This window comes from Oncorhynchus gorbuscha, linkage group LG13 (genome assembly GCF_021184085.1).
Source record: "Oncorhynchus gorbuscha isolate QuinsamMale2020 ecotype Even-year linkage group LG13, OgorEven_v1.0, whole genome shotgun sequence".
NCBI classification, from domain to species: domain Eukaryota; kingdom Metazoa; phylum Chordata; class Actinopteri; order Salmoniformes; family Salmonidae; genus Oncorhynchus; species Oncorhynchus gorbuscha.
In genome coordinates, this window is record NC_060185.1 from 37,256,716 (window position 1) to 37,328,804 (window position 72,089).

General features: G+C 44.8%; 1 protein-coding gene across 2 annotated transcripts; it reads left to right on the forward strand.

Moving 5' to 3' along the window:
- Positions 1-1,742: 1,742 nt before the first annotated feature.
- Positions 1,743-56,985, forward strand: LOC123992821 (periostin-like). 2 transcript variants are annotated; one of them, XM_046294363.1, is made up of 22 exons: positions 1,743-1,925; positions 3,089-3,187; positions 24,269-24,333; positions 24,784-24,941; positions 25,203-25,367; positions 25,668-25,814; positions 26,016-26,157; positions 32,328-32,540; positions 32,875-33,009; positions 37,432-37,580; positions 38,092-38,228; positions 38,906-39,036; positions 39,333-39,463; positions 43,339-43,441; positions 51,989-52,056; positions 52,484-52,529; positions 52,655-52,687; positions 54,913-54,968; positions 55,260-55,356; positions 55,689-55,751; positions 55,990-56,028; positions 56,206-56,985. In XM_046294363.1, the coding sequence occupies exons 1-22, from the start codon at positions 1,810-1,812 to the stop codon at positions 56,247-56,249; spliced, it is 2,337 nt and encodes a 778-aa protein (XP_046150319.1). In that variant the 5' UTR covers positions 1,743-1,809; the 3' UTR covers positions 56,250-56,985. The 2 variants fall into 2 exon arrangements, with proteins under 2 accessions (XP_046150319.1, XP_046150318.1); XM_046294362.1 differs by having other exon boundaries at positions 1,745-1,925; positions 54,913-55,124.
- The last annotated feature ends 15,104 nt before the right edge of the window (positions 56,986-72,089 follow it).

Sequence of the window (72,089 nt, forward strand, 5' to 3'; positions counted from 1 at the left end):
GCTCTCTTACACAAACACTGGTATGAGGGCTCTCTTACACAAACACTGGTTTGAGGGCTCTCTTACACAAACACTGGTATGAGGGCTCTCTTACACAAACACTGGTATGAGGGCTCTCTTACACAAACACTGGTATGAGGGCTCTCTTATACAAACACTGGTATGAGGGCTCTCTTACACAAACACTGGTATGAGGGCTCTCTTACACAAACACTGTTATGAGGGCTCTCTTACACAAACACTGGTATGAGGGCTCTCTTACACAAACACTGTTATGAGGGCTCTCTTACACAAACACTGGTATGAGGGCTCTCTTACACAAACACTGTTATGAGGGCTCTCTTACACAAACACTGGTTTTGGTATGAGGGCTCTCTTACACAAACACTGGTATGAGGGCTCTCTTACACAAAAACGTTTTTAGAAGGGTGTTATGTTTTCTGGATTTTTTTATGCCCATAATGCATCACTGGGAATTTCGCTAATTTCCTCCCACAACAATTGAGTTTGTTAAATTCTGAATTAAATTTTTTAAAGGCTCTTGGATGTATGAGACACTGGCTTGTGTTTGTGGCATTGTTTGTTCCTCTGACGTGTAGACAGACATGCTGAGCGAGGCCTCCCTCCCTAACATCTCTAGTGTATTAAAGAGTTCATATGGCTCTGGTATTTACAGCCACACTCTGAACCGCCTCTCCTCTACACACTCTTATCCTCTCCAATAGTCATAGGCTCCTCTATGTCACACTCCCCTGAGTCCCCTAGGTGGGGCTAAACACAAACTTACTTCTGACAGAATCCATTTTTCACTCCTACCTCAGTGTGAGTTTTGTTTGTGTGGTTTAATAATTAGGAGTTGATATACAGATCAGTGACTGGCACTGGAGGACTTAGCTCCTTTAAGTCCATCTGGAGTGTGTTTGTGGCTTTTTAAATCTGGAGGCCAGCTTTGTTCTGAATAAAATGACTTACAGCCTCCAGTGGTGCCTGCCTGTTCACAGAGGTGACTAATGCTGCAATATGAAACCATGTCTGTCTGGACCTTGTCTGACTAGAACAAGATAACTCTCTGTCTAGCTACTTGTTTTCAGACAGGAACGTTGGATCTATGTTCTGGCTTCTACATGCCAGTGTGGTTTCCACAGGCATGTGTTTTCCATAGCATAAGTGAATACCATATGTATGATCTTGTCTTGGTTTTTCCTTTCATTTTAAAATAATCTTAATTTAAACGTAATCTCAATTTAAAAGTAATCTCAATTTAAACGTAATCTCAATTTAAATGTAATCTTAATTTAAACGTAATCTCTATTTAAATGTAATCTCAATTTAAACGTAATCTCTATTTAAACGTAATCTCTATTTAAACGTAATCTCTATTTAAACGTAATCTTAATTTAAACGTAATCTCTATTTAAACGTAATCTCAATTTAAACGTAATCTCAATTTAAACGTAATCTCAACAGAGTCTGAAGTACAAAATCTGAAGTGAGAGCAAATTATCAGTATGAAAATGATTACTAAATAACAATCTCAAGGATGACAACACCTTCCGTTAATCCTACAACTATTTCCCTGTACAGTAGCATGTCCACCACACAGTATTAGTGTAGAGTGAGTAACATGGTTTTGGAGGGGGGCTGGGTGGTCCAGGCGTGGCTCTGACTTTGATGTGTTGCATTTCTCCCTCTTAGTTCCTCAACCAGCCAGCCTAGTGAGTCTCTCCTACTATATAAGTTACCTCTCCCCAGCCAGATCCCATTTCTCAGTGTTCCTGTGTACCTGGAGGAGCTTCCTGGGATATCATCATGAAGATCCTGTTTGCAGCTCTCCTTGCTGTGTTTGTCCTGTCTAACTTTGACATGGTGGACTCTTCTTATGATAAGATAGTCTACCACAGTAAAGTCAGAGCAAGGAAAGAGGGGTAAGTTTATTATTTTGGTTATTATTGTTATTAATATTGGTAATAGAAGTAGTTGAAGTAGCAGTATTGTTATTATTATTGCTATTATTATTTGTATTATTATTGTTGTTATTATTACTATTATTATCTGAAGGGCTTGCTCTGAAGTCACTGATTTATGCTGATCCATACACAGTCTCTACAAATGTGTCATGCAAAAGTCATTTTTAATGTAAACTTTTGCTGAGTTGAAACAATACTCTTTTTCTGCTTTTATAATAATTTACAAAGACTTTCATTCTGAATATTATTATTTCATAAATTATCAATTGATCACGCTTTAAAGTTCACTAAATGACATTTAAGAGCTAATGTCAAATCAAGTCAAACATTATTGGTCACATACACACGATTAGCAGATGTTAAGGCGAGTGTAACAAAATGATTGTGCTTCTAGTTCCGACAGTGCAGTAATATCTAACAAGTAACCTAACAAATTCACAACGACTACCTAACACACACAAATTTAAAAGGATGAATAAGAATATGTACATATAAATATATGGATGAGCGATGGCCGTGCGGCATAGGCAAGATGCAGTAGATGGTATAGAGTACAGTATATACATATGCGATGAGTAATGTAGGATATGTAGACATGATTGAAGTTGTGTTATTTAAAGTGACTAGTAATACATTTATTACATCCATTTATATATTTTTAAAGTGGCCAGAGATTTGAGTCTGTTGGCAGCAGTCACTCTATGTTAGTGATGGCTGTTTAACAGTCTGATGGCCTTGAGATAGAAGCTGTTTTTCACTCTCTCGGTCCCCGCTTTGATGCACCTGTACTGACCTCGCCTTCTGAATGGTGCGGATTAATGTAAAGAACTTGCTATGTCAGATAAATTTTTATGAAAGAAAATATTACCAAATTGACAAATTGACAAAAGTGAAATAACAAAAGTGAAATGTACTGTGAAAGTGAAATAACAAAAGTGAAATGTACTGTGAAAGTGAATTAACAAAAGTGAAATATACTGTGAAAGTGAAATAAGGATAAGAAATCGAACAGACATATACTGTAGTATTTACTACATGGTATGCTGCATGCGGAACACTTTAGCTATTCCAACTGTGTTCATTCAACATTCTGTCTCCTCCGTTTCCCTGGCGACCGTTAGACCCAACGTGTGCGCTCTGCAGCAGGTCATGGGGACCAAGAAGAAGTACTTCAGCACGTGTCGTAACTGGTATCAAGGGGCCATCTGTGGAAAGAAAGCGTAAGTGACTTTTAATTCTTTTTTAGGCTCCTCCTGGACACATTCTTTACTCTGGGTTCAAAGATGAATAATATGACACTGCTAGGTTTAGCTTCAGGGCTTTGATAGGGACCACTGTGTGGACCACAGAGGATGTGTTCCAAATGGCATCGTGTTACTTATATAGTGCACTACTTTTGACCAGAGTCCGTAGGCTTCTGGTCAAAATTAGTGCACTATACAAAGAATAGGGTGCCATTAGGGACAGACATGAACCCACGAATGATGTAGTCTCATGTACCACACAGAAATGTCCTCATGAACACTGGATGCTCCCTAGTGCCATGGAAACCACAGAACCTCAGAGCAGAGCTTAATAATAGCAATAATAATAATACTAATAACAATAATTATTAAGTGGGTGCTTATATTTGTCCTTTTTCACATATGTACAAGTAAGTGTGTATTAATACACGTGTGAATTGGATTTCATTTTGCATATCCCAACTCCCCCGTTGGTATACAGCCAGGGGTCACATTCCTTCACTTGGAAGTCAATGTAACAGATTTATGTGCCTTTCGTGAGGCTTTGAATCAGTTCCAGAGCCGAATATGGTACGGATTATACGGGTTATGTGTTATGGTACGGTTTATACGGGTTATGTGTTATGGTACGGATTATACGGGTTATGTGTTATGGTACGGGTTATACGGGGTATGTGTTATGGTACGGGTTATACGGGGTATGTGTTATGGTACGGGTTATGTGTTATGGTACAGATTATACGGGTTATGTGTTATGGTACAGATTATATGGGTTATGTGTTCTGGTACGGTTTATACGGGTTATGTGTTATGGTACGGATTATACGGGTTATGTGTTATGGTACAGATTATATGGGTTATGTGTTCTGGTACGGTTTATACGGGTTATGTGTTATGGTACGGATTATACGGGTTATGTGTTATGGTACGGTTTATACGGGTTATGTGTTATGGTACAGATTATACGGTTTATACGGGTTATGTGTTATGGTACGGGTTATACGGGGTATGTGTTATGGTACGGGTTATACGGGGTATGTGTTATGGTACGGGTTATGTGTTATGGTACAGATTATACGGGTTATGTGTTATGGTACAGATTATATGGGTTATGTGTTCTGGTACGGTTTATACGGGGTATGTGTTATGGTACGGATTATACGGGTTATGTGTTATGGTACGGGTTATACGGGGTATGTGTTATGGTACGGGTTATACGGGGTATGTGTTATGGTACGGGTTATGTGTTGTGGTACAGATTATATGGGTTATGTGTTATGGTACAGATTATATGGGTTATGTGTTCTGGTACGGTTTATACGGGTTATGTGTTATGGTACGGATTATACGGGTTATGTGTTATGGTACGGTTTATACGGGTTATGTGTTATGGTACAGATTATACGGTTTATACGGGTTATGTGTTATGGTACGGATTATACGGGGTATGTGTTATGGTACGGATTATACGGGGTATGTGTTATGGTACGGGTTATGTGTTATGGTACAGATTATACGCGTTATGTGTTATGGTACAGATTATATGGGTTATGTGTTCTGGTACGGTTTATACGGGGTATGTGTTATGGTACAGATTATACGGGTTATGTGTTATGGTACGGATTATACGGGGTATGTGTTATGGTACGGATTATACGGGGTATGTGTTATGGTACGGGTTATACGGGGTATGTGTTATGGTACGGTTTATACGGGGTATGTGTTATGGTACGGTTTATACGGGGTATGTGTTATGGTACGGGTTATACGGGGTATGTGTTATGGTACGGTTTATACGGGGTATGTGTTATGGTACGGTTTATACAGGGTATGTGTTATGGTACGGATTATACGGGGTATGTGTTATGGTACGGATTATACGGGGTATGTGTTATGGTACGGGTTATACGGGGTATGTGTTATGGTACGGTTTATACGGGGTATGTGTTATGGTACGGTTTATACGTGGTATGTGTTATGGTACGGGTTAAACGTGGCACAGTGGTATAAGGCACTGCATCTCAGTGCATGAGGTGTCACTATAGTCCCTGGTTCGAATCCAGGCTGTATCACATTCGGCTGTGATTGTTAGTCCCATAGGGCAGCGCACAATTGGCCCAGCGTTGTCCGGGTTTGGCCGGGGTAGGCCGTCATTGTCAATAAGAATTGACTTGCATAGTTAAAAATATATTTGTAAAAATAACTGGGTATGTGTTATGTCACGGGTTATACAGGGTATGTGATATGGTACGGGGTATGTGTTATGGTACAGGTTATACGGGGTACGTGTTAAACGGGTATGTGTGTAGATTTACGATCACCCTTTAAAACCAGTCAGGAATTTTGAGGGTATGTCCCAAATGGCACCCTATTCCCTATATAGTGCACTACATTTGACCAGAACCAAAAGTAGTACACAATATAGGGAATAGGGTGCCATTTGGAAAGAAGCAGGGAGTTTTAGGGAAGATAACAAAGGTCTGTGTTATCTTTGACTTATTTTGTCACCAACATCAGAGGATGTAGGAGGATGTTGAGAAACAAAGAGACCTTTAACGGAACTATGCCTGAATTTGAATTTGAGAGTGAGAGCAGTTAAGAAGGATAGGTTAAATTAACATAAAAATGAACAGCACTCAAGATTAATCTAGGAGGATGACGGACCATCAAATACCCTCTCTTCATCCAGTGTATGTTGGGAAACAAAGACTAGTCTGAAGCAGAGGAGTTCAGAGGATTTTTATGCCCAAGCAAGCCTTCAACTCTCAATGCACAACCACATGCATTATAAAGGTCCTAGTTACTATGGTTATGATGGTTATTATGGTATGGTGAGCGTGGACGCCGTAGGGGCGCCACTGTGGTTCACTGCTGGATCCTGGCTCTGATAGGGCAGTAATGTGTCAGCCATATTTACTGGTTGGAGGTTGAAACATTGGAAACTCTGTGAGTACAGACAGAGAGGACAGTGCCCACATAGTACAGAGAGGTTTCCCACATAGTGCTGCTCACATAGTGCTGCTGCTCACATAGTGCTGCTCACATAGCACTGCTGCTGCTCACATAGTGCTGCTCACATCGTGCTGCTGCTCACATAGTGCTGCTACTCACATAGTGCTGCTGCTCACGTAGTGCTGCTCACATAGTGCTGACCACATAGTGCTGCTGCTCACATAGTGCTGCTGCTGCTCACATAGTGCTGCTGCTGCTCACATAGTGCTGCTGTCCACATAGTGCTGCTGCCCACATAGTGCTGCTGCCCACATAGTGCTGCTCACATAGTGCTGCTCACATAGTGCTGCTAATCACATAGTGCTGCTGTCCACATAGTGCTGCTGCTCACATAGTGCTGCTGCTGCTCACATAGTGCTGCTGCTGCTCACATAGTGCTGCTGTCCACATAGTGCTGCTGCTCACATAGTGCTGCTGCCCACATAGTGCTGCTCACATAGTGCTGCTGCTCATATAGTGCTGCTACTCACATAGTGCTGCTGCTCACGTAGTGCTGCTCACATAGTGCTGCTACTCACATAGTCCTGCTGCTCACGTAGTGCTGCTCACATAGTGCTGCCCACATAGTGCTGCTGCTCACATAGTGCTGCTGCCCACATAGTGCTGCTGCCCACATAGTGCTACTCACATAGTGCTGCTGCTCACATAGTGCTGCTGCTGCTCACATAGTGCTGCTGCTCACATAGTGCTGCTCACATAGTGCTGCTGCTCACATAGTGCTGCTGCTCACATAGTGCTGCTCACATAGTGCTGCTGCTCACATAGTGCTGCTCACATAGTGCTGCTGCTTTAATAGTGCTGCTGCTCTAATAGTGCTGCTGCTAATCACATAGTGCTGCTGTCCACATAGTGCTGCTCACATAGTGCTGCTGCTGCTCACATAGTGCTGCTGCTTTAATAGTGCTGCTGCTCTAATAGTGCTGCTGCTAATCACATAGTGCTGCTGTCCACATAGTGCTGCTGCTCACATAGTGCTGCTGCCCACATAGTGCTGCTGCCCACATAGTGCTGCTCACGTAGTGCTGCTCACATAGTGCTGCCCACATAGTGCTGCTGCTCACATAGTGCTGCTGCCCACATAGTGCTGCTGCCCACATAGTGCTACTCACATAGTGCTGCTGCTCACATAGTGCTGCTGCTGCTCACATAGTGCTGCTGCTCACATAGTGCTGCTCACATAGTGCTGCTGCTCACATAGTGCTGCTGCTCACATAGTGCTGCTCACACAGTGCTGCTGCTCACATAGTGCTGCTCACATAGTGCTGCTGCTTTAATAGTGCTGCTGCTCTAATAGTGCTGCTGCTAATCACATAGTGCTGCTGTCCACATAGTGCTGCTGCTCACATAGTGCTGCTGCTGCTCACATAGTGCTGCTGCTTTAATAGTGCTGCTGCTCTAATAGTGCTGCTGCTAATCACATAGTGCTGCTGTCCACATAGTGCTGCTGCTCACATAGTGCTGCTGCCCACATAGTGCTGCTGCCCACATAGTGCTGCTGCTCACATAGTGCTGCTGCCCACATAGTGCTGCTGCCCACATAGTGCTGCTCACATAGTGCTGCTGCTCATATAGTGCTGCTGCTAATCACATAGTGCTGCTGTCCACATAGTGCTGCTGCTCACATAGTGCTGCTGCTGCTCACATAGTGCTGCTGCTGCTCACATAGTGCTGCTGTCCACATAGTGCTGCTGCTCACATAGTGCTGCTGCCCACATAGTGCTGCTCACATAGTGCTGCTGCTCATATAGTGCTGCTACTCACATAGTGCTGCTGCTCACGTAGTGCTGCTCACATAGTGCTGCTACTCACATAGTCCTGCTGCTCACGTAGTGCTGCTCACATAGTGCTGCCCACATAGTGCTGCTCACGTAGTGCTGCTGCTCACATAGTGCTGCTGCTCACATAGTGCTGCTGCCCACATAGTGCTGCTGCCCACATAGTGCTACTCACATAGTGCTGCTGCTCACATAGTGCTGCTGCTGCTCACATAGTGCTGCTGTCCACATAGTGCTGCTGCTCACATAGTGCTGCTGTCCACATAGTGCTGCTGCTCACATAGTGCTGCTGCTCACATAGTGCTGCTGCTCACATAGTGCTACTGCTCACATAGTGCTGCTGCTCACGTAGTGCTGCTGTCCACATAGTGCTGCTGCTCTCATAGTGCTGCTGTCCACATAGTGCTGCTGCTCACATAGTGCTGCTGCTGCTCTCATAGTGCTGCTGTCCACATAGTGCTGCTGTCCACATAGTGCTGCTGCTCACATAGTGCTGCTGCTGCTCACATAGTGCTGCTGCCCACATAGTGCTGCCCACATAGTGCTGCTCACGTAGTGCTGCTGCTCACGTAGTGCTGCTCACATAGTGCTGCCCATATAGTGCTGCTCATATAGTGCTGCTGCTCACATAGTGCTGCTGTTCTATGCTCCTGGATCCTGAGTAGTGTTCTATGCTCCTGGATCCTGAGTAGTGTTCTATGCTCCTGGATCCTGAGTTGTGTTCTATGCTCCTGGATCCTGAGTAGTGTTCTATGCTCCTGGATCCTGAGTTGTGTTCTATGCTCCTGGATCCTGAGTAGTGTTCTATGCTCCTGGATCCTGAGTAGTGTTCTATGCTCCTGGATCCTGAGTAGTGTTCTATGCTCCTGGATCCTGAGTAGTGTTCTATGCTCCTGGATCCTGAGTAGTGTTCTATGCTCCTGGATCCTGAGTAGTGTTCTATGCTCCTGGATCCTGAGTAGTGTTCTATGCTCCTGGATCCTGAGTAGTGTTCTATGCTCCTGGATCCTGAGTAGTGTTCTATGCTCCTGGATCCTGAGTAGTGTTCTATGCTCCTGGATCCTGAGTAGTGTTCTATGCTCCTGGATCCTGAGTAGTGTTCTATGCTCCTGGATCCTGAGTAGTGTTCTATGCTCCTGAATCCTGAGTAGTGTTCTATGCTCCTGGATCCTGAGTAGTGTTCTATGCTCATGGATCCTGAGTTGTGTTCTATGCTCCTGGATCCTGAGTAGTGTTCTGGATCCTGGACTTCCTGGATCCTGAGTAGTGTTCTATGCTCCTGGATCCTGAGTAGTGTTCTATGGACTTCCTGGATCCTGAGTAGTGTTCTATGCTCCTGGATCCTGAGTAGTGTTCTATGCTCCTGAATCCTGAGTAGTGTTCTATGCTCCTGGATCCTGAGTAGTGTTCTATGCTCATGGATCCTGAGTTGTGTTCTATGCTCCTGGATCCTGAGTAGTGTTCTATGGACTTCCTGGATCCTGAGTAGTGTTCTATGCTCCTGGATCCTGAGTAGTGTTCTATGGACTTCCTGGATCCTGAGTAGTGTTCTATGCTCCTGGATCCTGAGTAGTGTTCTATGCTCCTGGATCCTGAGTAGTGTTCTATGCTCATGGATCCTGAGTTGTGTTCTATGCTCCTGGATCCTGAGTAGTGTTCTATGGACTTCCTGGATCCTGAGTAGTGTTCTATGCTCCTGGATCCTGAGTAGTGTTCTATGGACTTCCTGGATCCTGAGTAGTGTTCTATGCTCCTGGATCCTGAGTTGTGTTCTATGCTCCTGGATCCTGAGTAGTGTTCTATGCTCTTGGATCATGAGTAGTGTTCTATGCTCCAGACTTCTGAGTCTGTTGGAGACAATCAGCTTGAGCTGGACCAGGGTTGTCCAACCCTGGTCCAGCGACTGTCAAGCCAACACCTTAAGTGTTACACTAACAGGTCCAAACATCGTGGTGGAATGGTTAATGTTTTTTGGATTCCATGGTTGGTTCCATTGACTGTCCCCTTAAACTGCTCCATAATTGACCCATTTTAAGCTGTAATTTCTGAGTCTGTTGGAGAGGATCAGCTCGAGCAAATTGAGGTGTTGAATCACTGATCTAAAAATAGTATTGCCTGTCAAATAACAGACTTTGTGCAATTAAGATTCGTAGAGCTACGCTTCCCTGGCTTAGGCGATCCCCCCACCAAACACTCACGCACAATCAGACATTTATTGAGTAATTGATTGATTGGAGACAGCTTGTTTCAATTAAATAACATGTCCTAACATTTTCTATCTGCAGCAAACCTAATGGATAATGCTGGATAGATAACACCCAGAAAAAAACTACCAAAACAACTGGCCCTGCTCATTAGTAATGATATGTGTTTTGGAAACAGAACAGTTTTCTCCTGTGACCACATGCCAGTACTACAGTAGTATTGGTTTGGCTGGCTGACATACAGAGATCTCCAGCATAAAGTAGAGCTGCTGACCAGACAGAGGGAAATTTCCAACCCCGAGGCCAGGCCAGAGGGAGTCTTGGTTCTCCTGTATGTGCGTGGGAGAGTGGAGATGGTTTTGCTGACTGTGCCTCATCAGGGCATGTGTGATCTCATGCCTGGCTCGTCTCCCCACTCCTCTTCTTCTCTGTGTTTCCAGGGGCTAAGTTCAAAAGAAGACAACTATGGCAGCCATGAGCCATGCTCTCTTCTCTCCCATCTGCATCCCTATTGGCACCTGAGTCCCTCAAACTCAACTCTGGGCCTCAAAGCCAGTTACTCTGCGTTTTTTCATAGTTGCCCTCTAATCAGGAAGTGATTTAGAGTTGGGACACCAGGTGGATGCAATTAATAATCAGGGTAAGAGTTGAATACCTCTGTTCTATATAGTGCAATACTTTTGACCAGAGCCCTATGGGCCCCTATGGGCCCTGGTCAAAATGGTGCATTATATAGAAAATAGGGTGCCATTTGGGATGTAGCCCTTCTCATTGTACAGCAGGCCTTGATCTGCTCTGTTTCTGTCAGCTCTGTGTGTGTGCGTTTGCATGCATGTGTATCTGAGGGATGAGCCGTGGATGACAGCCCTGAACACCCAACCACACTGTAGCCTCATCGTCTGTCTCTCTGAAGGAAACAAGCCACTGTAAACCTCACTCCATCCTGCCCTCGACCCCTCTCTCTCCAGTCAAACTCTGTTGATTTAGACAATACTGTCTTGTCCTAGTATGGACCCAGCTACCACTGGAACATGGAGAACATGTGGAAATGTTTTTCTGGTTTGCAGACGTCCCAGGGGGGACCACTGATGAAGAAGCACAGCTGGACTTAAGTTCCAAGCCACCACAGACTGAACAACCAGCAACCATTACTCATAAACCATTACTCTGAAGAAAAGAAACTAAATCCCCTTCCATCATCCAGACATGTGTTAGTGAGTTACCTAGGTTCAGCATCATGCAGGGTGAGCTCACTGGGCACAAAGGTCAATTCAACGTCAAATTTTGTTAAAATAACTTGATTCAATGTTGATTCAACCGGTGTGTGACCAGTGGAAGGGTTCAGAAAGCATAAAGCTTTCTTCAGAGAAGTGGGTTTCACCACGCTAGACATTTCAGTTTCACAACCACGTAAGGTCTGGTCCATATTGAACTGGACATGTGTCTCCTACTCTAGCCTACTTAATATATTCATCTATCGTTATTATTTGTATATTCAGCATTTGCTGATTTGTTGTCGTGGTTTGGAATTTCTACAGCCGAAAACAGTGGAATAGTTTGCTGTCCAGGAGTGTATTTGTACATCAAGCTGCCTCACGTTTGTCTCTAGCTCAGAAAAGGCTTACTTACATTTTACATTTTAGTCATTTCTTCTTATTAAACAGTAGAATACACCCTGGGGTATTTACTGGCATATCATAAAGCAAGGTCTGTGAGTTCCCCTCTCTCAACAGTAACTCTGGCTCTGCACAAATTGAAGCATCATTGTTCTGCTTTAACAAGTCATGTCATGGTTCATGAGGTGTGGGATTATGAAATTGTCTAGCTAGCCTGCGTCCCAAATAGCACCCTTTTGCCTTTATAGTGCACTACTTTGATCAATGCCCATAGGGTTCTGGTCATAAGTAGTGCAATATATAAAGAGTAGGGTGCAATTCAGGAGTCAGATAGTGTCATTCTATGGTTTTTGTCTATTAAACCCAACAGAGCTGGAAGGGCTCTGCTTATAATTAATTAATTAAACTCTGATGACAACTTTGTGCCCATGTGTTAGTGTTTACAGTTTAAATACCTATGTACCGCTAAAAACAGAGATGAAGAGTAGTGGCGCGGTTTCTCTGAGTGGATAAATCAGACTTTTACTGTACGCTCAAAAACGTGCACACACAGACTCTCACACACACACACACACACACACACACACACACACACACACACACACACACACACACACACACACACACACACACACACACACACACACACACACACACACACACACACACACACACACACACACACACACACACACACACACACACACACACACACACTCAGAGAAGTCCCTTTATAACAGCTGCAGGTTGGATTTCCCCGTCTTTATATCTTATAATTCTTTGTAGTAATTTATAGCTATGGTGTCCTGTCCTGTTCCCATTCAATTAGATTAAACAGGACTTCACGTCGCATGTTGATACAAGTCACAAAACATCTAACCTTGTCCCCAGGCTCAATTGTTAGAGAGACGGCTGGCTGGGTGGACGAGATATAGGGTGCCAAATGGGACACAACCCAAGTCTGAAAGCATCCGTCTTTGATACAGGGAGAGAAAAGGGTTTTGTAATGTTACACGTAATGTTGCCATAATGTTTGAGTGTCCAGTTTTCCATTAGTTAGGGGAACACTGGGGGCGGCAGGGTAACCTAGTGGTTAGTGTTGGACAAGTAACCGGAAGGTTGCAAGTTCAAACCCCCGAGCTGACAAGGTACAAATCTGTTGTTCTGCCCCTGAACAGGCAGTTAACCCACTGTTCCTAGGCTGTCATTGAAAATACGAATTTGTTCTTAACTGACTTGTCTAGTTAAATAAAGGTACAATTAAAAAAAATCTATGTTAGCAAAAACCTTCTGAGAACATGTTTTGGCATTAGTTAGGAGACAGAAAATGCCCATAACGTGGTTACCATGTTCTCAGAATGCACAATATTAATGTTCTAAACACGAGTCATTGGATGTGGCAAGAACATTCATGTGTCCAGTTTTTTTAGGGTTCGGAGAATGTTCCATCAACGTCCTACCAAACATACACAGAGCATGGTTGCCATGTGCTCAGAATATAGGATATTCATGTTCTAGACACGTTTTATGGGAACGTTGCAAGAACATTCACGTGTCTATATTTCTGTGATTTATGAAAATATTCCTTCAACGTCCCCCGAGACGTCCCCCCAAACATACCAAGTTCGGCATGTGGAATTCTAATCATCCTATTTAATCTGCACTCGAAGAAAAAATATGCTATCTAGAACCTAAAAGGGTTCTTTGACTGTTCCCATGGGAGAACCCTTTTGAAGAACACATTTTGGATCCATGTAGAACCCTTTCCACAGAGGGTTCTACGTGGAACCCAAAAGCGTTCTACCTGGAACCAAAAGGGTTTTCCTATGGGGACAGCCGAAGAACCCTTTTGGAACCATGCCCACAAGCCCCACAAGACTCATCTGAAGGTCCCCAGTACAAGTTTGAATGGATGGATGGAAGTACACTGAACAAAAATATAAACACAACATGTAAAGTGTTGGTTTCATGAAATGAAATAAAATATCCCAGAAATGTTCCAAATGCACAAAAAATGAATTTTTCTCAAATGTTGTGCCCAAATTTGTCTAGAGATCTGTTAATGAGAATTTCTCCTTTGCCAAGAAAATCCAATCACCTGACAGGTGTGGCATACAGTTGAAGTCGGAAGTTTACATACACTTTGGTAGGAGTCATTAAAACACGTTTTTCAACCACTCTACAAATGTCTTGTTAACAAACTATAGTTTTGGCAAGTTGGTTAGGACATCTACTTTGTGCATGACACAAGTTATTTTTCCAACAATTGTTTACAGACAGATTATTTCACTTACAATTCACTGTATCACAATTCCAATGGGTCAGAAGTTTACAAACACTAAATTGACTGTGCCTTTAAACAGCTTGGAACATTCCATAAAATTATGTCATGGCTTTAGAAGCTTCTGATAGGCTAATTTACATCATTTGAGTCAATTGGAGGTGTATCTGTGGATGTATTTCAAGGCCTACCTTCAAACTCAGTGCCTCTTTGCTTGACATCATGGGAAAATCAAAGGAAATCAACCAAGACCTCTAAAAAAATTGTAGACCTCCACAAGTCTGGTTCATCCTTGGGAGCAATTTCCAGACGCCTGAACGTACCACGTTCATCTGTACAAACAATAGTATGCAAGTATAAACACCATTGGACCACGCAGCCGTCATACCTCTCTCAGGAAGGAGACGCATTCTGTCTCCTAGAGATGAATGTACTTTGGTGAGAAAAATGCAAATCTATCCCAGAACAACATCAAAGGACCTTGTGAAGATTCTGGAGGAAACAGGTACAAAAGTATCTATATCCACAGTAAAACTAATCCTATAGACATAACCTGAAAGGCCGCTCAGCAAGGAAGAAGCCACTGATCAAAACCGCCATAAAAAAGCCCCACTACGGTTTGCAACTGCACATGGGGACAAAGATCATACTTTTTGGAGAAATGTTCTCTGGTCTGATGAAAAAAAAGAGAACTGCTTGGCCATAATGACCATTGTTATGTTTGGAGGAAAAAGGTGTAGGCTTGCAAGCCAAAGAACACCATCCCAACCGTGAAGCACGGGGGTGTCAGCATCATGTTGTGGGTTACTTTGCTGCATGAGGGACTGGGGCACTTCACAAAATAGATGGCATCATGAGGATGGTTGATTATTTGGATATATTGAAGCAACATCTCAAGACATCAGTCAGGAAGTTAAAGCTTGGTCACAAATGGATCTTCCCAATGGACAATGACCCCAAGCATACTTTCAAAGTGGCAAAAAGGACAACAAAGTCAAGGTATGTATGAGTGGCCATCACAAAGCCCTGACCTCAATCACATAGAACACTTGTGGGCAGAACTGAAAAAGCGTGCACAAACAAGGAGGCCTACAAACCTGACACAGTTACACCAGCTCACCCAACTTATTGTGGGAAGCTTGTGGAAGGCTATGCGAAATGTTTGACCCAAGTTAAACAATTTAAAGGCAATGCTACCAAATACTAATTGAGTGCATGTAAACTTCTGACCCACTGGGAATGTGATGAAAGAAATAAAAGCTTAAATAAATCATTCTCTCTACGATTATTCTGACATTTCACATTCTTAAAATAAAATGGCGATCCTAACTGACCTAAGACAGGGAATTTTTAAATGTCAGGAATTATGAAAAACTGAGTTTAAATGTACTTGGCTAAGGTGTATGTAAACTTCCGACTTCAACTGTATCAAGAAGCTGATCATTACACAGGTGCACCTTGTGCGGGGGACAATAAAAGGCCCCTCTAAAATCTGCAGATTTGTCACACAACATAATGCCACACATGTTTCAAGTTTTGATAGAGCGTGTAATTGGCATGCTGACTGCAGGAATGTCCACCATAGCTGTTGCTGTTAATGTTAATTTCTCTAACAAAAGCCACCTCCAACTTTGTTTTCAAGAATTTGGCAGTGCATTCAACCGGCCTCACATCTGCTGACCACGTGTGGTGTCGTGTGGGCTAGTGGTTTGCTGATGTCAATGTTGTGAACCGAGTGTCCAATTGTGGAGGTGGGATTATGGTATGGGCAGACATAAACTATGGAAAACGAATACAATTGCATTTTTTAAATTATTTTTTAAATTTGACCCCTTTTTCTCCCCAATTTCGTGGTATCCAATTGTTTAGTAGCTACTATCTTGTCACATCGCTACAACTCCCGTACGGGCTCGGGAGAGACGAAGGTTGAAAGTCATGCGTCCTCCGATACACAACCCAATCTGCTTGCTTGCTAATTCGGGCCTGCTAACTGCTAGCTTGTTTAGCCCCAGCCTACTAACTGTTAGCTTGTTAGCACAGGCCTGCTAACTGTCTGAATCGCCGCATCCCCAGCCAGCCCATCCACTCACTGGACCCATATTTACTTTCAATCTCTTTTAGATTTTTAATTCGATTATACCTTCCGGTAACCTGCCTCACCCAATGTGATACGGAATCGCTATAATTTTTTATTTTTAGAACACATTCAAGAACCTCAAGAAGCTAACCAGCTAACTAGCTACAAGCTATTTAGTCATTGTTAGCCACTGGTAGCGGCTTTTACCTTCAGCACAGCCAGCCAGTTTTTTTTAGCCTGGATAATACTCGCCAGTCTAGCTTTCCTGTCCCATCCACCGCTGCCCCCTAGATACTGTGATCACTTGGCTATATAGCTGATGCCTGCTGGACTGTCCATTAATCACGGTACTCCATTCTGTTTGTTTATGTTTTATCTGTCGGCCCCAGCCGCACTCAGGCTCTGTGTGTAGTTAATCAGACTCTCTCTGTCTAGTCAACACCATTTTACCTGCTGTTGTTGTGCTAGCTGATTAGCTGTTGTTGTCTCACCTACTGGTTTAGTTACCTCTCCCAATCAACACCTGTGATTACTGTATGCCTCGCTGTATGTCTCTCTCAAATGTCAATATGCCTTGTATACTGTTGTTCAGGTTAGTTATCATTGTTTTAGTTTACAATGGAGCCCCTAGTTCCACTCTTCATACCCCTGATACCTCCTTTGTCCCACCTCCCACACATGCGGTGACCTCACCCATTACAACCAGCATGTCCAGAGATACAACCTCTCTTATCATCACCCAGTGCCTGGGCTTACCTCCGCTGTACCCGCACCCCACCATACCCCTGTCTGCGCATTATGCCCTGAATATATTCTACCATGCCCAGAAATCTGCTCCTTTTATTCTTTGTCCCCAACGCTCTAGGCGACCAGTTTTGATAGCCTTTAGCCGCACCCTCATACTACTCCTCCTCTGTTCCGCGGGTGATGTGGAGGTAAACCCAGGCCCTGCATGTCCCCAGGCACCCTCATTTGTTGACTTCTGTGATCGAAAAAGCCTTGGTTTCATTCATGTCAACATCAGAAGCCTCCCTAAGTTTGTTTTACTCACTGCTTTAGCACACTCTGCTAACCCTGGTGTCCTTGCCATGTCTGAATCCTGGCTCAGGAAGGCCACCAAATTCTGAGATTTCCTTACCCAACTATAACATTTTCCGTCAAGATAGAACTACCAAAGGGGGAGGAGTTGCAGTCTACTGCAGAGATAGCCTGAAACGTAATGTCATACTTTCCAGGTCCATACCCAAACAGTTCGAACTACTAATAAAAAAAATTACTCTCTCCAGAAATAAGTCTCTCACTGTTGCCGCCTGCTACCGACCCCCCTCAGCTCCCAGCTGTGCCCTGGACACCATTTGTGAATTGATTGCCCCCATCTAGCTTCAGAGTTTGTTCTGTTAGGTGACCTTAACTGGGATATGCTTAACACCCCGGCAGTCCTACAATCTAAGCTAGATGCCCTCAATCTCACACAAATCATCAAGGAACTCACCAGGTACAACCCTAAATCTGTAAACAAGGGCACCCTCATAGACGTCATCCTGACCAACTGGCCCTCCAAATACACCTCCGCAGTCAAACGACCACCCCTCATCACTGTCAAATGCTCCCTAAAACACTTCTGTGAGCAGGCCTTTCTAATCGACCTGGCCCCGGTATCCTGGAAGGACATTGACCTCATCCCGTCAGTTGAGGATGCCTGGTCATTCTTTAAAAGTAACTTCCTCACCATTTTAGATAAGCATGCTCCGTTCATAAAAATGCAGAACTAAGAACAGATATAGCCCTTGGTTCCCTCCAGACCTGACTACCCTCGACCAGCACAAAAACATCCTGTGGCGGACTGCAATAGCATCGAATAGTCCCGCACGATATGCAACTGTTCAGGGAAGTCAGGAACCAATACACACAGTCAGCCAGGAAAGCAAAGGCAACTTGCCCAAGCCTCTCCAGGTTCTCCTTTACCCAAATCCAGATAGCTGATGTTCTGAAAGAGCTGCAAAACCTGGACCCATACAAATCAGCTGGTCTTGACCCTCTATGGACCCTCTATTTGTGAAACTATCCGCCGCCATTGTCGCAACCCCTATTACCAGCCTGTTCAACCTCTCTTTCATATCGTCTGAGATCCCCAAGGATTGGAAAGCTGCCGCAGTCATCCCCCTCTTCAAAGGGGGAGACACCCTGGACCCAAACTGTTACAGACCTATATCCATCCAGCCCTGCCTATCTAAGGTCTTCAAAAGCGAAGTCAACAAACAGGTCACTGACCATCTCGAATCCAACCGTACCTTCTCCGCTGTGCAATCTGGTTTCCGAGCCGGTCACGGGTGCACCTCAGCCATGCTCAAGGTACTAAACGATATCATAACCGCCATCGATAAAAGACAGTACTGTGCAGCCATCTTCATCGACCTTGCCAAGGCTTTCGACTCTGTCAATCACCATATTCTTATCGGCAGACTCAGTAGCCTCGGTTTTTCTGATGAACTCTGATAGAGTTCAGTGTGTCAAATCGGAGGGCATGCTGTCCGGTCCTCTGGCAGTCTCTATGGGGGTGCCACAGGGTTCAATTCTCGGGCCGACTCTTTTCTCTGTATATATCAATGATGTTGCTCTTGCTGCGGGCGATTCCCTGATCCACCTCTACGCAGACGACACCATTCTGTATACTTCCGGCCCGTCCTTGGACACTGTGCTATTTAACCTCCAAACGAGCTTCAATGCCATACAACACTCCTTCCGTGGCCTCCAACTGCTCTTAAACGCTAGTAAAACCAAATGCATGCTTTTTAACCGTTCGCTGCCTGCACCCGCACGCCTGACTAGCATCACCACCCTGGATGGTTCCGACCTACAATATGTGGACATCTATAAGTACCTAGGTGTCTGGCTAGACTGTAAACTCTCCTTCCAGACTCATATCAAACATCTCCAATCTAAAATCAAATCTAGAGTCGGCTTTCTATTCCGCAACAAAGCCTCCTTCACTCACGCCGCCAAACTTACCCCAGTAAAACTAAGTATCCTACCGATCCTCGACTTCGGCGATGTCATCTACAAAATGGCTTCCAATACTCTACTCAGCAAACTGGATGCAGTTTATCACAGTGCCATCCGTTTTGTTACTAAAGCACCTTATACCACCCACCACTGCGACCTGTATGCTCTAGTTGCCTGGCCCTCGCAACATATTCTCCGCCAGACCCACTGGTTCCAGGTCATCTACAAGTCCATGCTAGGTAAAGCTCCGCCTTATCTCAGTTCACTGGTCACAATGGCAACACCCACCCGTAGCACGCGCTCCAGCAGGTGTATCTCACTGATCATCCCTAAAGCCAACACCTCATTTGGCCGCCTTTCATTCCAGTTCTCTGCTGCCTGTGACTGGAACGAATTGCAAAAATCGCTGAAGTTGGAGACTTTTATCTCCCTCACCAACTTCAATCACCTGCTATCTGAGCAGCTAACCGATCGCTGCAGCTGTACATAGTCTATCGGTAAATAGCCCACCCAATTTTACCTACCTCATCCCCATACTGTTTGTATTTATTTACTTTTCTGCTCTTTTGCACACCAATATCTCTACCTGTACATGACCATCTGATAATTTATCACTCCAGTGTTAATCAGCAAAATTTTTATTTTTTTGTAATTGCCTTTTGCACACAATGTATATAGACTCTCTTTTCTTTTTGTTCTACTGTGTTATTGACTTGTTAATTGTTTACTCCATGTGTAACTCTGTGTGTTGTTCTCTGTTCACACTGCTATGCTTTATCTTGGCCAAGTCGCAGTTGCAAATGAGAACTTGTTCTCAACTAGCCTACCTTGTTAAATAAAGGTGAAAAAAATAAATAAAAATAAAACCAAGCCGCACTGCTTCTTAACACAGTACACATCCAACCCAGAAGCCAGCTGCACCAATGTGTCGGAGGAAACACCGTGCACCTGGCAACCTTGGTTAGTGCACACTGCGCCCGGCCCCCCACAGGAGTCGCTGGTGCGCGATGAGACAAGGATATCCCTACCGGCCAAACCCTCCCTAACCCGGACAACGCTAGGCCAATTGTACATCACACCACGGACATCCCTGTCGCAGCCGGTTACGACAGAGGCTGGGCACGAACCCAGAGTCTCTGGTGGCACAGCGCCCTTAACCACTGCGCCACCAGGGAGGCTACAATTGCATTTTATTGATGGAAATTTAAATGCACAGAGATACGGTGACCAGATCCTAAGGCCCTTTGTCGTGCCATCCATCACCTCATGTTTCAGCATGATAATGCACGGCCCCATGTCGCAAGGATTGGACGCAATTCCTGGAAGCCGAAAATGTCCCAGTTTTTCCATGGCCTGCATTCTCACCAGACATGTCACCCATTGAGCATGTTTGGGATGCTCTGATCCACGCCCATACTTTTTTTAAGGTATCTGTGACCAACAGATGCATATCTGCATTCCCATGTGAAATCCATAGATTGGGGCCTAATTTATTTCAGTTGACTGATTTCGTTATATGAACTGTAACTCAGTAAAGATTTTGAAATTGGTGCATGTTGCATTTATATTATTGTTCAATATATATATATGGAGATAGTTTAGTGCCTAAAATAAGGGGTTAAATACATGTTGATTTAAAAAAAATAGTTTCCTTATATCTCTCAGATATAAGATAGACACTTCAGAACAAATTTCATTTGATTTTTGGGGGGGCTATCTGTTGTTCCATGTAGTGAATCTGTTATTCAATGTGTTTCTTTTGGCTAATAGTAGTAATGCCAAATTCAATGTTTCATTAAATATATATATATTTAAATTATATACCTTAAGGAGTCTTAGACAGGGCTTAGACTCTAGAGCAGGGTTTCTCTTACCCAAGGGGTGCACATTTAGTTGTTTGCACTAGCACTACACAGCTGATTCAGCTGTGTAGTGTTAGGGTAAAAACAAAACGTGCACCCCTTGGGGTCCCGGGGAAATGCTGCTGTAAAGGGTTAATGGAATGGTCTTTTGGAAACACTATCTTGCATATCACAGGAAAATTCCTATGGAAATGTTAGTTAATGAGCCAATGAGATTCCCAAGGGAACGTTCTCTATAGTTGTGGGAATGCTTGTTGTTAGCTGGGTTGCAATGTCATGGGGTTTAATTAAAGAGGCCTGTTCTGTTTTTGTGTCCCTGTGATTACGACTGCTGTTCAAAGCTGTTTGATTTAGATTAAAGATTACAGTGCCATTTCCTCAAATCATTCCTCCCCCATTAGTCATTTCTAATGAGCTTGTCTGTTACAGTTTACACATAGCCCATTCAACAGTTTGTGGCATATGCAGGAGTTGAAAAGTTCCATTTCCTAACCAAGGTTGTCAACTGCTTACAGATTTGATTTCAAGACCCAAAACATAATGTCTTAGAGGTTAAATAAGGATAAATCATGGACTAGAGGGCTAGAATAATTGTTTGTTTGGCTTCAAAGGGGCAGGGTCCTTGGTAAATGACACCCTATTCCCTACAAAGTGCATTATATATGGACTAGGGTACCGTTCGGGAGGCAGTGTGTGTGAGTTTATGTATCTACAGTATACAATGTGGTAGCGTTACCCTGGAGTCGTGCTGGCCTGGGCCCTGGGACCACAAAGCCTTATGGTTAATAAAACAGATGATGAGGACCATGTGGAAACAACTGAACACACACACACACACACACACACACACACACACACACACACACACACACACACACACACACACACACACACACACACACACACACACACACACACACACACACACACACACACACACACACACACACACACACACACACACACACACACACACACACACACACACACACACACACACACACACAGGAGCATGAAACAGCCTTTCAGTACAGACATTAGTGATGATTCAGCTGAAATACAATAGGATGAACTCCAGGATAAATATACGATGTGCTCTGATGTTCTGAAATAAGTTATAGAACACTCTAATTACCTGGGATGTGGTGATCACTGTTTATGTACCCCGACTCTGAATATTTAAACAGAGGATAGGGTATGTCTCTTTCTCTAGCTCGTGATCTGTCCGTCTGTGTGTTGTCTCTGTCTCTAAAGCGTGATCTGTGCGGGATGTCTCCATCCCTCCCTCCTCTCTGTCTCCAAAATGTGACGTGTACATGTGTTGTCTCTAAACATGGTGTGTCTGTGTTTCTATGTCTGTAGGACGGTGCTGTAGGAGTGATCTGTCCCTAAACATGGTGTGTCTGTGTCTCTATGTCTGTAGGACGGTGCTGTATGAGTGATCTGTCCCTAAACATGGTGTGTCTTTGTCTCTATGTCTGTAGGACGGTCCTGTATGATTGATCTGTCCCTAAACATGGTGTGTCTGTGTCTCTATGTCTGTAGGACGGTGCTGTATGAGTGATCTGACCCTAAACATGGTGTGTCTGTATGTCTGTAGGACGGTGCTGTATGAGTGATCTGACCCTAAACATGGTGTGTCTCCGTCTCTATGTCTGTAGGACGGTGCTGTATGAATGATCTGTCCCTAAACATGGTGTGTCTGTGTCTCTATGTCTGTAGGACGGTGCTGTATGAGTGATCTGACCCTAAACATGGTGTGTCTGCGTCTCTATGTCTGTAGGACGGTGCTGTATGAGTGATCTGTCCCTAAACATGGTGTGTCTGTGTCTATATGTCTGTAGGACGGTGCTGTATGAGTGATCTGTCCCTAAACATGGTGTGTCTGTGTCTATATGTCTGTAGGACGGTGCTGTATGAGTGATCTGTCCCTAAACATGGTGTGTCTGTGTCTATATGTCTGTAGGACGGTGCTGTATGAGTGATCTGTCCCTAAACATGGTGTGTCTGTGTCTCTGTCTGTAGGACGGTGCTGTATGAGTGATCTGTCCCTAAACATGGTGTGTCTGTGTCTCTATGTCTGTAGGACGGTGCTGTATGAGTGATCTGTCCCTAAACATGGTGTGTCTGTGTCTCTGTCTGTAGGACGGTGCTGTATGAGTGATCTGACCCTAAACATGGTGTGTCTGTGTCTCTGTCTGTAGGACGGTGCTGTATGAGTGATCTGTCCCTAAACATGGTGTGTCTGTGTCTCTGTCTGTAGGACGGTGCTGTATGAGTGATCTGTCCCTAAACATGGTGTGTCTGTGTCTCTATGTCTGTAGGACGGTGCTGTAGGAGTGATCTGACCCTAAACATGGTGTGTCTCTATGTCTGTAGGATGGTGCTGTAGGAGTGATCTGTCCCTAAACATGGTGTGTCTGTGTCTCTATGTCTGTAGGACGGTGCTGTATGAGTGATCTGTCCCTAAACATGGTGTGTCTGTGTCTCTATGTCTGTAGGCCGGTGCTGTATGAGTGATCTGACCCTAAAAATGGTGTGTCTGTGTCTCTATGTCTGTAGGACGGTGCTGTAGGAGTGATCTGTCCCTAAACATGGTGTGTCTGTGTCTCTATGTCTGTAGGACGGTGCTGTATGAGTGATCTGTCCCTAAACATGGTGTGTCTGTGTCTCTATGTCTGTAGGACGGTGCTGTATGAGTGATCTGACCCTAAACATGGTGTGTCTGTGTCTCTATGTCTGTAGGACGGTGCTGTATGAGTGATCTGACCCTAAACATGGTGTGTCTGTGTCTCTATGTCTGTAGGACGGTGCTGTATGAGTGATCTGTCCCTAAACATGGTGTGTCTGTGTCTCTATGTCTGTAGGACGGTGCTGTATGAGTGATCTGTCCCTAAACATGGTGTGTCTGTGTCTCTATGTCTGTAGGACGGTGCTGTATGAGTGGTCTGACCCTAAACATGGTGTGTCTGTGTCTCTATGTCTGTAGGACGGTGCTGTATGAGTGATCTGTCCCTAAACATGGTGTGTCTGTGTCTCTATGTCTGTAGGACGGTGCTGTATGAGTGATCTGTCCCTAAACATGGTGTGTCTGTGTCTCTATGTCTGTAGGACGGTGCTGTAGGAGTGATCTGTCCCTAAACATGGTGTGTCTGTGTCTCTATGTCTGTAGGACGGTGCTGTATGAATGATCTGTCCCTAAACATGGTGTGTCTCTATGTCTGTAGGACGGTGCTGTATGAGTGCTGTCCAGGGTACATGAAGCTGGACGGAATGAAAGGATGCCCTGCAGGTATGTAGCTACGGTCGGTTACAGTGTATGTAATGTTATATGGTACAGGATACGCAGTGTACTCAAGTTTGTAGTGCACTTAATGTTATATTGTACTTCAAAGGTTCAACAAGAGGTTAAACTAAGACAAATCAATGGGTATTACATTTTCTCATAAAATGTACGAGTCACAACACCACACCAACATAAAGATTCAGCTGGCACATCATCCTACCCATACATGTTCCCTTTCAGCGTCATCCGGCTGTCTTTGGGGTTCTTTATAGTTGTTAGTTGTTTTAATGAGGCTTGTGTGTGTCCCAAATGGTACTCTATTCCATATGTACTGCAATATTTTAGGGCTCTAATAAAAAGTAGTACACTATATAGGGTATAGGATGCCATTTGGGATCACTCCTGGTATGTAGGGAGATGTAGTCATTATGGTACCTTCTCTTCCCTGTTCCACAGTGGCCCCTATAGACAATGTGTATGGTACCTTGGGCCTGGTCAAGGCCATCTCCACCCAGGAATACTCTCACATCTCCAAGCTAAGGGAGGAGATAGAGGGATCTGGGTCATACACCTTCTTCGCTCCCAGCAACGATGCTTGGGACTTGTTAGATGGGGTAAGTCAGGATAAGTGTCATCTCTTACAGCTGGACAATTCCAGGTAATTCAGATAAATTACCTGTAAAAATGAACCCACCAGCGATAGTAGTAACTATTCCAAAACCAAAACCATTCAGTGCTTGTAATGTGACCATTTAAAAGAGCTACAACATAAATCACCAGAATGGTTGATATACCTGAACCCTACAGCCAGTTGCTGTCATCACTTCGTGTTAAGTATATATGTTAAGCATTTTTATTCTGCATTTCTTCAACAGGAAGTGCGTAGTGCGTTGGTGAGCAACGTGAACATTGAGCTGTACAACGCCCTGCACTACCACATGGCTAACAAACGCCTACAGACCAAAGACCTGAAGAACGGCCTGGTGGTCGACTCCATGTACAACGACCTGGGACTCTACATCAACCACTACTCCAACGGGGTGAGCATCCCACTAAACCTACACAACATAATCTTCTGCATCCCAAATGGCACCCTACTCCACATGCAGTGCACTAATTTGACCAGCGTCCATGGAATGTATTGCCGACCCAATAGTTTCCATGCCATGAGATAGGAAAGTTAACATCATGGAGAGCTAAGGCTTTATTTGTGTGCAGGTAGTTGTTGAAGGGTGTGTTGTGTGAACATTGGAGAGTTACGGACGGTATGCTGTTGTGTGATGTGTGCAGATACTAACTGTGCGGTGCATGTCCTATGCGGTGTGTTATTATGTATGAAGATCGTGACGGTGAACTGTGCCAGGATTATCCATGGCAACCAGGTTGCCACCAACGGAGTGGTGCACGTCATTGACCGTGTCATCACTGGCGTGAGCAACACCATCCAGGATGTCATTGAGGTTGACGATGACCTCACCACTTTCAGTGTAAGTTTTATTTTCTTCTGTTCTCCTCTCCTCATCCCCCTTCATTTCAATTCCTTTCACTTCCTTTCCTACCTTTTTCTTCATTATGGTTCTCCTCTTGTCTCCTTTCCCCTTCTCGTCTTTTTGTTTTCATTCTATTCGATTTACACAGGGTGGCACACACAGTATTAACGGAGGATATGATGTGTTCTTTCACTACAGGATGTGGCCCTGGCCTCAGGCCTGCTGGACAAGCTGGGACAGCCCGGCCAGTACACCCTGTTTGCCCCCACCAACGATGCCTTCGCCAAGCTGGACTCGGATGTGCTGCAACGACTGATGGGTGACAAGGGTGTCCTCCAAGGTAAACCAATCCGCTGGGCCAGTCTTCAACGGTCTATCACCTCTCTGGAATGTCTTCTATGAATACAGAGAGCAGCTCCCAGGAGAGTACTGTAAAGCAGAGGGGAGACATTTAGACTTTATATAAACCTCCAAACGCAGGCCATATCTGTGTTTAATGAGATGAAAGTGCAGGAAAAGTAACTCAATGGTTCCCGCTCGCCATGTTTGCAGGGCTGAGTAACCGCAGACTTTTTACATGTAAGCGCCTTTTCCTACTCTAAACAGATGGAGCCGACTAGTTACAGTCTGAGCTGTGGATTTTGAATTCTCAGACAGTTGGCAAACTGAGTGTTCACCACAGTTGTGTGTGAGTAATGAAAAACAAAAGAGGTCTAGTTTCAGATGATGGGCTACAAAATAATGGCTATTCAGAAAAATAAACCTTCATATGGTGAAGCTTTTTGATAATTTGACACATTAAAGAACTAAACATTTACTGTCACTCTATAATTTATGTCTGGGTGGCACACAATAATAAAACACTCTCACTTGTTCCAAAACATTTCCAAAGAGGTATCGTTCATACGGTTCTAAACACCACAGGGCAGGAAGCAGGAAGCACTCCGCTCTGCCTGTGTCCCAAAGGCAGTGCACCTTATTCCCTACTTCGATCATACGGCTATGGTCAACAGTAGTGCACTATTAATAGGGTACCATTTTGGGACACACCCCAGTCAGAGGGTTGGGACTGGAAAGGTTCAGAAGGTTCAGAGCATTAGGAGGGTTGGCAGCGGTGTGATGATCCCTAATATTAGTCCTAGGACTTCCCTGAGCTATGAGATCACACAACTTCACACACAGTCGAACAGAGTCAAACAAGGCAGTAAAACAGTCAGGAATCTCCCTGCACTCAATAGTCTCCCGACACTAAAACCCATGAGATCTAAGGGATCTCCAGGTCTCCTGAATATCATAGGCTGAGTCCCAAATGGAACTTGATTCCCTACTTAGAGCACTTCTTTTGACCAGGGCCCATAGGGATCTGGTCAAAAGTTGAGCACTTGTAGTCCAAAAGTTTTTTTCCTGTGTTTTATATACACTCGGTGGCCAGTTTATTTGGTACACACATCTAGTACCAGGTTGGACCCCCTAGTGGTTAAGTGGTTAATTTAGAGCGTTAAGCGTTATTAAGAGCGTTGGGCCAGTAACCGAAAAGTTGCTTGTTCGAGTCCATGCGCCAACTAGGTGAAAAATCTGTTGATGTGCCCTTGAGTAAGGCACTTAACCCGAATTACTCCTGATAGTCGCTCTGGATAAGAGTGTCTGCTAAATGACTAAAATGTAAATATAGAACAGGCTGAATTCTTCAGGCGTAGAAAGGTCTCTTGATGCCAATTGAGCAACTTAACGTGTGCCAGGAAAACACTGCCTACGCCACTAGCCTGTATTGTTGACACCAGCCAGGATGGGGCCATGGGTCAAGCTGCTTACGCCAAATCCTCAATCAGAATAATGCAACAGGAACCGGGATTCGTAGGACCAGGTGATGTTTGCCACTCCTCAACTGTCCAGTGTTGGTGACCGGGTGCCCACTGGAGCTGCTTCTTCTTGTTTATAGCTTATAGGCCTGGAACCCAGTGTGGTCGTCTGCTGCAATAGCCTAACGGTGACAAGGACCGAAGGCGTGGTGATGACTCATTTTTCTATCTCAAGTCTTTATATCTTTTACCTCCAGCTAAGGTGTCTTGTGCATGAAGAATGATTTTTTTTGTTATGTTCAGTTTGATAATGTGCACCTGCTCATTAGTTAGCTAGCTAGCTAGCTTACTTTAACTTGCTAACTGAGCCATGCCGTCACACACACTTCATATGAAACAAATGGGGTGGTAAGTGCAGCACAATGTACACAACACTAAATGCTTTACCAAGCTAGCAAGATGATGAAGAAATATTTAAATTAATTCTCCATTATCCCATATTTCCAGTACCAGTTTGCTTCCTAGCTAACTTTAGCTAAACGGTTAGCATCGCAATTTAGCACAACATAGCCAAATCAAATCAAATCAAATGTATTTATATAGCCCTTCTTACATCATGCTGATATATCAAAGTGCTGTACAGAAACCCAGCCTAAAACCCCAAACAGCAAGCAATGCAGGTGTAGAAGCACGGTGGCTAGGAAAAACTCCAGAGAAAGGCCAAAACCTAGGAAGAAACCTAGATAGGAACCAGGCTATGAGGGGTGGCCAGTCCTCTTCTGGCTGTGCCTGGTGGAGATTATAACAGAACATGGCCAAGATGTTCAAATGTTCATAAATGACCAGCATGGTCAAATAATAATAATCACAGTAGTTGTCAAGGGTGCAGCAAGTCAGCACCTCAGGAGTAAATGTCAGTTGGCTTTTCATAGCCGATCATTAAGAGTATCTCTACCGCTCCTGCTGTCTCTAGAGAGTTGAAAACAGCAGGTCTGGGACAGGTAGCACGTCCAGTGAACAGGTCAGGTTTCCATAGCCACAGGCAGAACAGTTGAAACTGGAGCATCAGCACGGCCAGGTGGACTGAGGACAGCAAGGAGTCATCATGCCAGGTAGTCCTGAGGCATGGTCCTAGGGCTCAGGTCCTCCTCCGAGAGAAAGAAAGAACGAGAGAAAGAGAGAATTAGAGAGAGCATACTTAAATTCACACAGGACACCGGATAAGACAACAACATTAGCGCAGTTGTCATTATTGGCTATAGAGTAAAAATTTATGAAAACAAAAATGTGCTTTTTAGTCATAATTTGAGTTTAGGGTTAGGCATAAGGTTAGCAGTGTGGGTAACGTTAGGGTTAAGGTTAGGTTTAAAATAATATTTTAAGAAGATTTTTTGGGTAGAAATTAGGTAGGGTTTATGACTTTGTGGCTGTGATAACGAGTGATGACCCATGAGCACAGCTTGCTAGTTAGCTTACATTATCTACAGCAGGCATGAGACAAACAAGCTGCTGCCACATTGTGGCCTGGATTATTTAAACAAAACAAATCGGAGGTTTTGGCCTTAACACCATGCGGTAAATCAGTTAATGGACCAATAAGAAAGAGAGTTCCAAACCTCTCTGCCAATAACAGCACATTTTCAGTTTTTCCCTCCCCACTCAAACCACTCCCAGACAATCCTAGCAAAGTTCTTGCTTTAGAAATTGATGTTTGCTAATAAGCTATTTTTTTTCTACTTTTTGACCATTTTAATTGAAAATAATCACAGTAAGGTACTACATTTTTACCCAGAAATTATTATATTTTTAGATAAAAATGGCTACATTGGACCTCTAATGGATAATAGGGTGCCATTTGTCACGCAACCTGTGATTCATTCGCTATTCTGAAGCCATGCTGGAAATGACATAATCCGATGCAAGGCGCCTCTGTTTCTAGCAGCCAACTGGCCTCCTCTCATGTTCATGTTCAAATCTCAGTCAAATTCATCCAGACATGTAATACTAGGTAGCCATGGATTTGCTCCTACGATCCGATACGGTGCCAGAGCGTATGAAAGTATAAAAACCTATACCAATATCCAGTATCAGATGCTACAGACAGAAGTTGACAGATCAGCGCTATCAACTGCAGACAAGTCTAGTGGGAAGTTTTTGTGGGTAAATACAGTGCCTTGCGAAAGTATTCGGCCCCCTTGAACTTTGCGACCTTTTGTCACATTTCAGGCTTCAAACATAAAGATATAAAACTGTATTTTTTGTGAAGAATCAACAACAAGTGGGACACAATCATGAAGTGGAACGACATTTATTGGATATTTCAAACTTTTAACAAATCAAAAACTGAAAAATTGGGCATGCAAAATTATTCAGTCCCCTTAAGTTAATACTTTGTTGCGCCACCTTTTGCTGCGATTATAGCTGTAAGTAGCTTGGGTATGTCTCTATCAGTTTTGCACATCGAGAGACTGATTTTTTTCCCATTCCTCCTTGCAAAACAGCTCGAGCTCAGTGAGGTGGGATGGAGAGCATTTGTGAACAGCAGTTTTCAGTTCTTTCCACAGATTCTCGATTGGATTCAGGTCTGGACTTTGACTTGGCCATTCTAACACCTGGATATGTTTATTTTTGAACCATTCCATTGTAGATTTGGCTTTATGTTTTGGATCATTGTCTTGTTGGAAGACAAATCTCTGTCCCAGTCTCAGGTCTTTTGCAGACTCCATCAGGTTTTCTTCCAGAATGGTCCTGTATTTGGCTCCATCCATCTTCCCATCAATTTTAACCATCTTCCCTGTCCCTGCTGAAGAAAAGCAGGCCCAAACCATGATGCTGCCACCACCATGTTTGACAGTGGGGATGGTGTGTTCAGGGTGATGAGCTGTGTTGCTTTTACGCCAAACATAACGTTTTGCATTGTTGCCAAAAAGTTCAATTTTGGTTTCATCTGACCAGAGCACCTTCTTCCACATGTTTGGTGTGTCTCCCAGGTGGCTTGTGGCAAACTTTAAACAACACTTTTTATGGATATCTTTAAGAAATGGCTTTCTTCTTGCCACTCTTCCATAAAGGCCAGATTTGTGCAATATACGACTGATTGTTGTCCTATAGTTAGAGTCTCCCACCTCAACTGTAGATCTCTGCAGTTCATCCATAGTGATCATGGGCCTCTTGGCTGCATATCTGATCAGTCTTCTCCTTGTATGAGCTGAAAGTTTAGAGGGACGGCCAGGTCTTGGTAGATTTGCAGTGGTCTGATACTCCTTCCATTTCAATATTATCGCTTGCACAGTGCTCCTTGGGATGTTTAAAGCTTGGGAAATCTTTTTGTATCCAAATCCGGCTTTAAACTTCTTCACAACAGTATCTCGGACCTGCTTAGTGTGTTCCTTGTTCTTCATGATGCTCTCTGCGCTTTTAACGGACCTCTGAGACTATCACAGTGCAGGTGCATTTATACGAAGACTTGATTACACACAGGTGGATTGTATTTATCATCATTAGTCATTTAGGTCAACATTGGATCATTCAGAGATCCTCACTGAACTTCTGGAGAGAGGTTGCTGCACTGAAAGTAAAGGGGCTGAATAATTTTGTATGCCCAATTTTTCAGTTTTTGATTTGTTAAATTTTTTGAAATATCCAATAAATGTCGTTCCACTTCATGATTGTGTCCCATTTGTTGTTGATTCTTCACAAAAACATACAGTTTTATATCTTTATGTTTGAAGCCTGAAATGTGGCAAAAGGTCACAAAGTTCAAGGGGGCCGAATACTTTGGCAAGGCACTGTAAGTAGCCTTGCACAAGTGGACAGCTCATAGGGCAGGAGCCTATCTCCTGATTAGTAGTAGCCTATCTCCTGATTAGTAGTAGCCTATCTCCTGATTCTGTAGTGTGAGGCAGCTTGATGTACATCCCCAGGACAGGATGCTAGTCCATCACATGGCTTTACCCCCAATCTATCTCCTTAACACTGAGTGACAAGGGAAGATGCACTCAGGTCCCAGTTTTTCAGTCTTTGTTATGACCCTGCCAGGGATTGAACTCACAATTTTCCAATTTCAGGGCAGAGACTCTAACCACAAGGCCACTGAGTTGACATTTTTGTGAGAAGATACATTTTCATCATGTCTCATGGTCTGACAAACTGTAACTTGGCTAACTTCCATCGCAGATGTGGAATGCCGACATGTGGATGTGGTGGATTGACACGCAGTCCATGCAAAAAGTCACTAACTTAAACTGAGTGATTTTGGGGGATTATTTTATTATGTTACTAAGGATAAAAAGTATGCCTTGCTAGTACAGTATATGAATTCAAATTTTCTCAGGAAGCTGGGCCAGTCATGTATAATAAAAGAATGCTGTTAATCAATAACGGTATATATAGAAGTTTCTGAGTCTGTGGATCCGATTAACACTTTTATCCTCTCCTCTCCTCTCCTCTCCTCTCCTCTCCTCTCCTCTCCTCTCCTCTCCTCTCCTCTCCTCTCCTCTCCTCTCCTCTCCTCTCCTCTCCTCTCCTCTCCTCTCCTCTCCTCTCCTCCTCCTCTCCCCTCCCCTCCCTCCCCTCCCCTCCCCTCTCCTCTCCTCTCCTCTCCTCTCCTCTCCTCTCCTCTCCTCTCCCTCCTCTCCTCCCCTCCCCTCCCCTCCCCTCTCCTCTCCTCTCTCCTCTATCCTCTCTCCTCTCCTCTATCCTCTTCCTCCAGCCCTGCTGAACTTCCACATGCTGAACTCTGTCCAGTGTTCAGAGGGCATCATGTCCGGCCAGACCTTTGAGACCCTGGAGGGCCACAATATTGAGATTGGCTGTGATGGGGAAAGCCTGACGGTGAACGGCATCAAGATGGTGCTGAAGAAAGACATTGTCACCACCAACGGAGTCATCCACCTCATTGACGAGGTCCTCATGCCTGACTCAGGTTAGCTCTCAGCCCACCTAATAAAAATACATGTCATTTGTATAGTGCATTCATTACAGAGCTGTAACACACATCTCAGAATATGCATGTTTTTGCATTTGCATTTCTTTGTTGAAATGTAAATGGAATTAACTGTTTCACGAAATACACAACAACTTTATTTGGAGCTCTCTTTGATGTTACACTAGTATACAAGTCAACCATACACATAGGAAAATAGATGGAAACAATGACACAATGACTAAGATAAAATCTTAAAACTCTGAATAAGTGTAGAAGTGTTGATCTTTCAGTGGAAGAAAAGCTTTTAATGGTGTTGTCTGTGTCCTCTAAGCCAAGCAGGTGATGGAGCTGCTCACCCCTTCCCAGTCCACCTTCAGTGACATGGTGTCAGAGCTGGGTCTGTCTGCAGCCATGGAAGCCAAGGCAGAATATACACTACTGGCCCCGCTCAATTCTGTCTTCACTGGTGAGTAACACACCACTGGTCCCGCTCAATTCTGTCTTCACTGGTGAGTAACACACTACTGGCCCCGCTCAATTCTGTCTTCACTGGTGAGTAACACACTACTGGCCCCGCTCAATTCTGTCTTCACTGGTGAGTAACACACTACTGGTCCCGCTCAATTCTGTCTTCACTGGTGAGTAACACACTACTGGCCCCGCTCAATTCTGTCTTCACTGGTGAGTAACACACTACTGGCCCCGCTCAATTCTGTCTTCACTGGTGAGTAACACACTACTGGCCCCGCTCAATTCTGTCTTCACTGGTGAGTAACACACTACTGGCCCCGCTCAATTCTGTCTTCACTGGTGAGTAACACACTACTGGCCCCGCTCAATTCTGTCTTCACTGGTGAGTAACACACTACTGGCCCCGCTCAATTCTGTCTTCACTGGTGAGTAACACACTACTGGCCCCGCTCAATTCTGTCTTCACTGGTGAGTAACACACTACTGGCCCCGCTCAATTCTGTCTTCACTGGTGAGTAACACACTACTGGCCCCGCTCAATTCTGTCTTCACTGGTGAGTAACACACTACTGGCCCCGCTCAATTCTGTCTTCACTGGTGAGTAACACACCACTGGTCCCGCTCAATTCTGTCTTCACTGGTGAGTAACACACTACTGGCCCCGCTCAATTCTGTCTTCACTGGTGAGTAACACACTACTGGCCCCGCTCAATTCTGTCTTCACTGGTGAGTAACACACTACTGGCCCCGCTCAATTCTGTCTTCACTGGTGAGTAACACACTACTGGCCCCGCTCAATTCTGTCTTCACTGGTGAGTAACACACTACTGGCCCCGCTCAATTCTGTCTTCACTGGTGAGTAACACACCACTGGTCCCGCTCAATTCTGTCTTCACTGGTGAGTAACACACTACTGGCCACGCTCATTTCTGTCTTCACTGGTGAGTAACACACTACTGGCCCCGCTCAATTCTGTCTTCACTGGTGAGTAACACACTACTGGCCTCGCTCAATTCTGTCTTCACTGGTGAGTAACACACTACTGGCCCCGCTCAATTCTGTCTTCACTGGTGAGTAACACACTACTGGCCCCGCTCAATTCTGTCTTCACTGGTGAGTAACACACTACTGGCCCCGCTCAATTCTGTCTTCACTGGTGAGTAACACACTACTGGCCCCGCTCAATTCTGTCTTCACTGGTGAGTAACACACTACTGGCCTCGCTCAATTCTGTCTTCACTGGTGAGTAACACACTACTGGCCTCGCTCAATTCTGTCTTCACTGGTGAGTAACACACTACTGGCCCCGCTCAATTCTGTCTTCACTGGTGAGTAACACACTACTGGCCCCGCTCAATTCTGTCTTCACTGGTGAGTAACACACTACTGGCCCCGCTCAATTCTGTCTTCACTGGTGAGTAACACACTACTGGCCCCGCTCAATTCTGTCTTCACTGGTGAGTAACACACTACTGGCCCCGCTCAATTCTGTCTTCACTGGTGAGTAACACACTACTGGCCCCGCTCAATTCTGTCTTCACTGGTGAGTAACACACTACTGGCCCCAATTCTGTCTTCAATTCTGTCTTCACTGGTGAGTAACACACTACTGGCCCCGCTCAATTCTGTCTTCACTGGTGAGTAACACACTACTGGCCCCGCTCAATTCTGTCTTCACTGGTGAGTAACACACTACTGGCCCCGCTCAATTCTGTCTTCACTGGTGAGTAACACACTACTGGCCCCGCTCAATTCTGTCTTCACTGGTGAGTAACACACTACTGGCCCCGCTCAATTCTGTCTTCACTGGTGAGTAACACACTACTGGCCCCGCTCAATTCTGTCTTCACTGGTGAGTAACACACTACTGGCCCCGCTCAATTCTGTCTTCACTGGTGAGTAACACACTACTGGCCCCGCTCAATTCTGTCTTCACTGGTGAGTAACACACTACTGGCCCCGCTCAATTCTGTCTTCACTGGTGAGTAACACACTACTGGCCCCGCTCAATTCTGTCTTCACTGGTGAGTAACACACCACTGGTCCCGCTCAATTCTGTCTTCACTGGTGAGTAACACACTACTGGCCACGCTCATTTCTGTCTTCACTGGTGAGTAACACACTACTGGCCCCGCTCAATTCTGTCTTCACTGGTGAGTAACACACTACTGGCCCTGCTCAATTCTGTCTTCACTGGTGAGTAACACACTACTGGCCCCGCTCAATTCTGTCTTCACTGGTGAGTAACACACTACTGGCCCCGCTCAATTCTGTCTTCACTGGTGAGTAACACACTACTGGCCCCGCTCAATTCTGTCTTCACTGGTGAGTAACACACTACTGGCCCCGCTCAATTCTGTCTTCACTGGTGAGTAACACACTACTGGCCCCGCTCAATTCTGTCTTCACTGGTGAGTAACACACTACTGGCCCCGCTCAATTCTGTCTTCACTGGTGAGTAACACACTACTGGCCCCGCTCAATTCTGTTGTCACTGTGATTACACATCATGGCCTGGCTCAATTCTGTTATCACTGTGATTACACATCATGGCCTGGCTCAATTCTGTTATCACTGTGATTACACATCATGGCCTGGCTCAATTCTGTTGTCACTGTGATTACACATCATGGCCTGGCTCAATTCTGTTATCACTGTGATTACACATCATGGCCTGGCTCAATTCTGTTGTCACTGTGATTACACATCATGGCCTGGCTCAATTCTGTCTAACACTTCTCTCATTCCCTTAAACACTCTTGAACATCCTGAACTGAACATCCTATCTCTCTCTCTCTCCCTTTCCCTTTTGCTCTTTCTAGCTCCTCTCTCCGTCCCCCTCTTCCTCTCTCTAACTCCTCTCTCTGTCCACCTCTTCCTCTCTCTATCACCCTCTTCATCTCGCTATCTCCTCTCTCTGTCCCCCTCTTCATCTCGCTATCTCCTCTCTCTGTCCCCCTCTTCCTCTCTTTGTTCCTCTCTCTGTCCCCCTCTTCCTCTCTCTAACTCCTCTCTCTGTCCCCCTCTTCCTCTCTCTAACTCCTCTCTCTGTCCCCCTCTTCCTCTAACTCCTCTCTCTGTCCCTCTCTTCCTCTCTCTAGCTCCTCCCTCTGTTTCCCTCTTCCTCTCTCTAGCTCCTCTCTCTATCACCCTCTTCATCTCGCTATCTCCTCTCTCTGTCCCCCCTCTTCATCTCGCTATCTCCTCTCTCTGTCCCCCTCTTCCTCTCTTTGTTCCTCTCTCTGTCCCCCTCTTCCTCTCTCTAACTCCTCTCTCTGTCCCCCCTCTTCCTCTAACTCCTCTCTCTGTCCCTCTCTTCCTCTCTCTAGCTCCTCCCTCTGTTTCCCTCTTCCTCTCTCTAGCTCCTCTCTCTGTCTCCCTCTTCATCTCTCTAGCTCCTCTCTCTGTCCCCCTCTTCATTTCTCTAGCTCCTCTCTCTGTCCCCCTCTTCATCTCTCTAGCTCCTCTCTGTCCACCACTTCATCTCTCTAACTCCTCTTTCTGTCCCCCTCTTCCTCTCTCTAGCTCCTCTCACTGTCTCCCTCTTCCTCTCTCTAACTCCTCTGTCACTACTTTATCACTCCTCTCGTTCTTTCTGTTTCTCTCCTTTCAACAGTTGGGTAATGCACACTGAGCTCCAAACTGTGACATTAGTCTTGCTGACTCACTAGTAAGCTTCATATACTAGACTTACTATATACGGGTCACCGAGGGAAGAGTGCTGGAATGATTTATAGCTGGAGCTTTTTGCCATGCAAACCAGACACACACACACACACACACCGCATAGGAACATAGGAACCTCAAAAGGCGTGGGGAGAGATATCTCCTACCTTAATCCAACATTTGTAATGCACATGTGATAAACTGAACCACAGTATAATAATCACCAGTATGATAGACTAGCTTGCTGCACGCCCCAGGAAATAAAATAATTCCCCAGGGTGGAAAAGCTGTGTCTAAGCTGTGTTAGAGCCACAGTTCTCTCTGGAGGAGGCAGCTCTTCTTCCACAGGACATCAGTATAGTCGGTATGACTACCCCAGGGTAATGCAGACTGGAACAGTCCCTGGTTGTGTCCCAAATGGGACCCTATTCCCTATATAGTGCACTACTTTTGACCAGAGCCCTATGGGAATAAGGAAATAAGGAGACAATTGGGACACAGACACTGTTACAATGTGGCTGATCAATCTGGTTTCCTGGAAAATAAGGTTGACGTTTTACAATGACTGACTAGACCACCAGACTGCATCATTAGCCTATATACTTTTTTATCGTCTGCGTCCTGGGAAAACCTCGTATCTCCATTTTTGCAGAATTGGGGATAGTTTCTAAAAAGTTATAGTTTACAAACATATTTAATGTCATATTTTGATCTCTTACAATGTATCTATATGAAATATCTTGTCTTCCAGATGAGGTGATGTCCATTGACCAGAGCTTTCTGAAGATAATTCTGGAGAACCACATCCTGAAGGAGAAGATTACTCTGGGACAGCTGTACAATGGACAGCGCCTGGAGACCATTGCCGGGAAGTTCCTCAGAGTCTTCATCTACCGCACAGTGAGTCTGTGTGTGTGTGTGTGGGGGGGTGTCTGTGTGAGTTTGTGTGAGTACATGACAGTGTGTGTGTGTATGTGGATGTGCGTGTGTCTCGTCTCTGAACAGCTGGTCAAACACAATGGCCATACAACACAAATCCATTTCACTGGGCTATCCATCTACTGGACCGACTAAGAGGCTGTTAATTCAGTAGCTAGCAGACTGTTCAATTCCATGCCTCATAAAGAGCCACTTCAGCAGATGTCAAATTTCAGTTTTAAAGATGCTCAAAACAGAGGTCAGGTGACTGGAGAAACCATTCGCCTAGCTAGCTAACTATCTGGCTAGCTAACTAGTTAGGTGTTTATGCTAGCATACCCACATGCCCAAATATGTAATAATTTTGCTAGAATTAGGATATTAGGACTAGAGTTACATTATTAGGATAAAACCCAGAAAAACAGTTTTCAACAACAACAAAAAGTAGAGTTTTCACTAAAGTGGTTCTTTAACCTGTCCTGTCTGTCTGTAGGCGGTGTGCATAGAGAACTCCTGCCTGGTGCGCGGCAGCAAGGAGGGCAGTAACGGAGCCCTCCACCTGATGAGGACTCTGATGAAGCCAGCTGAGACCACCATGTTCCAGATCCTCACAGACAACGGAAGATTCAAGTAAGCTGCTTGGGCACATATAGACTCTGTGTGCTTTAGCCTGGTCCCAGATCTGTATGTGCTTTAGCAAATGAAATAGTCAGAGAAGTTAGCTCAAGCTCATACAGATCTGAGACCAGTCTAGTGGAAGGATTTTGATCAAGGGACAGACAAAGATTGTTCTGATTTTGCGGCCAATTCACGAATATACTGTAAACTAAACAGTGTTGGACAACCTTGTCTCACTCCTTACTCAAGAAAGGATGTTCTTTAGCTAACCAAACAGCCAGAGAGTCAGAGAGAGTTCACTAGTCAGACAGAGTTCAATCAATTTCATACAGACCTGGGAGCAAGCTGGGAAAACAGTTTATACAGACATGTGGGCTAACTTCTTTCTCAATCATGTACACCTCTTACAAGTTATCTTATTATCTAATTAATACATAGGATCTCATCACTGAAGAGGATCCTGTTCTATAGGTCAATCGGTTTGTACATTGTCAAGCCGGCGGTCACGTGTGTTGGCGAGGTAGAGAACCCTGGTCAAGCCCGGTCAGAGACGAGTTTAGGGAGGCAGCGCTATATGCTAAGCTATCACACTGGCACCGGTTACCGGTTATACAGTATCTACCGTATCTACCCTCAATGGTTGTCATGAGTGGCAGGTAACTGTTTCCTTAATGTTGTTTTGTTTGCAGGATCTTCCTGTCACTGATGGAGACGGCTGGTCTGACTGACCTGCTCAAACAGGAAGGAGAATACACTCTGTTTGCTCCCAGTGATGAGGCCTTCGCTGGTGTCAGAGACAGCGACCTGGCTCTGCTCAGAGGTTGGTTTGTCTCTCTCTCCGTCTCTCTCAGTCACTCCATCATTTTCTCCGTCCTTCCTAGCCTGTGTCAGTCTCTCTAAAAAAAATCATAGTCAGAGGTTTTTCTTGTCAGGCCACATCATGATGGTCAGGAAAAACTGCTGACCTTAACCATAGCTACCATAGCTACCATAGCTACTAGCTTTCTCCTAAAGGTTGTAATGTCAAAGGAACATCCATAAGACGTAGTGGTTGTATGTACGACACGTTCTATGGTACTGTAGTCTTCCGTCTGAAGTCCTGTCTGTCCTGGCCAGGTAATATGAATGCCCTGCGTACCATCCTGCTCTACCACTTCAGTAACGGAGTGTTCATCGGTGGAGGTCTGGAGACTGGGGTGACCAACCTTCTCAAGTCTCTGCAGGGCAATAACCTCCGAGTGCTGCATGTGAGTCCAAATCTCTCAACATTCAACAAGACTGTAAATATAAGAAATCATGGCATTTTCCAATGTACGTGTGTATGAAAAGCCGGGGGAAAAAAGCTATTATCAGACAGACCCTGAAGAGATTGTACAATGTTTTTACAGTGAATCAAGAGCCTCACCTCCAGATCCACTCAGTATTACTAACATTCGCAATCCTTTGTCATCAACAATGTAAACCAACGTTCAAAGTAGGAATTATGACTAAATATTACTAATTCGAAAACGTATATATGACAGTTCAACGTGGAGAAAGAGGACGTCTGAATGAACGTTTATCTGATGAGTAAGAATCCAAAACGTATTTGTTGGATTAACTAACCCGGAAACAACTTCCCAAACATAATTCAGCATGCTGACAGGATTTAGGATTTCACAAAGGCTTGCATTGACCTTTGATATTTACTGTTTTGACCTTGGGCTAATTTTATACTTAGCTTTTAAGTTTGATTACAGCAATGTCCTTAGGGTCATATTCTAAGATCATTCAAACCAAACCAAATCAAATCAAATCAAATCAAATGTATTTATATAGCCCTTCGTACATCAGCTGATATCTCAAAGTGCTGTACAGAAACCCAGCCTAAAACCCCAAACAGCAAACAATGCAGGTGTAAAAGCACGGTGGCTAGGAAAAACTCCCTAGAAAGGCCAAAACCTAGGAAGAAACCTAGAGAGGAACCGGGCTATGTGGGGTGGCCAGTCCTCTTCTGGCTGTGCCGGGTAGAGATTATAACAGAACATGACCAAGATGTTCAAATGTTCATAAATGACCAGCATGGTCAAATAATAATAAGGCAGAACAGTTGAAACTGGAGCAGCAGCACAGTCAGGTGGACTGGGGACAGCAAGGAGCCATCATGTCAGGTAGTCCTGGGGCACGGTCCTAGGGCTCAGGTCCTCCGAGAGAGAGAAAGAAAGAGAGAATTAGAGAGAGCATATGTGGGGTGGCCAGTCCTCTTCTGGCTGTGCCGGGTGGAGATTATAACAGAACGTGGCCAAGATGTTCAAATGTTCATAAATGACCAGCATGGTTGAATAATAGTAAGGCAGAACAGTTGAAACTGGAGCAGGAGCATGGCCAGGTGGACTGGGGACAGCAAGGAGTCCTCATGTCAGGTAGTCCTGGGACATGGTCCTAGGGCCCAGGCCAGTTGAAACTGGAGCAGCAGCAAATCCAGCAAATCAAACAAATCCTTTCTTGAAATAAACCATAAAGCCATGTGAAGTCCCTGGATGTTTGTAGTGCAGACTATTCATGATTTAGTTTAGATGACATTTTACTTCTAACAACAGACAGTTGCATTCCATTGCTACCAATTATTTCACACTGGAAAAAGTTAAGCTACACTAAAGATACCCTTAAAAAAATATAGTTCACTTAACTAGTTACTATGAAAATGTTGTTCACTATATCCAAATTACTTTGTGATAAATGATCATACAGTATGTAAATCTGAAATGTCATAGACTACAATCCGCAAGAACATATCACTTTGGGGTCAAATGTCAACAGCATGTTTAATTTAGCCTATTAATTAAAAACAAAAACAATGGTTCAAGTGAGAATTAGGCAGGTCTGATGCCGAAAAGGAAATGAAATCATTGCCTACTTCACCCATGTTTATTTTTTATTTTTTTTGCAAAAAAAAGTAGTGTAGTTCCAGTAGTTAGCTACACTGCTACATGACAGAAAAATGATTAACTGATGAATTTAAAACTACCACCAAGTTACTGAAAAATGTACACTACCATTCATAAGTTGGGCTCACTTAGAAATGTCCTTGTTTTTGAAAGAAAAGCACATTTTATATCTATTAAAATAACATCAAATTGATCAGAAATACAGTGTAGACATTATTAATGTTGTAAATGACTATTGTAGCTGGAAACTGCAGATTCTTTATGGAATATCTACGTATATAGCCGTACAGAGGCCCATTATCAGCAACCATCACTCCTGTGTTCCAATGGCACGTTGTGTTAGCTAATCCAACTTCTATAATCAAGTCTACCACTGTAGTGTCGTCTGCAAATTTGATGATCGATTTGGAGGCGTGCATGGCCACGCAGTCATGGGTGAACAGGGTGTACAGGAGAGGGCTGAGAATGCACCCCTGTGGGGCCCCAGTGTCGAGGATCAGCGGGGTGGAGATGTTGTTTCCTACCCTCACCACCTGGGGGTGGCCCGTCAGGAAATCCAGGACCCAGTTGCACAGGGCGGTGTCGAGACCCAGGGTCTCGAGCTTAATGACGAGTTTGGAGGGTACTATGGTGTTAAATGTTAAGCTGTAATCGATGAACAGCATTCTTACATAGGTATTCCTCTTGTCCAGATGGGTTAGGGCAGTGTGATTGCGATTGCGTCTGTGGACCTATTGGTGCGGTAAGCAAATTGGAGTGGGTCTAGGGTGTCAGGTAGGGAGGAAGTGATGTGATCCTTGACTAGTCTCTCAAAGCACTTCATGATGACGGAAGTGAGTGCTACAGGGCGATAGTCGTTTAGCTCACTTACCTTAGCTTTCTTGGGAACAGGAACAGTGGTGGCCCTCTTGAAGCATGTGGGAACATCAGGCTGGGATAGGGATTGATTGAATATGACCGTAATCACACCAGCCAGCTGGTTTGCACATGCTCTGATGACGAGGCTAGTGATGCCATCTGGGCCGGCAGCCTGGCGAGGGTTAACACGTTTAAATGTTTTACTCACGTTGGCTGCGGTGAAGGAGAGCCCGCGGGATTTGGTAGCCGGCCGTATCGGTGGCACTGTATTGTCCTCAAAGCGAGCAAAGGAGATGTTTAGTTTGTCTGGGAGCAAGACATTGGGGTCTGCGACAGGGCTGGTTTTATTTTTGTAGTCCGTGATTGATTGTAGACCCTACCACATACCTCTCGTATTTGAGCCGTTGAATTGCGACTCTACTTTGTCTCTATACTGACGCTTAGCTTGTTTGAATGCCTTGGGGAGGGAATAGCTACACTGTTTGTATTCGGTCATGTTTCCGGTCGCCTTGCTCTGATTAAAAGCAGTGGTTCACGCTTTCAGTTTTGCGCAAATGCTGCCATCAATCCACGGTTTCTGGTTGGGGAAGGTTTTAACAGTTGCCGTGGGTACAACATCACTGATGCACTTGCTAATAAACTTGCTCACCGAATCAGCATATACTGTACATCAATGTTGTTGTCCGACGCTATCCGGAACATATCCCAGTCCACGTGATCGAAGCAGTCTTGAAGCGTGTAATCAGATTGGTCGGACCAGCGTTGAACAGACCTGAGCAAGGCATTTCCTGTTTTAGTTTCTGTCTGCAGGCTGGGAGCAACAAAATGGAGTCATGGTCAGATTGCCAAAAGGAGAGCGAGAGAGGGCTTTGGATGCATCGCAGAAGTTAGAGTAACAATGATCCAGAATTTTGCCTTCACGTGTCGCACATTCGATATGCTATAATTTAGGGAGCCTTGTTTTCAGATTAGCCTTGTTAAGATCCCCAGCTACAATAAATGCAGCCTCAGGATATGTGGTTTACATAGAGTCAAATGAAGTTCTTTCAGGGCCGTCGAGGTGTCTACTTGGGGGGATATACACGACTGTGATTATAATCGAAGAGAATTCTCTTGGTTGATAATGCGGCCGGCAATTGATTGTAAGGAATTCTAGGTCAGGTGAACAAAAGGACTTGAGTTCCTGTATGTTATGATCACACCACAACTGTTGCAAATGTTCTGTATATAATGTCATCAATGCCCAACCTAATTGAGAAACATATGGTGCATTACCAGCTTGTACTCATCAGCTCATCAGTGTTTGGATCTTAATCCTCTCTACTCCTCTCCTCCAGGCTAACAACACAATCAGAGTGAACACTATTGAGGTCCCTGAACACGATATCATGGCCACTAATGGAGCCATTCACTTTGTCAAAACCCTCCTCTACCCTGGTGGTAAGACTGACTCAAATGTCTCTGACTGCCATTGTCATGTTTGTCATTTATTGTCATGTCTTGTCCCTGTGCTCCCCATGCTATTCGTTTCCCTCTGCTGGTCTTGTTTGGTTCTATCCCTCTCTCTCCCCCTCCCTCTCTCACTCTCTCGCTCTCTCTTCTCTCTGTCGTTCCGTTCCTGCTCCCAGCTGTTCCTATTCCCCTAATCATCATTTAGTCTTCCCACACCTGTTCCCGATCCTTTCCCCTGATTAGAGTCCCTATTTATTCCTTTGTGATCCGTTCCTGTTCCGTCGGTTCCTTGTATTGTATTCACCATGCTGTGATTGCGTTTCGCCCTGTCCTGTCGTGTTTTTGCCGTGATTGTGTATCACCCTGTCCTGTCGTGTTTTGTGCCTTCATCAGACGCTGCGTGTGAGCAGGTGTCTCAGTCGACTACGGCCTGCGCCTACCCGAGGCGACCTGCAGTCTGTGGCCGCTTCTCCAGTTGTTTTCCCCTCTACAATTCTAGAGGATTTCAGTTATTCCGTTTTGAACATTAATAAACTCTGTTTCTGTTAAGTCGCGTTTGGGTCCTCTTTCACCTGCATGACAGAAGGAACCGACCAAGGAATGGACCCAGCGACTTCAGACGCTCGTTACACTGCCGTCGAGATCCAAGGAGCCATGCTCGGCAGACACGAGCAGGAATTGTCCGCTGCTCGCCAGGCCGTGGAAAACCTGGCTGCTCAGGTTTCCGACCTCTCTGGACAGTTCCAGAGTCTACGTCTCGTGCCACCTGTTACTTCCTGGCCTGCCGAGCCTCCAGAACCTAGGGTTAATAACCCACCTTGCTACTCCGGGCAGCCCACTGAGTGCCGCTCCTTTCTCACGCAGTGTGAGATTGTGTTCTCTCTCCAACCCAACACATACTCTAGAGAGAGAGCTCGGGTTGCTTACGTCATTTCACTCCTTACTGGCCGGGCTCGAGAATGGGGCACAGCTATCTGGGAGGCAAGGGCTGTTTGCTCTAACGATTTCCAGAACTTTAAAGAGGAGATGATTCGGGTTTTTGACCGTTCAGTTTTTGGTGGGGAGGCTTCTAGGGCCCTGGCTTCCTTATGCCAAGGTGAACGGTCCATAACGGATTATTCCATTGAGTTTCGCACTCTTGCTGCCTCTAGTGAGTGGAACGAGCCGGCGCTGCTCGCTCGTTTTCTGGAGGGACTCCACGCTGTGGTTAAGGATGAGATTCTCTCCCGGGAGGTTCCTTCAGATGTGGACTCTTTGATTGCTCTCGCCATCCGCATAGAACGACGGGTAGATCTTCGTCACCGGGCTCGTGGAAGAGAGCTCGCATCAACGGTGTTTCCCTGCTCCGCATCGCAACCATCTCCCCCTCTGGCTTTGAGACTGAGCCCATGCAGCTGGGAGGGATTCGCATCTCGAATAAGGAGAGGGAACGGAGGATCACCAACCGCCTGTGCCTCTATTGTGGAGTTGCTGGACATTTCGTTAATTCATGTCCAGTAAAAGCCAGAGCTCATCTGTAAGCGGAGGGCTACAGGTGAGCGCAACTACTCAAGTCTCTCCATCAAAGTCCTGTACTACTTTGTCGGTCCACCTACGCTGGACCGGTTCGGGCGCTACATGTAGTGCCTTGATAGACTCTGGGGCTGAGGGTTGTTTCATGGACGAAGCATGGGTTCGGAAACATGACATTCCTTTCAGAGAGTTAGATAAGCCTACGCCCATGTTCGCCTTAGATGGTAGTCATCTTCCCAGTATCAGATTTGAGACACTACCTTTAACCCTCACAGTATCTGGTAACCACAGTGAGACTATTTCTTTTTTGATTTTCCGTTCACCGTTTGCACCTGTTGTTTTGGGTCATCCCTGGCTAGTATGTCGTGATCCTTCTATTGATTGGTCTGGTGATTCTGTCCTATCCTGGAACGTTTCTTGTCATGTGAAGTGTTTAATGTCTGCCATCCCTCCCGTTTCTTCTGTCCCTACTTCTCAGGAGGAACCTGGCGATTTGACAGGAGTGCCGGAGGAATATCATGATCTGCGCACGGTCTTCAGTCGGTCCCGAGCCAACTCCCTTCCTCCTCACCGGTCGTATGATTGTAGTATTGATCTCCTTCCGGGGACCACTCCTCCTCGAGGTAGACTATACTCTCTGTCGGCTCCCGAACGTAAGGCTCTCGAGGATTATTTGTCTGTGTCTCTTGACGCCGGTACCATAGTGCCTTCTTCCTCTCCGGCCGGGGCGGGGTTCTTTTTGTTAAGAAGAAGGACGGTACTCTGCGCCCCTGCGTGGATTATCGAGGGCTGAATGACATAACGGTTAAGAATCGTTATCCGCTTCCCCTTATGTCATCAGCCTTCGAGATTCTGCAGGGAGCCAGGTGCTTTACTAAGTTGGACCTTCGTAACGCTTACCATCTCGTGCGCATCAGAGAGGGGGACGAGTGGAAAACGGCGTTTAATACTCCGTTAGGGCATTTTGAGTACCGGGTTCTGCCGTTCGGTCTCGCCAATGCGCCAGCTGTTTTCAGGCATTAGTTAATGATGTTCTGAGAGACATGCTGAACATTTTTGTTTTTGTCTATCTTGACGATATCCTGATTTTTTCTCCGTCACTCGAGATTCATGTTCAGCACGTTCGACGTGTTCTACAGCGCCTTTTAGAGAATTGTCTCTACGTAAAGGCTGAGAAGTGCTCTTTTCATGTCTCCTCCGTTACTTTTCTCGGTTCCGTTATTTCCGCTGAAGGCATTCAGATGGATTCCGCTAAGGTCCAAGCTGTCAGTGATTGGCCCGTTCCAAGGTCACGTGTCGAGTTGCAGCGCTTTTTAGGTTTCGCTAATTTCTATCGGCGTTTCATTCGTAATTTCGGTCAAGTTGCTGCCCCTCTCACAGCTCTTACTTCTGTCAAGACGTGTTTTAAGTGGTCCGGTTCCGCCCAGGGAGTTTTTGATCTTCTAAAAGAACGTTTTACGTCCGCTCCTATCCTCGTTACTCCTGACGTCACTAGACAATTCATTGTCGAGGTTGACGCTTCAGAGGTAGGCGTGGGAGCCATTCTATCCCAGCGCTTCCAGTCTGACGATAAGGTTCATCCTTGCGCTTATTTTTCTCATCGCCTGTCGCCATCTGAGCGCAACTATGATGTGGGTAACCGTGAACTGCTCGCCATCCGCTTAGCCCTAGGCGAATGGCGACAGTGGTTGGAGGGGGCGACCGTTCCTTTTGTCGTTTGGACAGACCATAAGAACCTTGAGTACATCCGTTCTGCCAAACGACTTAATGCCCGTCAAGCTCGTTGGGCGTTGTTTTTCGCTCGTTTCGAGTTTGTGATTTCTTACCGTCCGGGTAGCAAGAACACCAAGCCTGATGCCTTATCCCGTCTGTTTAGTTCTTCTGTGGCTTCTACTGATCCCGAGGGGATTCTTCCTTATGGGCGTGTTGTCGGGTTAACAGTCTGGGGAATTGAAAGACAGGTTAAGCAAGCACTCACGCACACTGCGTCGCCGCGCGCTTGTCCTAGTAACCTCCTTTTCGTTCCTGTTTCCACTCGTCTGGCTGTTCTTCAGTGGGCTCACTCTGCCAAGTTAGCGGGTCATCCCGGTGTTCGAGGCACTCTTGCGTCTATTCGCCAGCGCTTTTGGTGGCCGACTCTGGAGCGTGACACGCGCCGTTTCGTGGCTGCCTGTTCGGACTGCGCGCAGACTAAGTCGGGTAACTCTCCTCCTGCCGGTCGTCTCAGACCGCTCCCCATTCCTTCTCGACCATGGTCTCACATTGCCTTAGACTTCATTACCGGTCTGCCTTTGTCTGCGGGGAAGACTGTGATTCTGACGGTTGTCGATAGGTTCTCTAAGGCGGCACATTTCATTCCCCTCGCTAAACTTCCTTCCGCTAAGGAGACGGCACAAATCATTATTGAGAATGTATTCAGAATTCATGGCCTCCCGTTAGACGCCGTTTCAGACAGAGGTCCGCAATTCACGTCACAGTTTTGGAGGGAGTTCTGTCGTTTGATTGGTGCGTCCGTCAGTCTCTCTTCCGGGTTTCATCCCCAGTCTAACGGTCAAGCAGAGAGGGCCAATCAGACGATTGGTCGCATACTACGCAGCCTTTCTTTCAGAAACCCTGCGTCTTGGGCAGAACAGCTCCCCTGGGCAGAATACGCTCACAATTCGCTTCCTTCGTCTGCTACCGGGTTATCTCCGTTTCAGAGTAGTCTGGGTTACCAGCCTCCTCTGTTCTCATCCCAGCTTGCCGAGTCCAGCGTTCCCTCCGCTCAAGCGTTTGTCCAACGTTGTGAGCGCACCTGGAGGAGGGTGAGGTCTGCACTTTGCCGTTACAGGGCACAGACGGTGAGAGCCGCCAATAAACGCAGGATTAAGAGTCCAAGGTATTGTTGCGGCCAGAGAGTGTGGCTTTCCACTGCAACCTTCCTCTTACGACAGCTTCTCGTAAGTTGACTCCGCGGTTCATTGGTCCGTTCCGTGTCTCCCAGGTCGTCAATCCCGCTGTGCGAGCTTCTTCCGCGACATCTTCGTCGCGTCCATCCTGTCTTCCATGTCTCCTGTGTTAAGCCCTTTCTTCGCACCCCGTTCGTCTTCCCTCCCCCCTCCCGTCCTTGTCGAGCGCACCTATTTACAAGGTACATAAAATTATGGACATGCGTTCTCGGGGACGGGGTCACCAATACCTAGTGGATTGGGAGGGTTACGGTCCTGAGGAGAGGAGTTGGGTTCCGTCTCGGGACGTGCTGGACCGTTCGCTCATCGATGATTTCCTCCGTTGCCGCCAGGATTCCTCCTCGAGTGCGCCAGGAGGCGCTCGGTGAGTGGGGGTACTGTCATGTTTGTCATTTATTGTCATGTCTTGTCCCTGTGCTCCCCATGCTATTCGTTTCCCTGCTGGTCTTGTTTGGTTCTATCCCTCTCTCTCCCCCTCCCTCTCTCACTCTCTCGCTCTCTCTTCTCTCTGTCGTTCCGTTCCTGCTCCCAGCTGTTCCTATTCCCCTAATCATCATTTAGTCTTCCCACACCTGTTCCCGATCCTTTCCCTGATTAGAGTCCCTATTTATTCCTTTGTGATCCGTTCCTGTTCCGTCGGTTCCTTGTATTGTATTCACCATGCTGTGATTGCGTTTCGCCCTGTCCTGTCGTGTTTTTGCCGTGATTGTGTATCACCCTGTCCTGTCGTGTTTTGTGCCTTCATCAGACGCTGCGTGTGAGCAGGTGTCTCAGTCGACTACGGCTAACGCCTGTACGACCTGCAGTCTGTGGCCGCTTCTCCAGTTGTTTTCCCCTCTACAATTCTAGAGGATTTCAGTTATTCCGTTTTGAACATTAATAAACTCTGTTTCTGTTAAGTCGCGTTTGGGTCCTCTTTCACCTGCATGACAGCCATCTCCTCTGTTGGAGAAACTGATTATACCCTGATTATATTGTCATGTGTTGAGAGACGCACTGTGCAGTGAATCATTTATTGATATAATACACATATTTAGCAGTGCTGAATGGTTCAGTACGTCTAACACCCTGTGCTGTATGTATGATAATGTATGTATGTATGTATGTAGAGGTAACTGCCAAAATAAAGAACACGCCAACATAAAGCGTCTTAATAGGGCCAACACAAGCCCGAACGTGGTTTTATGCTCATCAAATCATTCAGTGATCACTCGTGCCTTGTGGATGGGGCCATTGTCATTCTATGGGCGCATAGCCATGGTAGTCAAAGAATGGCCTGCCCTGCATTTTTATTCATGACCCTAAGCATGATGATATGTTAATTGCTTAATTAACTCAGGAACCACACCTGTGTGGAGCCCCTGCTTTCAATGCCTTGTATCCCTCATTTACTCAAGTGTTTCCAATTATTTATTTTGGCAGTAACCTTTAGAAAAAAAGTGCTACCAGTATGTCTAACACCCTGTACTGTATGAATACTAGTTTAAAGTGTTACCAGTATGTCTAACACCCTATACCTTATGAATACTAGTTTAAAGTGTTACCAGTATGTCTAACACCCTATACCTTATGAACACTAGTATAAAGTGTTACCAGTATGTCTAACACCCTGTACTGTACTGTATGAACCCTAGTATAAAGTGTTACCAGTATGTCTAACACCCTGTACTGTATGTACCTAGTATAAAGTGTTACCAGTATGTCTAACACCCTGTACTGTATGAACCCTAGTATAAAGTGTTACCAGTATGTCTAACACCCTGTACTGTGCTGTATGAACCCTAGTATAAAGTGTTACCAGTATGTCTACCACCCTGTACTGTACTGTATGAACACTAGTATAAAGTGTTACCAGTATATCTACCACCCTGTACTGTATGAACACTAGTATAAAGTGTTACCAGTATGCCTAACACCCTGTACTGTATGAACCCTAGTATAAAGTGTTACCAGTATATCTACCACCCTGTACTGTATGAACACTAGTATAAAGTGTTACCAGTATGCCTAACACCCTGTACTGTATGAACCCTAGTATAAAGTGTTACCAGTATGTCTAACACCCTATACCTTATGAACACTAGTATAAAGTGTTACCAGTATGTCTAACACCCTGTACTGTGCTGTATGAACACTAGTATAAAGTGTTACCAGTATGTCTAACACCCTGTACTGTACTGTATGAACACTAGTATAAAGTGTTACCAGTATATCTACCACCCTGTACTGTATGAACACTAGTATAAAGTGTTACCAGTATGCCTAACACCCTGTACTGTATGAACCCTAGTATAAAGTGTTACCAGTATGTCTAACACCCTATACCTTATGAACACTAGTATACAGTGTTACCAGTATGTCTAACACCCTGTACTGTGCTGTATGAACACTAGTATAAAGTGTTACCAGTATGTCTAACACCCTGTACTGTACTGTATGAACACTAGTATAAAGTGTTACCAGTATGTCTAACACCCTGTACTGTATGAACCCTAGTATAAAGTGTTACCAGTATGTCTAACACCCTGTACTGTGCTGTATGAACCCTAGTATAAAGTGTTACCAGTATGTCTAACACCCTGTACTGTACTGTATGAACCCTAGTATAAAGTGTTACCAGTATGTCTAACACCCTGTACTGTACTGTATGAACCCTAGTATAAAGGGTTACCAGTATGTCTAACACCCTGTACTGTGCTGTATGAACACTAGTATAACGTGTTACCAGTATGTCTAACACCCTGTACTGTATGAACCCTAGTATAAAGTGTTACCAGTATGTCTAACACCCTGTACTGTATGAACCCTAGTATAAAGTGTTACCAGTATGTCTAACACCCTGTACTGTATGAACACTAGTATAAAGTGTTACCAGTATGTCTAACACCCTGTACTGTATGAACCCTAGTATAAAGTGTTACTAGTATGTCTAACACCCTGTACTGTATGAACCCTAGTATAAAGTGTTACCAGTATGTCTAACACCCTGTACTGTACTGTATGAACCCTAGTATAAAGTGTTACCAGTATGTCTAACACCCTGTACTGTATGAACCCTAGTATAAAGTGTTACCAGTATGTCTAACACCCTGTACTGTGCTGTATGAACCCTAGTATAAAGTGTTACCAGTATGTCTAACACCCTGTACTGTATGAACCCTAGTATAAAGTGTTACCAGTATGTCTAACACCCTGTACTATATGAACCCTAGTATAAAGTGTTACCAGTATGTCTAACACCCTGTACTGTACTGTATGAACCCTAGTATAAAGTGTTACCAGTATGTCTAACACCCTGTACTGTATGAACCCTAGTATAAAGTGTTACCAGTATGTCTAACACCCTGTACTATATGAACCCTAGTATAAAGTGTTACCAGTATGTCTAACACCCTGTACTGTATGAACCCTAGTATAAAGTGTTACCAGTATGTCTAACACCCTGTACTGTGCTGTATGAACCCTAGTATAAAGTGTTACCAGTATGCCTAACACCCTGTACTGTATGAACCCTAGTATAAAGTGTTACCAGTATGTCTAACACCCTGTACTGTATGAAACTAGTATAAAGTGTTACCAGTATGTCTAACACCCTGTACTGTATGAACCCTAGTATAAAGTGTTACCAGTATGTCTAACACCCTGTACTGTATGAACACTAGTATAAAGTGTTACCAGTATGTCTAACACCCTGTACTGTATGAACCCTAGTATAAAGTGTTACCAGTATGCCTAACACCCTGTACTGTGCTGTATGAACACTAGTATAAAGTGTTACCAGTATGTCTAACACCCTGTACTGTGCTGTATGAACACTAGTATAAAGTGTTACCAGTATGTCTAACACCCTGTACTGTACTGTATGAACACTAGTATAAAGTGTTACCAGTATGTCTAACACCCTGTACTGTACTGTATGAACACTAGTATAAAGTGTTACCAGTATGTCTAACACCCTGTACTGTATGAACCCTAGTATAAAGTGTTACCAGTATGTCTAACACCCTGTACTGTATGAACCCTAGTATAAAGTGTTACCAGTATGTCTAACACCCTGTACTCTAATGTCCTGTAGAGCTGCCTGCTGGAAACTCTGACCTGCTTGGGCTGCTGAGAAGACTCATCAAGTACATGGAGATCAAGGTACAGTACCAGGCCACACCCACATAAAGGAACAGACCACGCCCATATAATGAACCAGGACAATAGGCCACACCCACATGACTATCTTGCCACAGCATTACTTACAGTACTGAACAAGGCCAGACAGGTTATTATGATTAGGAAAATGACTACAATGCCAGAGAATCCTGAGCTAACAAGATGAGATTAACTCTAAGTGTTTGATACAAAATTACCTTAAGATGACAAGACGTCATGTAAAGCCTTGAGCAAATACAGTACCCACCACATAAAAGTGGCAGACATTTCTCCTGCCTTCACAAAACCCAAGCAGTGCATCTGAAGGTTCATTGTTGCCCTCTGCATTGGAGTTGAGCAGAACGATGTGTACACAGACCTACAATAATATGGTTTACAGCCTCTAATCCTTCTTTCCATTCATTCGCAGTTCGTGTCAGGATACAGCTATAAGGAAATCCCCCTCACATTCATGAGTGAGTTAAACTATATCTGTTCAAGTCTTAGATGTCCGCTGTACTTTTTTGCTTTGAAATTACATTTATTTGTAACTTTGTTGTTGTCCAGTGAGTAACTGCTGTGTGTCTTCTGTTTCTTCTAGAGAGGACGGTCATCACACGCTTCATTGAGTCAGGTAAGTTACAGTTAAAGGATCGAAGCAACATTCTTCATGCATAAATCTTAGCTTTGTGTAATATGCTGAGTGTACAGAGCATTAGAAACACCTTCCTAATATTGAGTTGCACCCCCTTTTTCCCTCAGAAAAGCCTCAATTCGTAAGTGTATGAACTCAACAAGGTGTCGAAAGCGTTCCATAGGGATGCTGGCCCATGGTGACTCCAATGTTTCCCTAAGTTATATCAATTTGGCTGGAGGTCCTTTGGGTGGTGGACCATTCTTGATACACATGGGAAACTGTTGACCATGAAAAACCCAGCAGCATTACAGTTCTTGACACACTCAAACTGGTGCGCCTGGCACCTAATACCATATCATATTTTGCCTTGCCCATTCACCATCTGAATGGCACACATACACAATTCATGGCTCAATTGCCTCAAGGCTTAAAAATGCTTCTTTAACTTGTCTCCTCCCCTTCATCTACACTGATTGAAGTGAATTTAACAAGTGACATCATTAAGGGATGATATATTTCACCTGGATTCACCAGGTTAGTCTATGTCATGTAATGTTTTGTACACTCAGTGTATATAATTGTAAATTATATTTCAAATTTAGTCTTGGAAAGACTTGAAGACATTGTGCTACAAGAGTTGATAGAATAGTTGGCACAGTTCAGATAGGGCCTTCAATAAAATTCATGACCCACGTCCAAGAGGAAAAACCATTATGGCTGTTCAGATAATTACAGTACAGACAGCAACAAGAAAATACTTGCCATAGTAGCAGACACCTGGGAAGGTTATCTGTTCTGGGTAAAATAACCTTCTTTATTGGGCTTAATCCTGACCTTTGATTTGTGTTGTTAATTCCTGACTTCAAAGAGAAATATACACAGAAGTTCAAGTTACTGTCTATACAATTATCTCTAGTCAAGATTCTGAAAGAGATACACTACCGGTCCAAAGTTTTAGAACACCTACTCATTCAAAGGTTATTCTTTATTTTGACTATTTTTCTACATTGTACAATAATAGTGAAGACATCAAAACTATGAAATAACACATATGGAGTCATGTAGTAACCAAAAAGTGTTATATTTGAGATTCTTCAAATAGCCACCCTTTGCCTTGATGACAGCTTTGCACACTCTTGGCATTCTCTCAACCAGCTTCACCTGTAATGTTTTTCCAACAGTCTCGAAAGAATTCCCACATATGCTGAGCACTTGTTATATGCTTTTCCTTCACTCTGCGGTCCGACTCATCCCAAACCATCTCAATTTGGCAAAATATCAAAACCAGATCCGAGTCCAGACGGTACAGAAAGGCTCGTGGTCAAGGCAGGCAGAATGGTCAGGCAGGTAGGTACAGAGTCCAGAACAAGCAAGGGTCAAAATCTGGAGGACTAGAAAAAGGAGAACAGCAAAAGCAGGAGTATGGGAAAAACCGCTGGTTAACTTGAAACATACAAGACTAACTGGCACAGAGAGACAGGAAACACAGGGATAAATACACTGGGGAAAATCAGCGACACCTGGAAGGGGTGGAGACAATCATAAGGACAGGTGAAACAGATGAGGGCGTGACAGGCACACCTGTTAATTGAAATGCATTCCAGGTGACTACCTCATGAAGCTGGTTGAGAGAATGCAAAGTGTGTGCAAAGCTGTCATCAAGGCAAAGGCTGGCTACTTTGAAGAATGTCAAATATAAAAAATATTTTGATTTGTTTAACACTTGTTTGGTTACTACATGATTTCATGTGTTATTTCATAGTTTTGATGTCTTCACTATTATTCTACAATGCAGAAAATAGGAAAAACAAGGAAAATCCCTTGAATGAGTAGGTGTTCTAAAACTTTTGACCGGTAGTGTAGTTGCAATTCTAAGGGGAAAACTGATGTCATGGAGAAAGCCTTTACCTGGAAAGTATCCGCAAAGCATATATCCACAATTCCTTTGATTATGTAAAATATTCCAGTCATATGAATCCTTTTAGAGTCTGTGAAATATTGCCATTCAGTCTAATTTGATAAAACCTATAAACTGTCATCTCTATTAAAGAAGGAGTAGAGGAACCACTGACACACTACATGTCTGTAGTTTGTGGAGTCTAGAGTTTCTAAGTTCATTCGATCCTTCAGATCGTGCCCTTTAAACTTCATGTTCTTCAATGACACTTTTGTGGTTGTTTATTCCAGTTAATAAACTTGTTGTCCTCTCTCTCTTTCTAAAGTTCCTGATGTGACCCAAGTGACTAGGGTTATCGAAAGGGAACCTACCATCACCAAGGTGACAAGGGTGATTGAGGGAGAGCCTATCATCACCAAGGTGACAAGGGTGATTGAGGGAGAGCCTACCATCACCAAGGTGACAAGGGTGATTGAGGGAGAGCCTATCATCACCAAGGTGACAAGGGTGATTGAGGGAGAGCCTACCATCACCAAGGTAACACCAATGTAACAACCCATGTTTCAACTGTTGTACCCACCCATGCCATGTACCCACCCATGTACCCACCAAATCACTTTTAGCAATCGGGAAAAGCGTTACATAAATCTAATACATGATTATGATTATTAGGTGACCAGAGTCATTGAAGGTGAGCCAAAGTTCACCAAGGTCACTCGACTCATCGAGGGAGAGCCCACGGTCACCAAAGTTACGAGAGTGGTCTCAGGTACGTACCTCACAGACACACATGTCTTTATTGACTCTTGTCCATGAGGTCTGAAGAACTCTGGGTACATAGTAACATCTAGTAAAATAAATGTATTGTAGGCTACGGTATGCTATGTCTGTTTTGGTCTATAGTTGCTATATAGTGTATTGATGCACTACATGAAACAAAGAAGGGTGTGTTTGGTTTGCTGAGGTGAGACACAGTCTTTTGTTCTGAATCCCCTCTACTGTATGTCACCCCCCTCATGACTCCTACGGCTGCCCCTCTGTGAAAACATGATGTTTCTATGTGAAGACTGATGTAGTGTTTCATTATGATGTCATCCACAGGTCCTCAGTACTCAGCCAGCAACAGTGGCTCCAGCATTGGTATCGCAAACCTCCAGCAGAAAGGTCAGTAACATCACCCCTCTGGTCAAAGATAGATATAGATATATATATTAATATAGAGGAAATAATGCAATGTTTCATTGAAAATCACATATATGCATGTCACTGGGTGGACATGTGACAGGTTATGTTAGGATCTGGGTTTAGCAGATAGTGTGAAGCAGAGAATGACAAACAGGATTCAAACTAACTGTCACATTTCCACCCTGGGATATTTGACGTCGTAAATGTGTCTTCACAGTGGGAAACCCAAGACCAGTAATTAGCAGGAGAATTCCAGGTAAACATTATTCCTTGGAAGGATTCAAACGATTGGCAATATCATCCCATGAGGAGCTGTAATTGCCATATACATAGAATGACCAAGAACATTGACTTGAATGGGAATGTCCATTCTAGGAACTTTATTTCTATGATTTTGAGTGTATGATGATCTTTCTGTTGTCTCTGTTCCTAGCTGGTCCCAGAAGGAATGTCAGACCAAAGGAACAAAGTGCATGAACATGGACAGACCAGGTGACTGAAGATGCACCAGCAACCAGAGAGGAACAACAGAGATAATGTCAATGATTGGTCTCCCATACAAGCGCTACACTCCAAATGACATGTGTGTAGACATACAGAACTTGAACTTAGTGAGACCAGTAAAGCCATTTGCTAAACAAAACACAAATCATTGGTGAATGTATCTAAAGATAACTAAAAGCCATCAATATATGTAAATAGTGTACACATATTTGTGGGTTTTGGGGGTGTATTAGAGATTAAAGATTAAAAGCTAGCCAGAGGTAGCAAAATAATCTTTAAAACCAAGCTATTGGAAGCCTTGACCATTGGTTGATGTGATACAACAGGATTTTTGGGAAGTTTTAGTAATTTTGGGGAACTTTTTAAATTTACCTCTGCATAATATCAAGTTTGTGGTGCTCACATAAAAATAAATAAAATTACAAATGTGATTGCTATTTTCTGACTGTACTTCTGCAAATGTTTATATTTTTCTACCAGATGTAATTTCAGCTCTGATCTGACTTGAATGTCACAGTAGTGTTGTTTGCTTTCTCTTTCTGCCTTTCAGTCTACCTAGCTAAACATTCAGATATTGATCTTGTCTTTGCTTTTAGATGTTTCAAATGTGCAACATTCTGACAAACTTAACTTTTCACATACTGTATTCTCTCAATAGATTTTTTTTACTGCAGTTTTAAACCTTTTTTCAATAAAGTATATTCTTGGATATGAAGTGCCTCATTCGCCAGGAGAAAACCCTTAGTTGGAAAACCTTTTAGTAGTTCATCACTATATGGAAATAAAGTCAAGTTACATTTTAGAATCACATTTACTCAATTTGCGGAGAAGATGTATGATGACCAAAACTAATTTGTGCCAGTGTATTGGTCCCTGCCTACTTAATGAATTCCATTTTCTTAGTATAACGCTAGTTATTTGAGGAGGGAAAAGGGATTGTCTGTTTTTAGATCTCCCAAAAACTATAGAAGAGTCTGACATTGCTAGAATTGTTACTTTAACCTAGCTCCCTCTAAAGAGAAACTCATAAAGTGAGAACGAAGCCAAATCTAAAGCAAATGTCAAATATCAGAATGTGAATGATACCGTGACATTCAGGGGTCTCTATTTTTTTTGACTAGACCTCCTGTGTGCACGCGCTTGCGCATACATAAAAAAAAAGACATGTCATTTAACAGTATTTTCTATTTATTACCTTTTAATTTGGCATGAACACAACCAATCATGATGTTTTCAACTTAGTAAATCACTGTGCACTGTTTGGATGCTGGAACTGTTTTAGAGTGGACGAACATGCGCAGGTCGCCTACTTTTTGAAGTGATTTGTTTGACAATAACATCATGACTGGTTGTGGTCATGCCAACTTAAAAGTGAATAAGTAAAAAACACCATTAAATGACGTCTTTACTATTAGGCCCATAAAAAAATGTCATGGAAGTTTGTGCACACATAGGAGGTCCAGTCCAACAATAGAAACCCCTGAATGTCAGACTTTAAGACTTTAAGGGTTCTTCACACCATTTGATGAATGGAAATAGACATCTGTTACTAAACACCAAAAAGTGTAATGACATTCTACGATTGTCATTGGGTCTACACTCTTAGAATTATGTAGAATGAAAAGTTGGGACACCTAAAAAGGGGGTGAGATAGGGGAGTGTCCCGGGATGTACAGACACATGAGAATCTTTTTTAAACCATGACACAGAGGTGGGGGTATTAGTTGAATTTGGAATAAGCTCTTATTTTCATATATACCACTGTACAGTAGCAGTACAAATTGCATTAAAAAAAATAGGAGAATGGTTAAATTAGCATTATTTAGAAATCTCCCAAAATCTGACTTTGTTGCATTTAGGGGGCCTCATGTCTCATTCAGCAGGTCCAGAGTACTGCTGGTTTTCTACTCTACCTGATAATGAATTGCACCCACCTGCTGTCCCAGTTCTAAATCAATCCTCGATTAGAGGGGAAGGATGAAAAACAGAAGTAGAACTGGCTTCGAGGTCCAAATGAGTGTGGTCCTGTGTAGCTCAGTTGGTAGAGCATGGCGCTTGTAACGCCAGGGTAGTTTGATCCCCGGGTTTGTATGGGCATGACTGTAAGATAAAACTAAATGGCATATATTATTATTATATATTATTTTTGTGTTTGTAGGGCCATAGAGTACTTGCTATATGATTGGTACGTCAACTATCTGCTTCTATCCAGACTATAACCACAACCAGCTGATCCCAGAACAGGAGATGTATTGGTCTGGCAGGAATACAGATCAGATCAGGAGGTTATTATCTCGATCTGGCTGCAGATCTACAAACAGAGGCCAAGTGTTCGTGTACAATAAGCCAGTGTTTATGGCTATACGGTTCAACAGTTGCACTAATAGTTCCTTTCACTGGATCCTACACTATTTTAGAAAAAATGGTTATTTGTCTGTACTCACCACAGAAGGTTGGTGGCAACTTAATTGGGAAGGATGGGCTCGTGGTAATGGCTGGAGCGGAGTTGGTGGAATGGTATCAAATACATCAATACACCATATCAGACCACCATATGCATTTGACGTTAGCTGCAATATGTAACTTTATGGGTGACCCGACCATAAGTCTGAACAATAAAAATTACCAAATAAAATGGCAGTAAACCCAAAATGGCTTTGTAAATAAAAGTATACCAGTGACTGAGCCTACCAGTGACTGAGCCTACGAGCGACTAGGCCAGCCAGCCAACCCTGGTATACAAAGTGCAGTGGTGCGTAAGTGTTTTGCAGTTTAAAATAAATCTCAATGCGCCATGGTAAAGGGTATCAATTGATCTCAAACACTGAGCAGAAGCATTCATATATAAAATATCCCCATAGTCTAGTAAAGGCATAAATGTTGCTGATACAAGCCTCCTTCTGGCTTCAAAAGAAAGGTTCAGAGATATATGTTTTGCTTTAGAAAACACCATCATTTTAGTTTTGTAAATATTGAATATAAGCTTCAAAAACTTTAAAAAGGTATGTTAAAAAGTATAAAACATTATAAAAAGCAGTCTTCAAGTTCTGGAAAGCTTTTGTGAGAGATGAGGCACAACAATAAATAACAGTATCATCAGCATAAAAGTGAAGTTGCACATTTGACAAATTGTTGTCTAAATTATTTATATAAATAGTGAATAAGAGGGGACCAAGTACAGCGCCCTGGGGCACACCATTACAGACAGACAATTTGACAGACATGAGCCCATCAAATTGAGTGCACTGAGTTCTATCAGACAGATAGTTAGCAAACCATGCAACTGCATGTTCCGAGAGACCTACACTCAACAATCACTGCCTCAGTATAGCATGATCAACTGTATCTAAAGCCTTAGAGAGATCAATAAAAAGTAACACAGCACTTTTTTTTTGTCAAGGGCTTCAGTGATGTCATTTAAAACCTTCATGGCTGCTGTAATTGTGCTATGCTTCTTCCTAAAGCCCGATTGGTACATTGATAAAATAGAGTTAGTATTTAAAAACTCTTTTAGTTGTTCACTCACAAGGGTTTCAGGTATTTTTACCAGGGTTGAGAGCTTTGAGATTGGTTTATAATTATTTAAAAGAGTTGGATCTCCCCCTTTTAAAAGTGATAGAACAAATGCTGATTTCCAGATCTTTGGAATGTCATTACATTCCAGGATTAGATTAGACAGATATGTAAGTGGTTCAGCTATGAAATCAGCTGCCAGATTTAAAAAGCAGGGATCAAGAAGATCAGGACCCACAGGCTTTCTCTGATCTAAGGATTTCAGGGCTATGTACCTCCTGCACTGAGAATGGCAAAAAGCTAAAAGTTTGACCAGCTCTCGCTGGTTCATCCACACAGGGTTGTACAGAGACAGAGAACACTGAATCAAACAGCCTACCAGATGATACAAAGTGCTCATTGAAACAATTCATCATTGTCATATACAGTCGTGGCCAAAGGTTTGAGAATGTTTGAGAATGACACAAATATTAATTTTCACAAAGTCTGCTGCCTCAGTTTGTATGATGGCAATTTGCATATACTCCAGAATGTTATGGGTTGTGCCATGGTTGAGATCTTTGTGGGCTTTACTCGGCCTTGTCTCAGGATGGTAAGTTGGTGGTTGAAGATATCCCTCTATTGGTGTGGGGGCTGTGCTTTGGCAAAGTGTGTGGGGTTATATCCTTCCTGTTTGGCCCGGTCCGGGGGTGTCATCGGATGGGGCCACAGTGTCTCCTGACCCTTCCTGTCTCAGCCTCAGTATTTATGCTGCAGTAGTTTATGTGTCGGGGGCTTTCTTTCTCTCTCTCGGAGGACCTGAGCCCTAGGACCATGCGTCAGAACTACCTGGCTTGATGACTACTTGCTGTCCCCAGTCCACCTGGCCGTGCTGCTGCTCCAGTTTCAACTGTTCTGCCTGCGGTTATGGAATACTGACCTGTTCACCGGACGTGCTACCTGTCCCAGACCTGCTGTTTTCAACTCTCTAGAGACAGCAGGAGGGGTAGAGATACTCATAATGCTTGGCTATGAAAAGCCAACTGACATTTACTCCTGAGGTGCTGACTTGCTGCACCCTTGACAACTACTGTGATTATTATTATTTGACCATGCTGGTCATTTATGAACATTTGAACATCTTGGCCATGTTCTGTTATAATTTCCACCCGGCACAGCTAGAAGAGGACTGGCCTCCCCTCATAGCCTGGTTCCTCTCTAGGTTTCTTCCTAGGTTTTGGCCTTTCTAGAGAGTTTTTCCTAGCCACTGTGCTTCTACACCTGCGCTGTTTGGGGTTTTAGGCTGGGTTTCTGTGCAGCACTGAGATATCAGCTGATGTACGAAGGGCTATATAAATACATTTGATTTTAAATTTGATTTGATTCACAGGCAAGGATATTGCTGCCAGTAAGATTGCACCTAAATCAACAATTTATCGGATCATCAAGATCTTTAAGGAGAGTGTTTCAATTGTTATGAAGAAGGCTTCAGGGTGCCCAAAAAAAGTCCAGCAAGTGCCAGGACCGTCTCCTAAAGTTGATTCAGCTGCGGGATCGGGGCACCACCAGTACAGAGCTTGCTTAGTAACGGCAGCAGGCAGGTGTGAGTGCATCTGCACCCACAGTGAGGCGAAGACTTTTGGAGGATGGCCTGGTGTCAAGAACGGCAGCAAAGAAGCCACGTCTCTCCAGGAAATACATCAGAGACAGACTGATATTCTGAAAAAGGTACAGGGGTTGGGCTGCTGAGGACTGGGGTAAAGTCATTTTCTCTGATGAATTCCCTTTCCGATTGTTTGGGGCATCCGGAAAAAAGCTTGTCCAGAGAATACAAGGTGAGCGCTACCATCAGTCCTGTGTCATGCCAACAGTAAAGCATACTGGGACCATTCAAGTGTGGGGTTGCTTCTCAGCTAAGGGAGTGGGCTCACTCACAATTTTGCCTAAGAACACAGCCATGAATTAAGAATGATACCAATACATCCTCCGAGAACAACTTCTCCCAACCATCCAGGAACAGTTTGGTGACGAACAATGCATTTTCCAGCATGATGGAGCACCATGCCATAAGGAAAAAGTGATAACTAAGTGGTTCGGGAAACTAAACATCGTTATTTTAGACCTTAATCCCATTGAGAACTTGTGGTCAATCCTCAAGAGGTGGGTGGACAAACAAAACCCCACAAATTCTGACAAACTCCAAGCACTGATTATGCAAGAATTGGCTGCCATCAGTCAGTATTTGGCCCAGAAGTTAATTGACAGCATGCCAGGGCAGATTGCAGACGTCTTGAAAAAGAAGGGTCAACACTGCAAATGTTGACTCTTTGCATCAACTTCATGTAATTGTCAATAAAAGCCTTTGACACTTATGAAATGCTTGTAATTATACTTCAGTATTCCATAGTAACATCTGATAAAAATATCTAAAGACACTGAATCAGCAAACTTTGTGAAAATTAATATTTGTGGCATTCAAAACTTTTGGCCACGACTGTACAGCAACAAAGTCCTTCAGTACACATGACGGTAATTCATTAACATTACTGTTACCAGACATAGACTCAATAGCCTTCCAAAACTTTCTAGGGTTATTCAGATTATTAGTGGTAACAGACATAAAATATTCTGACTTGGCCTTCCTGAGAAGAAAAGAACACTTGTTTCGTAACTGCCTAAAAATAAGCCAATCAGCATCAGAACATGATTTCCTTGCTTTAGCCCAGGCTAGATTACGGTCGTGAATAATACAAGACAGCTCAGAAGAAACCCATGGATTATCCCACCCTTTAACTCTGAACCTGCAGAATGGGGCATGTTTGTTTACTATTTGAAAAAAAAACATAATGAAAGAATTTCCAGGCAGTTTCCACATCAGGAATAAGCTCAATCTTGCTCCAGTCAAAATAAAACAAATCATGAAAGAAAGCCTGCTCATTAAAACTACAATTTCTCTTACGAATAAAGCGTGGGTTTGTCTTAGGAACCTTAGTATTTCTAACAGCACAATGGTCACTTAAATCATTACAAATAACACCCGCTGCAGAATATTTATATGGAACATTTGTCAATATCTGTACGCTTGTCTTCGTCCTCCTCTGACGAGGAATAAGAAATGTCAGACCATTTCTAACTTGATCAGTGTGATACACATTGTAACCATTTCTACAAATATCCTTATCAACAACAGGCTTGCTGAGCCAGGTTTCAGAAAACACAATTACATCAGCATCAGTTGATTTAGCCCAAATCCTAACCCCATCCATTTTTGCCAACAGGCTATGTACATTTAAATGAAAAATACCAAAACCAGATCTAGATTTAAAATCAGAGGGGGTTTGAAGACATTGCATATCAGGGCCAGGGTTAGGCTGCCCGTTACCTGATATCAACAAAAGAAGAATAACTAGGCACCTCTGTTTAATAACCTTTCCCGGCTTCTCTTTTTTAAGAGACCTACTGCAAGCGAATTCTACAAGTGAGTTTCCAGACAATACAAAACAGTAATTTAAAACCATTAGACTTTGGTAGTGACCCAAGTACTGTTCACATCATGCCACAAATGCATCGGCACTTGGACAAGTGGACAGAGTGAAAAAGAGCGAGTTCCCGCAGACAAAATGTCTAATGGTCGGGAGAGCACATTGTCAGATATACTCACCCAGCGATAATGTTCGTTATCTCCAGAGTTCAGTAAAGTCAGTGCACAAAGCAATACCACAAAAATTGTCATTTTCTCTGAGAGATGTAAGTTATAGAGGCCAGGGAAAGGTAAGGGGAGAGAGGGACAGTGTTTATGTATGAGTCTGTATGTGACTGTGTTAGTGATGAGTCGTTCGCGAACGAGTCGGCTCTAAAAGCCGACTCTAGCTGTCTTCTGGACTACTTTGAGTTCAACCACATACACACCTCAGATAACTTGGCAGAGGAACTGTTGAGAGTGGCCAGAGAATGGCAAGTAGATGGAAAAGTTGTCTGTTGTGTTAGTGACAATGCAGCTAACATAACCAAAGCCATGAACATGTTTAAATGGACCCATCATCCATGTCTTGCCCACACAATCAACCTGATTGTAAGAGATGTTCTGAAGGTGATGAAGCCCACTGTGGACAAAGTGAAAGCAGCTGTGGAAAACTTCCACAGGAGCATAGTAGATGCTGAAAAACTAAAGTCTACACAACACCAGATGGGGATGCCTGAGCTGAGGCCTAAACAAGACTGCACTACAAGGTGGAATTCAACATTTTATATATTGATGCGTTTCTTGAGTCAAAGGATGCCATCATCTCTACCCTGGCCATTTTCAAGGCACCTGTTGATGCTCTGACCCAAGAGGAATGGGAGGTGGTGGAGGAAGTGTGCAGAGTCCTGGAACCCTTTGAGCAGGTCACTGTGGAGATCAGTGGAGAGAGGTACAGTAAGCAGTTATTACTACATCAATATTTAATTCAGTATTATATATTGTGGCAGACGACAGGGTTTGGTCAAGACGTTTACATAGACCAGACACGGACAGAGTATGATTAGCTCGGTTTCAAGGGTGTTTATTAAATAATAAATCAAAAAGAAAAGAACAGGTCTCCCCCATGAGATCCTCTCCGGGATACCTTCTCCTGGGCTCCGGGTCCTCTTGTATCCTGTCGGGCACACAAACTCAACTCCCTCGGCTTAGATCGGGTAACCGTATCCAACCACACGGAAGATACCTCACTTCCCCTAGTTCTCTCCTTGTCTCCTGTCCGGAGAGCCCGTCGAGACCTGGCAAGTCCAGCAGATGAAGCCACCGCCTTGTGATTTATACTCCATCTGTTACCAGGTGGCTGACCTGCTGTATGCTTCTCAACCATAGCAAAACAAGCATTTGTGTAACAGTATTGATAGCTAGCGTAGCATTTAGCGTTAGCATTCAGCAGGCAACATTTTCACAAAAACCAGAAAAGCATTCAAATAAAATAATTTACCTTTGAAGAACTTCGGATGTTTTCAATGAGGAGACTCTCAGTTAGATAGCAAATGTTCAGTTTTTCCTGAAAGATTATTTGTTTAGGAGAAATCGCTCCGTTTTGTTCATCACGTTTAGCTACGAAAAAAAACCTGTATCCGGGAGTGTAATTCTATTCGCAAGCTCATTAGCATAACACAACGTTAACTATTCATGAAAATCGCAAATGAAATGAAATAAATGTGCTAGCTCTCAAGCTTAGCCTTTTGTTAATAACACTGTCATCTCAGATTTTCAATATATGCTTCTCAACCATAGCAAAACAAGCATTTGTGTAACAGTATTGATAGCTAGCCTAGCATTTAGCGTTAGCCTTCAGCAGGCAACATTCTCACAAAAACCAGAAAACATTCAAATAAAATCATTTACCTTTAAAGAACTTCAGATGTTTTCAATGAGGAGACTCTCAGTTAGATAGCAAATGTTCAGTTTTTCCTGAAAGATTATTTGTTTAGGAGAAATCGCTCCGTTTTGTGCGTCATGTTCGGCTACCAAAAAACCCGAAAATTCAGTCATCAAAACACCAAACGTTTTTCCAAATTAACTCCATAATATCGACTGAAACATGGTAAACGTTGTTTAGAATCAATCCTCAAGGTGTTTTTCACAGATCTCTTCGATGATATATCGTTCGTGGAAATCTCCTCTCTCCCCTGAATCACATGGATGAATGCGTGCAGCTTGGAGATTACGCAGCAATTTCGACAAAGGACACCGGGCGGACACCTGGTAAATGTAGTCCCTTATGGCCAATCTTCCAATGATATGCCTACAAATACGTCACAATGCTGCAGACAAACGGCAGAAAGCGTAGGTTCGTTCAGGGCACATTCACAGCCATATAAGGAGACAATGGAAAACAGAGCCTCAAATTCTGCTCATTTCCTGTTTGAAGTTTCATCTTGGTTTCGCCTGTAGCACCAGTTCTGTGGCACTCGCAGATAATATCTTTGCAGTTTTGGAAACGTCAGAGTGTCAGAGTGTTTTCTTTCCAAAGCTGTCAGAGTGTTTTCTTTCCAAAGCTGTCAATTTGTTATGCAGGTGAATGAGGACCCAAAAGCGACTTGGCGAAAACAGAGTCTTTAATCCAGTAAAGTAAAATACAATCAAAAAACACAACTTCCACTCGTAATGACGAGAACCGACTGGAGACTCGATCTTGAACAGCAGGTTGCCTCGGGAAGGCACTTGAACCTAGCAGACTCAGACACCTGCTCACCACGCAGCATCTGAGGGAAACACGACACGACAGGGCGATACACAAACACAGCACGGTGAACAATAGATAAGGATCCGACAGGGCAGGAACGGAAAACAAGGAGAGAAATAGGGACTCTAATCAGGGAAAAGGATCAGGAACAGGTGTGGGAAGACTAAATGATTGATTAGGGGAATAGGAACAGCTGGGAGCAGGAACGGAACGATAGAGAGAAGAGAGAGCGAGAGAGTGAGAGAGGGAGGGGGAGAGAGAGGGATAGAAAAAGGGAACGAACCTAATAAGACCAGCAGGGGGAAACGAACAGAAGGGAAAGCATAATGACAAGACAATATATGACAAAACATGACAGTACCCCCCCACTCACCGAGCGCCTCCTGGCGCTCTCGAGGAGGAACACTGGCGGCAACGGAGGAAATCATAGATCAAACGGTCCAGCACGTCCCGAGAAAGAACCCAACTCCTCTCCTCAGGACCGTAACGGAAAAACGAAAAAAAAAAAGGGAAACTAGGGTACTACTCTAAAAAAAAAATGAGACACGGGTAGAGAACTGAAAACTTTAGAGCAAACAGGACCAAACAGGCCAGGAGAGTAACAACTAGGGACAGACTGAGACACAGCAAGGGCAGGAACAAGAACAGGAGAGATGCGATGGCAGGGAACAGACTGAGACCCAGCAAGACCAGGAGCAGAAGCAGAAAAATACGCACAAGGGTGGACCCCATCGTCAGTATCGGAGCGCTGGGACAGAATGGCTCCCACGCCCACCCCGACGCGTCAACCTCAACAATAAACTGTTTAGTGACGTCAGGTGCAACAAGGATAGGAGCGGATGCAAAACGCTTCTTAAAGAGATCAGAACAACAATCATACGACCGGTGAGGAGGAAGGGAGTTGGTTCTGGACCGACTGAAGACCGTGCGCAGACCATGATATTCCTCCGGCACTCCTGTCAAATCACCAGGTTCCTCCTGAGAAGAGGGGACAGAACAAACAGGAGAAATAGCAGACATTAAACACTTCACATGACAAGAAACGCTCCAGGAAAGGACAGAACCACTAGACCAATCAAAAGAAGGATTATGACACACTAGCCAGGGATGACCCAAAACAACAGGTGTAAAAGGTGAACAAAAATCAAAAAAGAAATGGTCTCACTATGGTTACCAGATACAGTGAGGGTTAAAGGTAGTGTTTCACATAATATACTGGGGAGAGGACTACCATCCAAGGCAAACATGACCGTGGGCTCCCTAACTGTCTGAGAGGAATGTCATGTTCCCGCGCCCAGGCTTCGTCCATAAAACAGCCCTCTGCCCCAGAGTCTATTAATGCACTGCAGGATGCTGCCGATCCGGTCCAGCGTAGATGGACCGGTAAAGTAGTACATGTACTTGACGGAGAGGACCGTCTAGTAGCGCTTATCAGTCGCCCTCCGCTTACTGATGAGCTCTGGCCTTTAACTGGACATGAAATGACAAAATGACCAGCGGAACCGCAATAGAGACAGAGGCGGTTGGTGATTCTCCGTTCCCTCTCCTTAGTCGAGATGCGAATACCCCCAGCTGCATGGGCTCAACACCTGAGTCAGTGGGGAAAGACGGTAGTGTCGGAGAGAGGGGAGACACAGTTAACGCGAGCTCTCTTCTATGAGCTCGGTGACGAAGATCTACCCGTCGTTCAATGCGAATAGCGAGTTCAATCAAAGAATCCACGCTGGATGGAACCTCCCGAGAGAGAATCTCATCCTTAACCTTAGCGTGGAGTCCCTCCAGAAAACGAGCGAGCAACGCCTGCTCGTTCCAGTTACTGGAGGCAGCAAGAGTGCGAAACTCTATTGAGTAATCCGTTATGGATCGATTACCTTGACATAGGGAAGACAGGGACCAGGAAGCTTCTTTCCCAAAAACTGAGCGATCAAAACCCTTATCATCTCCTCTTTAAAGTTCAGATAATTGTTAGTACACTCAGCGCTTGCCTCCCAGATAGCTGTGCCCCACTGCCGAGCCCGACCAGTAAGGAGTGATATGGCGTAGGCAATCCGAGCTCTCTCTCTTGAGTATGTGTTGGGTTGGAGAGAGAACACGATATCACACTGGGTGAGAAAGGAGCGGCACTCAGTGGGCTGCCCAGAATAACAAGGTGGGTTATTAACCCTAGGTTCCGGAGGCTCGGAAGAACCGGAAGTAGCTGGTGACACGAGACGAAGACTCTGATACTGTCTTGAGAGGTCGGAGACCTGAGCGGCCAGGGTCTCAACGGCATGCCGAGCAGCAGACAATTCCTGCTCGTGTCTGCCGAGCATCGCTCCCTGGAACTCGAGAGTAGAGTAGAGAGAATCCATAGTCGCTGGGTCCATTCTTGGTCGGATCCTTCTGTTATGCAGGTGAATGAGGACCCAAAAGCGACTTGGCGAAAACAGAGTCTTTAATCCAGTAAAGTAAAATACAATCAAAAAACACAACTTCCACTCGTAATGACGAGAACCGACTGGAGACTCGATCTTGAACAGCAGGTTGCCTCGGGAAGGCACTTGAACCTAGCAGACTCAGACACCTGCTCACCACGCAGCATCTGAGGGAAACACGACACGACAGGGCGATACACAAACACAGCACGGTGAACAATAGATAAGGATCCGACAGGGCAGGAACGGAAAACAAGGAGAGAAATAGGGACTCTAATCAGGGAAAAGGATCAGGAACAGGTGTGGGAAGACTAAATGATTGATTAGGGGAATAGGAACAGCTGGGAGCAGGAACGGAACGATAGAGAGAAGAGAGAGCGAGAGAGTGAGAGAGGGAGGGGGAGAGAGAGGGATAGAAAAAGGGAACGAACCTAATAAGACCAGCAGGGGGAAACGAACAGAAGGGAAAGCATAATGACAAGACAATATATGACAAAACATGACACAATTATATGCATAGTCGAGCATCTTTTTGTGACAAAATTTTGCACTGAAAACGGGCACGTTTTTTTAATCCAATAATGAAATAGCGCCCCCATAGCTTCAAGTGGTTATTAAGAGAATTGGATGGGAGCACAGCGCTTCCTTCAGACTGTTGAATGCCGCTTCTGTCGCATCCGTCCATTTCACTGTTTTCGGGAGGCAGGCCCTGGTTAGATCGGTGAGGGGGGAAGCTTTAGCCGCAAAGTTGGGGATAAACTGGCTATAGTATCCTGCCAGTCCCAGGAAGGACTTGACCTGTATCTTGGTGTGTGGAACGGGCCAGTCACACACTGCGTGAACCTTCCTCTCCTGGGGCTTGATGTTCCCCCGTCCGATCAAATACTGCAGGTTCTCCACCTCCTCGAACCCTAGCTTGCATTTCTTGGGGTGCGCGGTCAACCTGGCTTGTCTGAGCACGTCCAGCACTGCCTGGAAGTGTGTCAGGTGCTCTTCCCAACCTTGGCTGTGGATGATGATATCATCCTGATAGGCCGCTGTGTACTACGGGTGGAGTCGAAGCACTCTGTTCATCAGTCGTTGGAATGTGGGCAGGGCTCCGTGGAGACCGAATGGGAGCACCCGGTACTGAGGAGGCTGCCAACGGTACCTGCCAATAACCTTTGGTCAGTTTAAGGGTGCTGATGTACCGGGCCTTTCCCAATCGGTCAATGAGCTCGTCCACCCTCGGCATGGGATATGCGTCAAACAAGCTGATGTCATTCACCCCCGGAAATCATTACAGAAGCGGAGGCTACCGTCCGGTTTGGGCACCAACACGATGGGGCTGCACCATGCACTGTGGGATTCTTCCACGAACCCCATCCTCAGCATAGCCTCCACTTCCTGTTTCACGGCCTCCCTTTGGGCCTCCGGAATCCGATATGGCTGCTTTCGTACCGTTTCACCGGGCCGGGTATGGATGTGGTGTTCAATGAGGACCGTGAGGAAAGGCTTCTCGGAGAAGACCACAGTGTTCCGATCGACGAGCTCCCTGAGCTCTTGCTTCTGGGCCGAGGTCCTCATTGCTCGGGACCTCCACTGGTACCGTTGGCGTCCTGGGTCCCGACCCTAACCCGGCCAAGACTGTCCTCTCGTGCCAGGTTCACGTGGTAAATCTGTTGGGGTTTCCATCTCCCAGGTTGCCATACGCGGTAATTGACAGGTCCCAGCTTCTCGATCACCTCGTATGGTCTGTGCCATGTTGCCAGGAACTTACTTTCAGCCATGGGGATCAAGGCCAACACCCTGTCTCCACCTGGAATTCCCAGGGCTGGGCTCCCCGATTGTAGACCTGGGCTTGGGCACGTTGGGCCTTCTCCATATGTTCCCTCACGACTGGCCTTATGGCTGTCATCCGCTCCTGCATCGTCTTCACGTGTTCTACCCCGCTGCATAAGGGGGTCGGTTGAGCTTCCCACACCTCCTTGGCGAGGTCCAGTAGGTGGTGTGGCCTCCTCCCAGAGGACTTCAAATGGGGAAAACCCAGTGGAGGATTGGGGTACTTCTCAGATTGAGAACATTAGGTGTGGTAGTAGCTGGTCCCAGTTCTTCCTGTCTTGCTCGATGACCTGCCGCAGCATCTGCTTGAGCGTTTTATTAAAGCGCTCAACGAGCACATCTGTCTGCGGGTGAAAAACAGACGTCCGGATCTGCTTGATCTGCAGGAGGGCACACAACTCTTTCATGAGGCGGGACATAAACTCTGTCCTTTGGTCTGTCAGGATCTTGTTCGGGATGCCCACCAGGCTAAAGAGGTGGAACAGCTCCTGGGCGATTCCCTTGGACACCGCCGCCCGTAGGGGAATGGCCTCGGGATACCGAGTGGCATAGTCCACTATTACAAAGATGTACCTGTGTCCTCGTGCAGTCTTTACCAGGGGTTCCACTATGTCCATGGCGATGCGTTCAAAAGGGCACCCCGATTATTGGCAGGGGGACCAGAGGGTTCCGGAAGTGTGCTTTCGGGGCAGTGAGTTGACACTCCAGAAAGCTGCGACAGTAGTCTTTCACGGACCTTGTCATCCCGTGCCAGCTGAACCTTGGCGGCGATGTTCCCGGGTCTTCTCCATTCCCAGGTGTGCCCCCAACAGGTGTGTGTGGGCCAGCTGAAGAATGGTTCCTACGTACCGTCGGGTCAGCAACAATACCTCTCGAAGATCCCCATGTTGGTGCGACACCTGATACAAAAAGTTATTCTTGATTTGGAAATGGGGGTATCGCCAGTCACTCACCCCCGGAAGTAGCTGTCTATCCACCGCTATCACTTGGGCGGCGGCAGCTTTTAAATTTGGATCCTCCCACTGGGCCACCCCGAATTGTCCCTTCAGTTGGCCCCCCACGGGGGGCTCGACTGGCCCCTCGAAATTGAGGAGGGGGAGGCTGGGCTCCTCTTCAAGTGGTTCCCCAGGGGGTTCGGGTTCCAGCTCCCCCTCTGACTCCGGACCCGTAGAGTCAGGTTGGTTAACCGGTGGCTTCCGGGCCACACAGGCGATGGGTCGTCCCCGCTCTCTTCTTCGGCCAGCTCATACTTTCTTCCTCAACTCGTGCCCCCGTAGGGCCGCAAACAGAGGACAATCCCATCCTACTAGGAGAGGTACCGGCAGCTCTGGTCCTGCACCCACCATCATCTGACAGCTCCCTTGTGGCATTACGATGTTGGTCCATACGGTGGGATACCGTTTTGTGTCACCGTGAACACAGAAAATGGACATCTCCCTACCCCGTTCGGTCTCCTGGTTCAGCAGGCTCGTGGTTACAAGTGTAACCATGCTTCCGGAGTCTAATAGTGCTTCCGTGTCATGTCCGTCAACCTTCACCGGGACCATGGGTGCAGTTGACTCGTGGTGCGCCCAACAGGAGGTGACATAGTTCACGGCGTGACCCACCACACCTCCGGGGCTAACTGATGGCATCGACTCCTTTCGAGCCGGGCAATTCCAGGCAATGTAACCCCGGGCGCCACACTCAAAACATCTCCTTTGGTCTCCATCTACCTGGGGTTGTCGGGTCGGTTCGGCCCTACCCCCGCCGTCTCTCCACGGGTTTGCGGTCTTTTGGCCCTGCCGACTGTCGGTTTGGGGTACACTGCGGTGGGGCTGTCCTTCCGTCCCTTCGGACGGGTCGCCGACTCGTCCCGGCTCCCACTCAGCAGT

Coding starts and splice junctions, on each gene's coding strand:
- LOC123992821 (XM_046294362.1), top strand. CDS start 1,810: ATGAAGATCCTGTTTGCAGCTCTCCTTGCTGTGTTTGTCCTGTCTAAC. Junction 33,010..37,431: donor GCTCAATTCTGTCTTCACTG/GTGAGTAACACA, acceptor CTTGTCTTCCAG/ATGAGGTGATGTCCATTGAC. Junction 39,037..39,332: donor CGACCTGGCTCTGCTCAGAG/GTTGGTTTGTCT, acceptor TGTCCTGGCCAG/GTAATATGAATGCCCTGCGT.